Source organism: Oncorhynchus clarkii, chromosome 30, assembly GCF_045791955.1.
Source record: "Oncorhynchus clarkii lewisi isolate Uvic-CL-2024 chromosome 30, UVic_Ocla_1.0, whole genome shotgun sequence".
NCBI classification, from domain to species: Eukaryota; Metazoa; Chordata; class Actinopteri; order Salmoniformes; family Salmonidae; genus Oncorhynchus; species Oncorhynchus clarkii.
Window position 1 is genome coordinate 31,470,750 of NC_092176.1, and position 72,089 is coordinate 31,542,838.

Consider the following 72,089-nt stretch of genomic DNA (forward strand, 5'->3'; position numbering starts at 1 on the left):
CACACATGTATTCAGTGTTTTCTGGGAATATCTTACCTAGCACAGTTGTGGTTACATAAATATAAATATAACAGAATATTGATCAGTGGCTCAGCTGGAGCTTTTTAGACTTGAAGAATGAACAAAGAATTGCAGGTTCCGTTGCAATTTTTTATTTTTATTGTACGCTTGTAAATGTAAAACACAATGGTTCATCTGACAGTCAATGTCTGCTTACTGTCACTATCTGTCTGTTGACATTTACTGTCTGTCACAGCCTGTCTCTCTCTATCTGTATGTCACTCTTCTTCTTACCTCCACAGCAGAAGGACCTAGAGAGGGCAGCATACAGACGGGTACTAAATGAGGGTCTCCTGGGCTTCCCTGTGACTGCAGCAGAGTCATCTGTGCTTCTACATCTGCATTGCTTGCTGTTTGGGGTTTTAGGCTGGGTTTCTGTACAGCACTTTGTGACATCTGCTAATGTAAAAAGGGCTTTATAAATACATTTGATTGATTGATCTGAAATGACACATTAACAGCAGGGCCTGAAATCCACTGTATGCAACAGATGCAGATGACCTTTCACTATTTACAGTGATAAAGGATTTCATCAAGAATGTTGACTTTTGATCACATTTAAGGAAACCTGCACATTTGTTTTGTGAAGAGCTACAATTGAAGTCGGAAGTTTACATACATTTAGGTTGGAGTCAATACAACTCGTTTTTCAACCTCTCCACAAATGTATTGTTAATTAACAAACTATAGTTTTGGCAAGTCGGTTAGGACATCTACTTTGTGCATGACACAAGTAATTTTTCCAACAATTGTTTACAGACAGATTATTTCACTTATAATTCACTGTATCACAATTCCAGTGGGTCAGAAGTTTACATACACTAAGTTGACTGTGCCTTTAAACAGCTTGGAAAATTCCAGAAAATGATGTCATGGCTTTAGAAACTTCTGATAGGCTAATTGACATAATTTGAGTTCATTGGAGGTGTACCTGTGGATGTATTTCAAGGCCTACCTTCAAACTCAGTGCCTCTTTGCTTGACATCATGGGGAAATCTAAAGAAATCAGCCAAGACCTCAGGAAAAAAATGGTAGACCTCCACAAGGACGGTTCATCCTTGGGAGCAATTTCCAAACACCTGAAGGTACCACATTCACCTGTACAAACAATTGTACGCAAGTATAAACACCATGGGACCACGCAGCCGTCATACCGCTTAGGAAGGAGACGCGTTCTGTCTCCTAGAGATGTACGTACTTTGGTGCGAAACGTGCAAGTCATTCCCAGAACAACAGCAAAGGACCTTGTGAAGGTGCTGGAGGAAACAGGTACAAAAGTATATACAGTGCCTTGCGAAAGTATTCAGCCCCCTTGAACTTTGCGACCTTTTGCCACATTTCAGGCTTCAAACATAAAGATATAAAACTGTATTTTTTGGTGAAGAATCAACAACAAGTGGGACACAATCATGAAGTGGAACGACATTTATTGGATATTTCAAACTTTTTTAACAAATCAAAAACTGAAAAATTGGGCGTGCAAAATTATTCAGCCACTTTACTTTCAGTGCAGCAAACTCTCCAGAAGTTCAGTGAGGATCTCTGAATGATCCAATGTTGACCTAAATTACTAATGATGATAAATACAATCCACCTGTGTGTAATCAAGTCTCCGTATAAATGCACCTGCACTGTGATAGTCTCAGAGGTCCGTCAAAAGCGCAGAGAGCATCATGAACAACAAGGAACACACCAGGCAAGTCCGAGATACTGTTGTGAAGAAGTTTAAAGCCGGATTTGGATACAAAAAGATTTCCCAAGCTTTAAACATCCCAAGGAGCACTGTGCAAGCAATAATATTGAAATGGAAGGAGTATCAGACCACTGCAAATCTACCAAGACCTGGCCGTCCCTCTAAACTTTCAGCTCATACAAGGAGAAGACTGATCAGAGATGCAGCCAAGAGGCCCATGATCACTCTGGATGAACTGCAGAGATCTACAGCTGAGGTGGGAGACTCTGTCCATAGGACAACAATCAGTCGTATATTGCACAAATCTGGCCTTTATGGAAGAGTGGCAAGAAGAAAGCCATTTCTTAAAGATATCCATAAAAGTGTCGTTTAAAGTTTGCCACAAGCCACCTGGGAGACACACCAAACATGTGGAAGAAGGTGCTCTGGTCAGATGAAACCAAAATTGAACTTTTTGGCAACAATGCAAAACGTTATGTTTGGCGTAAAAGCAACACAACTGAACACACCATCCCCACTGTCAAACATGGTGGTGGCAGCATCATGGTTTGGGCCTGCTTTTCTTCAGCAGGGACAGGGAAGATGGTTAAAATTGATGGGAAGATGGATGGAGCCAAATACAGGACCATTCTGGAAGAAAACCTGATGGAGTCTGCAAAAGACCTGAGACTGGGACGGAGATTTGTCTTCCAACAAGACAATGATCCAAAACATAAAGCAAAATCTACAATGGAATGGTTCAAAAATAAACATATCCAGGTGGTAGAATGGCCAAGTCAAAGTCCAGACCTGAATCCAATCGAGAATCTGTGGAAAGAACTGAAAACTGCTGTTCACAAATGCTCTCCATCCAACCTCACTGAGCTCGAGCTGTTTTGCAAGGAGGAATGGGAAAAAATGTCAGTCTCTCGATGTGCAAAACTGATAGAGACATACCCCAAGCGACTTACAGCTGTAATCGCAGCAAAAGGTGGCGCTACAAAGTATTAACTTAAGGGGGCTGAATAATTTTGCACGCCCAATTTTTCAGTTTTTGATTTGTTAAAAAAGTTTGAAATATCCAATAAATGTCGTTCCACTTCATGATTGTGACCCACTTGTTGTTGATTCTTCACAAAAAAATGCAGTTTTATATCTTTATGTTTGAAGCCTGAAATGTGGCAAAAGGTCGCAAAGTTCAAGGGGGCCGAATACTTTCGCAAGGCACTGTATATCCACAGTAAAACAAGTCCTATATCAACATAACCTGAAAGGCCGCTCCAAAACTGCCATAAAAAAGCCAGACTACGGTTTGCAACTGCACATAGGGACAAAGATCGTACTTTTTGGAGAAATGTCCTCTGGTCTGATGAATTAAAAATAGAACTGTTAGGCCATAATGACCATCGTTATGTTTGAAGAAAAACGGGGGAGGCTTGCAAGCCGAAGAACACCATCTAAACTGTGAAGCACTGGGGTGGCAGCATCATGTTGTGGGGGTGCTTTGCTGCAGGAGGAACTCGTGCAATTCACAAAGTAGATGGCATCATGAGGCAGGAAAATTATGTGGATATATTGAAGCAACATCTCAAGATATCAGAAAAGAAATTAAAGTGAATGGATCTTCCAAATGCATACTTCCAAGCATACTTCCAAAGTTGTGGCAAAATGGCTTAAGGACAATGAAGTCAAGGTATTGGAGTGAACATCACAAAGCCCTGACCTCAATCCTATAGAAAATATGTGAGCAGAACTGAAAAAGCATGTGTGAGCAAGGAGGCCTACAAACCTGACTCAGTTACACCAGCTCTGTCAAGAGGAACGGGCCAAAATTCACCCAATTTATTGTGGGAAGCTTGTGGAATGCTACCCGAAACGTTTGACCAAAGTTAAACAATTTCAAGGCAATGCCACCAAATACTAATTGAGTGTATGAAAACTTCTGACCCACTGGGAATGTGATGAAAGAAATAAAAGCTGAAATTAATCATTCTCTCTACTATTATTCTGACATTTCACATTCTTAAAATAAAGTAGTGATCCTAACTGACCTAAGGCACGGAATCTTTAATGGGATTGAATGTCAGGAATTGTGAAAAACTGAGTTTGAATGTATTTGGCTAAGGTGTATGTAAACTTCCAACTTCAACTGCATGTAGCTATAAAATATGAAACATCTTAATTAATGGGTGTCATTTGGCTCTGTACTTGTGCCCTCTGCAATGTCTCCAGTGCACTGGGAGCTGGTCTCCTGAGCCATCGTGCTCCCATTCCCTTTGTGGACTTCTGTCGCCTGGCTAGCCAGAGAGGCTACGTTTCTTGCCAGCGATGACGTTACAGCCTTGAAAGTGCAAGCTGTGCTCTGGCTGTCAGTGATGGGAGCCATCAGCTGTGATAGCCCTGCATCCAGCAGAGCTGAGATGTCTTTATACACAGCGATCACTATGGCACTCAGGGCTTTCTCCCCTCTGAAAACGTTGCTTTCTTGATGAAAGCAGATGACTGTAAGTTCCTTGTATGTGGCCAGAGGCTGCAGCAACTGATCATAGATTGTTACCGAGACCAGAATATGGCTGGGGAACTTCGACCTGAAAATTACGATTAGGATCTTTCTAATGATCTTGCGTAAAGTCTCTTGACTCATGACACTGGAGCTGTCCTCCTCTGATCCGCTCTGTGTGCTTGATCCTGGGGACTTCACCCCATACCTATCTAGGTTTAGCCTGCACTGCGATGAAGTCCTCCATGTCTGGGAATATTGGCAGGTCCGCTACTGCCTCTGCTGCACAGCTAAGGGAGCTGGAGCTGCTCTCTACAGAAAGGTCAACGCTTCCTATCTGCTCTACTGTGGTAGAGTACAGCTGAGGTGTCGCCTAGATAGCCAGATATGCATTGTTTCTTGCCAGGGATGATGTTATGGTTTTCATAATGCTGGCTATATTTTTGCTGTCAGAGATGGGAGCCTCCAACTGCTCCAGCCCCAGCCCAAGCAGGGCTGAGTTGTCCATATCAACAGCAGTGATAATGGTGTCAAAAACTCTGTCCCCTCCTAACACTTTGTCCTCAAAGATTAAACTAGTCATTTTTCCTGACCACACAGTAAAACTCTAGTTGGGTCACATGTTTTTCCTGGTCAGGTCACGTGGTCAGAAACAACTCATGGGCTGCGGTCCAAACACTTAAAAGACACACCATATCCCCTCAGCAGTGAAACCAAACATGAAGATATCCCGTGCTTGATATAGTGGACTGATATAGATGCCATTAGGCTATTCATTTTGGGTACCGTTAGGGATTATTTTTAGGTCCCAGAACCCAGCAATATTATAAAGCCAATATTCTATAAGAGGCGTTGGAACTCAAGCAGAAGAACATTTGAGGTGCCCAAGTCAAGCACTGATGATAGCCTATCTAATAAAGTTAAGGCACTGCTGCTCTTTCTGATTTAATCTTCTCCGTTTGTTACAACAAAACGATTAATTATGATCATTATTTTTATTTTACTGTTATTTTACCAGGTAAGTTGACTGAGAACACTTTTTCATTTACAGCAACAACCTGGGGAATAGTTACAGGGAGAGGAGGGGGATGAAGTAGCCAATTGTAAGCTGGGGATGATTAGATGACCATGATGGTATGAGGGACAGCTTGGGAATTTATCCAGGACACTGAGGTTAACACCCCTTCTCTTAAGATAAGTTCCATGGGATCTTTAATGACCTCAGAGAGTCAGGACACCCGTTTAACGTCCCATCTGAAAGACAGCACCCTACACAGAGCAGTGTCCCCAATCACTGCCCTGGGGCATTGGAATATGTTTTTAGACCAGAGGAAAGAGTGCCTCCTACTGGCCCTCCAACACCACTTCCAGCAGCATCTGGTCTCCCATCCAGGGACAGACCAGGACCAACGCTGCTTAGCATCAGAAGCAAGCCAGCAGTGGGATGCAGTGGGATTTATCCATAGCAATGAAACAATGTGAAGAGGGCACGACAAAACCTATTCCCCCTCAGGAGACAAAAAAAGATTTGGCATGGGTCCTCAGATCCTCAAAAGGTTCTACAGCTGCACCATCAAGAGCATCCTAACGGGTTACATCACTGCCTGGTATGGCAACTGCTCGGCCTCTGACCGCAAGGCACCACAGAGGGTAGTAGGAATGGCCCAGTACATCACTTTGGCCAAGCTTCCTGCCATCCAGGACCTTTATACCGGGCGATGTCAGAGGAAGCCCTAAAAATGGTCAAAGACTCCAGCCACCCTAGTCATAGACTGTTCTCTTTGCTACCGCACGTCAAGCAGTACTGGAGCGCCAAGTCTCAGTCCAAGAGGCTTCTAAACAGCTTCTACCCCCAAGCCATAAGACGCCTGAACATCCACACACACACACACCACTGCTACTCTCTGTTGTCATCTACGCATACTCACTTTAATAACTCTACCTACATGTACATACTACCTCAATTAACCGGTGCCCCCGCACATTGACTCTGTATCGGTACCCCCCTGTATATAGTCTCCCTATAGTTATTTTACTGCTGCTCTTTAATTACCATGTTACTTTTATCTCTTATTCTTATCTACATATTTTTTAAACTGCATTGTTGGTTATGGGCTCGTCAGTAAGCATTTCACTGTAAGATCTACAACTGTTGCATTTGGCACATGACTAATACAATTTGATTTGATTTGACATATGTTTTCTGTAAGAACAACTAACCCCCAAGCGCTACACCAAAGAGAATTAGCTTAAATAGTGTTTACAATATGTGTGTTTGTTTTCAGTTGATCACTTCTGTCAGATAGGTTGCCTACAGATAAATGAAACAACTAGGAGAGAGGCGTTACACAGTTTAATTGCAATATTTTTTTATTTGAGAAAAAAAATTGGGGTGAAAAACAAAAAGCCATACATTAGATAATAGTGAATAATAATGCCAAGACAAGTGTTATGATATGGTAGCCTAACCAACCTGATGGTGAATACCTATCTATAGCCTACCATCACACTTTAGCTCCTTTGGGCAAGTTCTGTAGTACCATGGAGAGGCAAGTTCTGTAATACCATGGAGAGCTCCCGTGGTGCTTAATTTATCCATGAGCTTGCATTCCAGCCAGCTTCCTGGTCATCACTTGTTACTACAGCCACAAATGTATAAACCCCGCCTATTTCAACTATTTATTTTCTTGAAATGCGATTTTAAACCTAACCCTAACCTTAACCCTAACATTAACCACACTGCTAACCTTATGCCTAAACCTAACATTTAATTAGGACCAAAAAAGCACATTTTCATGAATTTCATGAATTTTGTTTTCATGAATTTCGGGGATTTAGACCATTTTGACATTGTGGCTGTGGTAACAAGTGACAACTCACGTTCCTCGATCGTGTTTTATGCACTGTTCCCATTGGTTAAAGAGAGCACAGGTAACACCCCATGCCGTACCTAATTCTTAACAGAAACTGTCACTCATTGGGATTCCTATGTTGCGAGCTGGCTGGTGGGGAAGCGAAGTGGCAATAGTCATCTGTGACAACGCTACAGGGGAAAATACGTGTTATTTCGGGGATTTTGCACATACGCTCGTTGAATCACCGTCTGCATGTTGTCCAGTCAGAAAGGTAAGGGGATATGGGTGTTTCGTTGTGTCTTATGCAAGTGCATAGATGACAGGTTGTCCAACAGGCTTATGTAGCCTATGTAAATTGAATAGCAATATTCTGGGGAATGCATTCTCACGATGTTTATGTCTAGATGACACCGCTTCTGGCTGGTTGGTTGCCTATACACTACTGGGAATTTAGCAAAAGCCAGAAGTTAGGCCTATGTAATAGCATTGACTTGAGGCACACTGTGCCTTGGATAACGAAGATTAACTGAGCATTACTGATTAGACTGATGCTCTAATGTGGAGGGAGACTTTGTGTGTAAAAATATGATGATGGGAATATTTGATTCAAACCTACCTCATGTGGAATCAGGAATGAGGATGGGGTAAATTATTTGTGTGGTCTTTATACCTGATTTGTGAACAAAATAGTGCAACTGCTCTGGTAGCAAACATGGGTTGTCTGAGAAATCTAAGAATGCCTTATTCATCCTGCTGAGCTAAAGCTTAGTTGTTAGGTCTGTGGGTTAAAAAGATGCTTCTGATCCACCCCATTATAAATACATAACCACTGCAGTGAATAGGACTACTATAAACACTAACACGTAGGTAGCCTATACTGTCGTGTGATGTAGAGGGAAATTGTCCAGCAGACTGTGTGTACTGTTGTGTGTCTGTTAGGCAAACTGTCGGCTGTTTCCTTTGCCTTTGATGCTTCATCAGTCGGAGCACATTAAACATTTCTCTGACATGTCTTGGATAAAAGCTGCTTTGAAGTGTTCAGATTAGATAATAGAGGAGGCACAATGCAGCGGAAATGGCTCTTGTCACTGTTCAAAGAACGTAATGGGCCAAACGTCGGCTTCATCCTGGATTCATCTTTTATCCATACGCAAAGCACTATGAAATCAAGGCACTTCATAATTTCTTAATCCTTTTTCATTTTTTCTATTTTGTAGATCATTGCATTTATTCAAAAAGATGCCCCAACGAGATTCATGATGAGGTATAGACCATAGAGCTGAATAGAACATGTGTAACAGTATAACTTCAGTCCGTCCCCTCGCCGGGCACGAACCAGGGACCCTCTGCACACATCAACAACTGACACCCAGGAAACATTGTTACCCATCGCTCTACGGCCCTTGCAGAGCAAGGGGAACCACTACTTCAAGGTCTCAGAGCAAGTGACGTCACCGATTGAAAAGCTATTAGCACACACCACCGCTAACTAGCTAGCCATTTCACATCCGTTACATATGCTAAATGTAATGTAGAATATCATCTTCTTTAATCTGTTTTCATTGCCCTGGCTGGAACTCACTACCGAATGTATGCTTTGATGAGGCATCATGTATAGGATACTGATTATTGGACTTACTTGGTACAATGAATGTGTCACTAGTGATATCTCGTCCAAGTGATTTTATTTGGTGTGTGTGTGCTCCCCGGAGTAATTATAGCGGTGTGAAAACACCTCTCTCCATGTGTACAGCGTCATGGTAACTTATTTGGCGCCCTGAGGATATGTGTGTGTGTGTGTGTGTGTGTGTGTGTGTGTGTGTGTGTGTGTGTGTGTGTGTGTACACATGTAGGCCAGAATAACAGACTTGATGTCTCGCCTCTTACAGAGGGCTTTTTCTTTCTCTTCCATCACAAACAGGGCACAAAACCAGTGTTTCCCCTAGGAGTTTCTTTCCAGCAGTGGTAGCAGAGTTAGGCTACTAAATGTTTATTTGGGAAACACTGAAAGAACATTTGTATTTGTATTTATTAAGGATTTCTATTAGCAGCTACTCTTCCAACATTAAGGCAGTTATATACAACTTCAAATATTACATGGCATTACAATTCAGAAAACTTTACCCAATACATTTAGAATGTTCCTTTTAGGCCACTACTCCACTATCACATATTTACAATACAACATTTATGTTAATGTGTGTGAATAGTGAGTGTCTTATCATGTGTAGCGTAGCACCCCGTATTATCGGCATATTCGGCATATTCAACTACATTGTTGGTTAAACACAATTTTTTCCAAACATTTTCTAAAGGTTGGTAACAGGCTGATTGATCAGCTATTTGAGCCAGTAAAGGGGGCTTTACTATTCTTGGGTAGCGGAATTATGTCAAATAGGAGTGGCAATATTGTCCGCTATTATTTGTTTTTTCACTTCTTCCACAATAACTTCACGAAATCCCAAATTGCAATGTTTGTCTTTCATAATTTAATAAATTATACTTGGATGTGTAGTGGCAGCGTTTGTTGCTGGCATGTCATGCCTAAGTTTACTAATCGTGCCAATGAAAAAATCATTAAAGTAGTTGGCAATATCAGTGGGTTTTGTAATGAATGATCCTTCTGATTCAATGAATGATGGAGCTGAGTTTGCCTTTTTGCCCAAAATGTCATTTAAGGTGCTCCAAAGCTTTTAATTATCATTCTTTATTTATATTTGTTTCATAGTATAATTCTTCTTCTTTTTATTCAGTTTAGTCACATGATTTCTCAATTTGCAGTACGTTTGCCAATCGGTTGTGCAGCCAGACTTATTTGCCATTCCTTTTGCCTCATCCCTCTCAACCATAATATTATTCAATTCCTCATCAATCCACAGGGATTTAACAGTTTTATAGTCCTTTTATTAATGGGTGCTTGCTTACTAGTAACTGGAATAAACAATTTCATAAATATGTCAAGTGCAGCATCTGGTTGCGCCTCATTACACATCACAAACCCAACTAATATTATTTACATCAACAACATAGGAATCATTACAAAACCTTTTGTATGACCTCTTATACACTATTTTAGGCCCAGCCTTAGGACATTTGGTTTTCCTAGATATGGCCACTCTATTGTAATCACTACGTCCAATGGATTTGTATACTGCTTTCAAGCAAATTTCTGCAGCATTAGGAGAGATGTGATCAATACACGTTGATCATTTAATTCCGCTGCTGTTTGTAAATACCCTGGTAGAATGACTGATAACCTGAACCAGATTGCAGGCACTAGTTACAGTTTAAAGCTTTTTCTTGAGTGGGCTGCTTGATGAAAGCCTGTCGCTATTTAAATCACCCAGGAAATATACCTCTCTGCTGATATCACATACATTATCAAGCATTTCACACGTGTTATCCAGATACTGACTGTTAGCACTTGGTGGTCTATAGCAGCATCCCACCAGAATTGGCTTAGGTGAGGCAGATGAACCTGTAGCCATATTAGTTCAACAGTATTTAACATGAGATCCTCTCTAAGCTTTACAGGAATGTGGTTCTGAATAACACCTCCACCTTTGGCATTTCTGACTTTTCTGTAGATGTTATATAACCATACATTGATACTACTGTATTATCAAAAGTATTATCTAAGTGAGTTTCAGAGATTTTCAGAATATGAATGTCATCTCTTACTAGCAAATAATTAATTGTATGAACCTAGTTTCTTAAGCTACATATGTTAATGTGGGCTATATTTAGCACTTTTATTCAATGCTTGATTGTATTCATTGCTTTACTGGGAAGCTTAGCAGAAGTAGACATGCTCATGGTTTTTATGTTAGTGCCTGGTGAGCTGCACACAGTGGACTTCCTACTAAGGCACACTGCCTCAGTGCTAACAGTATAACTCTAGTTCATAGGCACATTATTACTGTGTGCAATAGCTGTAGGATCAGCAGAGGCATTCAGGGCATTTAGAGGGACATAAATTAGGTTACTTATGTTGTGTCTTTTAATGCTCCTGGGATAATGTACATTTTATAAAGCATTATAAAACTCAGCAACACAATGGTAGGGATTAACTGAGCTGGGCTTCATAATGGCTTCATAAACTCAGCCTCATAATGCTTTGAAAGGATACAGGAACCCACTTTTTTTTGGGTGGATCCCATCCTCCTTATAAAACAAGCTTTGTTTCCAGAAGGTATATCAAAATTGTCAATAAATGTTACACCCACTAAGCTGCGATAGTCTTGTAGTCAGTTATGGAGGGATAAAAGTCTGATGAAACATTCAATGTCACGATTGTTGGTGTCAAGCAGAGACCCAATCAGTTCTTTAAAATCCATCTTTAGCTGTTCTGAGCTGCCCTTCATAATGTCATTGAATTCCACATGAACTATGATAGACTCAATTTCCTGTTGAAGGTCTAAAATGTTTGGGAGCAGCTTATTGATGTCCTGTTGCAGGTCTAAAATGTTTGGGAGCAGCTTATTGATGTCCTGTTGCAGGTCTAAAATGTTTGGGAGCAGCTTATCGATGTCCTGTTGCAGGTTTAAAATGTTTGGGAGAAGCTTATTTATGTTCTGTTGCAGGTTTAAAATGTTTGGGAGCAGCTTATTGATGTTCTGTTGCAGGTCTAAAATGTTTGGGAGCAGCTTATTGATGTCCTGTTGCAGGTCTAAAATGTTTGGGAGCAGCTTATCGATGTCCTGTTGCAGGTTTAAAATGTTTGGGAGAAGCTTATTTATGTTCTGTTGCAGGTTTAAAATGTTTGGGAGCAGCTTATTGATGTCCTGTTGCAGGTCTAAAATGTTTGGGAGCAGCTTATTGATGTTCTGTTGCAGGTTTAAAATGTTTGGGAGCAGCTTATTGATGTCCTGTTGCAGGTCTAAAATGTTTGGGAGCAGCTTAATGATGTCCTGTACTCGTGATCCTGGATAGCACAAAGTTTTTGCTCCAGTGACTGAGGCATTTCTCATCATTGAACTGCCCAATACAATGGCCGGAGAACAGAATGGAGAAATCCGCCCATTTCTAACCCTCACACAATTCGTTGAACCCTTCACAGGCCAATGAGAAGAAGGACAGCATACGTCCTCTGCTCCTGACAATAGGTCTACAGCAAGCATTTGATCACAAATAACGATGAAACAGCCTATAGAGAGGAGGTCAGAGGACACCTGGTCGTGTGGTGCCAGAACAACAACCTCTCCCTCAACGTGATCAAGACAAAGGAGATGATTGTGGACTACAGGAAAAGGAGGACCGAGCACACCCCCATTCTCATCGATGGGGCTACAGTGGAGCAGGTTGAGAGCTTCAAGTTCCTTGGTGTCCACATCACCAACAAACTATTGTGATCCAAACACACTAAGACAGTTGTGAAGATGGCACGACAAAGCCTATTCCCCCTCAGGGGACTGAAAAGATTTGGCATGGGTCCTCAGATCCTCAAAAGGTTTTACAGCTGCACCATTGAGAGCATCCTGACAGGTTGCATCACTGCCTGCTATGGCAACTGCTCGGCCTCTGACCGCAAGTCACTACAGAGGGTAGTTACAATGGCCCAGTTCATCACTTTGGCCAAGCCTCCTGCCATCCGTGGACTTCTATACCAGGCGGTGTCAGAAGAAGGACCTAAAACTTGTTAAAGACTCCAGCCACCCTAGTCATAGACTGTTCTTTCTGCTACCGCACAGCAAGCTGTAACGGAGCGTCAAGTCTAGGTCGAAAAGGCTTCTTAACAGCTTCCACCCCCAAGCCATAAGACTCCTGAACAGCTAATCAAAGGGCTACCCAGACCCATCTATGTATAGTCACTTTGTCTCTACCTACATGTACATAATACCCTAATTACCTTGACTAACAGGTGCCCCCGCACATTGACTCTGTACCGGTGCCCCCTGTATATTGCCTCGCTATTGTTATTTTACTGCTGATGTTTAATTATTTGTAACTTTAATTTTAACATGTTTTACTTATCTATTTTTACTTCACTTTTTTTTTCTTAAAACTTCTTAAAGCATTGTTGGTTAAGGGCTTGTAAGTAACCATTTCTATACTTGTATTCAGTGCGTGACAAATACAATTAGATTTTATTTAAAAAAAATATTTAACCTTTATTTAACTAGGCAAGTCCGTTTTTTGATTTGATTTGATTCAAGTTAAAATCTTATTCTGATCAGCTCTTCACCCAATCCTGCGGGGACGGGAACTGGGTTTAAAAATTAAAATAATATATAAATATAGGACAAAACACACATCATGACTAGAGAGACAACACAACACTACATAAAGAGAGACCTAAAGACAACAACGTAGCAAGGCAGCAACACATGACAACACAGCATGGTAGCAACACAGCATGACAACAACATGGTAGCAACACAACATGGTAGAAGCACAAAATATGGTACAGACATTATTGGGCACAGACCTGAGCACAAAGGGAAGGAAGGTAGAGACAACAATACATCACGCAAAGCAGCCACAACGGTCAGTAAGTGTGTCCATGATTGAGTCTTTCTGATCCTAACTGATCAAACTCCTCTATCCTCTGAAGGTGTTTCATATGATTGTTCTAATCAAGTCTGCTGGGTTATTGTTTACGTCCTCTGTTCTTTATCTGGAATGTTCACAGAGATCTGGTCATTCTGATGGTGTGGAGGACCACTTGTGTCTGTCTAGTCTATATCTCTACGTTCATTTGTCAGTAATGCTTTATTTTACAGTCCTGATTCAGATGTAATTTACCTTATTGTTTTTGTGGATACTTTCTGAGACTTACTTCAAGCCTGGCAGTGCCAGTATAATAAAAGTAATAATACTCTAGTTTCTGAACATGTATACCAGGTGTATGCTATTTGTCTTTACTTGGTCACATTTACATAGCCTATGGATGATCTGTTCTGTTGACAAACAGTAAAAACAGCACTGATAACACCCCAGGCCTCGTGTACCTCACAAGGCCTGTAGAAATGCCCATATAATGTTGCTTTGGCCGGGACTCCGTGACTCAGAGCAAAGGGGTGGGGATTAGAACATTGTATGTGTGTATAACCCCAAAAGGTGTGCGTCTTTAACCCCAATAGAAGGGGTTATAGCAGTAGGGGGATTGGGGTCAGTCCTTTTTGGAAATGTGAAATATTTGTCCAACAGATTCCAGAGAGGCCTGTCTGTCTGTTCCTCGGGCCCACAGCCCCTATTGTCCCTGTCCTTTCACCACTCAGCTCTTTATTCTCCACTACTTTGCGTCTCAATTAACACACAGGGGAGCTTTGTGTGGCCAGAGTGCTGTGTGTGTGCATATGTGTCTGTTAGTGTGTTAGTGTGTGTTTGTATGTGCGTGTGTGTGCGTGTGTGTGCGTGTGTGTGTGTGTGTGTGTGTGTGCGTGCGTGCGTGCGTGCGTGCGTGCGTGTGTGTGTGTGTGAAAGAGATAAAATGACAGTGAAAATTACAGACATACACAGGCAGACCAAGAGAGAGAATGCAGAGAGATGGAGCGAGAGAGAACTCAGAGAGAGAGAGAGAGATAAAAAGAAAGAGAAAGTGAGGGAGAAGAGAGAGTGAGAGAGACATGGAAAGAAAGAGAAAGTGAGAGAGAAGAGAGAGTGAGAGAGACATGGAAAGAAAGAGAAAGTGAGGGAGAAGAGAGAGTGAGAGAGACATGGAAAGAAAGAGAAAGTGAGGGAGAAGAGAGAGTGAGAGAGACATGGAAAGAAAGAGAAAGTGAGGGAGAAGAGAGAGTGAGAGAGACATGGAAAGAAAGAGAAAGTGAGAGAGAAGAGAGAGTGAGAGAGACATGGAAAGAAAGAGAGAGTGAGAGAGAAGAGAGAGTGAGAGAGACATGGAAAGAAAGAGAAAGTGAGGGAGAAGAGAGAGTGAGAGAGACATGGAAAGAAAGAGAGAGTGAGAGAGAAGAGAGAGTGAGAGAGACATGGAAAGAAAGAGAAAGTGAGAGAGAAGAGAGTGGATCCCTTTCATAAAGAGCATTTCCCCATAGCTACCTGGCGTTGTGAGCTGCAGTACCAGTGTCCCTCTCAAGTAAAGGACATCCTCTCATACAACTGGTAGCCTACATGTAGGTAGAGTGCAGTGCACTTCAGATCTGTGTTACGTGCTCTGTATCGATTCTTATGTTATGGTTATCATCATTGTTATTGCAGAATAAAGGAAGAGGATGTGATGCTAGGAGCCTGATCAGCAGAGGTTGGACCAGCTCTCTACCACTCATCACCTTAAAGGATCCTTAGCCACTGTCTGCTGCTATTGGACTGGTGAGTTGACATGTAGCCTCCTCTCCACGTGGCTTGTGAATGTCTATTGCCGTGCTGATTTCATCCGATGTAGGTAGTACCATAAAAAAAGGTAGCATCATTTAGCTAGACAGTTCTCTCTCTCTCTCTCTCTCTCTCTCTCTCTCTCTCTCTCGCTCTCTCTCTCTCTCTCTCTCGCTCTCTCTCGCTCTCTCTCTCTCTCTCTCTACATAACAGTGGATGGTTCATTATCATGGTCCAGTCAACAAAGTTGTTGTGAAGATGGGGAGAGGTAGCCTATGTCTGTTATAAAAAGATCTTCTGCGTTTTTGTTGTTCAGGCTCTGGTCTTGTCCCATCTTGATTACTGTCTGGTAAATGGTCAAGTGCAAAGAAAGACCTAGCAAAGCTGCACCTGGCTCAAAACAGAGCATCACGCCTTGCCCTTAACTGCACATACAGAACTAACATCAACAACATGCATGCCAGTAAAAACAGCACTGATAACATCCCAGGCCTCGTGTACCTCACAAGGCCTGTAGAAATGCCCATATAATGTTGCTTTGGCCGGGACTCCGTGACTCAGAGCAAAGGGGTGGGAATTAGAACATTGTATGTGTGTATAACCCCAAGAGGTGTGTGTCTTTAACCCCAATAGAAGGGGTTATAGCAGTAGGGGGATTGGGGTCAGTCCTTTTTGGAAATGTGAAATGTTTGTCCAACTGGTTGAGGGTTGACAAGAGATAAACTGCTTCTCTTCTATTTTTCATGAGTATTTTCAGTGTCTGCATAATCAAACAACTTACAGCTCAGACACCCATACATACCCCACAAGACATGCCACCAGGGGTCTCTTCACAGTCCGAATTCACGGCAACAAACAATATTACACAGAGCCATGATCACATGGAACTCCCTTCCGTCTCGAATACTCAAGAAAACCTCAAAATGACTTTTCATTTTCAATTTAAAGTTTGATTCAGTTTTCTTGTTTTTAAATCAACAAACTAAACACATTCCACATTCCCAGAGGTGGCAGACATACATAATATAATCCGATAAAAAAACAAACAAACAAACTCGCAGCAGCACTATCTGTGGTCATGTTATCTATGTCCAGCTTTAGCTGAGACAACGAGCAAATGATTAGCTTTACAGCACCTTACACAACCTGTATGTACACACATATTTCCTTAGTCACCCCATTCACTCTGTCGTTTGAAATATAGTTGAGTGGAGTGGAGACCAGAGTCTATCAAACCTGGGATGTCTCGTTGCGGAGGTCATAACTGAGCTTTTCAAAGCAAGAAAGTCAACAATCTGTTCAATCCACATTTTAAATGTAGGAGAGGAATTAGAAGTATGTGATAGTCATAAACAACTGTTCTCTGTCTGAATCAAGAACAAAGTCCTGCTGGGCATTAAGAAGATAGGTACACGGGGTCATATCAAACTGTACATTCAATATTCTGTGCAGCAGGATGTATAGATTGCCAAAATCTGGTAATCGCTCTACAACTCCAAAATACATGCATATAGGTTCCACTTTCAGAGGTACATATTTTACAAGCAGGATAAATGTCTGTATTCATTCTATGGAATCTCACTGGGGTATGATCACATTTTACAAAAATGTGTAATTATAATCTTTCATTTTTATATTAGTAGCAGTATATCCTGTCGCAGAAACATCAGCCCATAGCTCATCACTGACAAAGGTCCTTTTCCCAGATTACTTTCAAAGGAGTAGCCCATATTCTCAGAAAGGAGTCTGTAGATATATGAGAATTTGCCTTTGATGGATTGTGCTGTAGCAAGAAGGGTCTCAACTTCATTCAGCTGAGCTCTAAACCTCCCCTTGGAAGTGAATGAGGAAATGACGTGTGTAATTTGAAGATAAATATTTTTTTAAATTATCCTGGCAAATTGAATTCACTGCAGAGCTCTTGAGAGTATTTCAGTGTAGTTATGTTCTGATGAAACAGGTCTGAAAAGGTCCTGATCCCTAGAGGATGCCAAAGATGAAAGTTGGCATCTCTCAGGGTTTTTGGCAAGTCTGGCTTGCATTCATTCTATAGGCGAGTGAGAGCATATCTGGGAGGAAATGCCAAGGTATTTCCTACAGTCCTTCCATGCTACTAGGGTTTTGTAAATCACAAAGGTTTTGGGTATGTTTCCCACTTCACTAAAGTTATTAATTAATATAATTGAGCATAGGGGCAATGAACCACAGGATTGGGTTCTGAATCTACTTTGAATCTTGCAGCCGAAACGCGTCAGAGTTTTTAAACTTTGTTTCCATTGAACATGCCATACAAATAAAGGCATGCTAATTAAATATATGAAGAGTGCTTTGGTCCTCCTTTCTTTTTGATGACCACAATGAATCTTGTCTGTTTGTGATCCATGTTGCAGATTTGGGCAGACCTGTAGTACAATTGAAAGCAGGGAATGGCAAGACCACCATTAGCTTCCGGTTTCGATAGAGTGTAGAACTTGATCATAGGTTTTTCATTGCCCCATATACATTTGGTGATACTTTGGTTGTTTGTTTTGAAAAAAGAAACTGGGAGATACCATGGGAGCATCTGAAATAAATAGTTCAATCTAGGAAGGATGTTCATATGGATGACATTGATTCTTTCCGACTAAACTAATCGGGAGGGAGATCCAGGTTCGGAGATCATTCTTGATTTGATCCAGGAGTGAGAGATATTTTTTCTTGAAAAGACAATTCAGATCTGGTGTTACAAAAATTCCAAGTTTTGAAACCCCTGTGTCTTCCATTGGAACAGCCAGAGTGTCTTCATTGAGCTGGTGAGTGGAAGATTGATAGGGCAAACAATGGACTTGTTAAAATGTATCTGAGCAATTGTGTCTGAATTGGGAGGGAGGGATTTCTCAGGGTTGGATATGTAGACCAAGACATCATCCTCGTTGAGCGACATCTTGTGCTGCAGGCCGCCTGCAGAAACCCCTCAACTCTGCTTAAGGCTCTGCCCCCAACAAGTAGAGCAGGGGGGACAGCGAGCATACTTGTCTTGTGCATGTCCCAAAGGGAATCTGTCAGAGTTCAGACCGTTAGTAAACACCATTGCATTTGGATGAGAATATAAGTACTTAAACCATCTAATAAAGTTTGTGCCCATATTGAACTTTTCTAAGACTGAGAACAGAAAGCTCCACTCCATCCTGTCAAACACCTTCTCAGCATCCAGTGAAGCCAGCAGGACAGGGGTGTGGAACACCTTCTCAGCATCCAGGGAAGCCAGCAGGACAGGGGTGTGGAACACCTTCTCAGCATCCAGTGAAGCCAGCAGGACAGGGGTGTGGAACACCTTCTCAGCATCCAGTGAAGCCAGCAGGACAGGGGTGTGGAACACCTTCTCAGCATCCAGTGAAGACAGCAGGACAGGGGTGTGGAACACCTTCTCAGCATCCAGTGAAGCCAGCAGGACAGGGGTGTGGAACACCTTCTCAGCATCCAGTGAAGACAGCAGGACAGGGGTGTGGAACACCTTCTCAACATCCAGTGAAGCCAGCAGGACAGGGGTGTGGAACACCTTCTCAGAATCCAGTGAAGCCAGCAGGACAGGGGTGTGGAACACCTTCTCAGCATCCAGTGAAGCCAGCAGGACAGGGGTGTGGAACACCTTCTCAACATCCAGTGAGGCCAGCAGGACAGGGGTGTGGAACACCTTCTCAGCATCCAGAGAAGACAGCATGACAGGGGTGTGGAACACCTTCTCAGCGTCCAGTGAAGCCAGCAGGACAGGGGTCTTCTGTGCGTTTACTTGATCAATATTATCAAAAAGACGGTGAATGTTATCAGAAGAGTATCTGTCTCTAATAAATCCAGTTTGGTCTGCTTTTATTATTTTGGGATGAACAGTGTTTAGTCTTTTGGCAAGCAATTTGGTAATTATTTTGTAGTTGAAATCCAACAAGCTTATGGTCTGGAAGGACGAACAGGATAGGGGGTCCTTGTCTTTTTTGAGCAACACTATAATGTGTGCTGTGTACATAGAGTCTGGGAGAGCTCCATTTTAGCAAAAATCCTCCAGCATTGGCATGAAGATAGGGCTGAGCTGGGGCCAAAAAGCTTTGTAGAACTCTCTGGGGAATCCATCTGGGCCTGGGGACTTATTAGGTGGCATGGAGGTAATTGCCTCCAGGATCTCCTCAGGAGTGAAGGCGGAATTGAGATTTTCTTGGTTGGTCTCTGATAGTTTGGTAGCGAGATTTCCTCTATGAAGGAATGGAGTTCTGCATCTGTATGTTTTCTCTCAGAAGTATAGAATTTGCAGTAAAAATCATGAAAAGTTAAATGTATCTTATTTGAATCAAATGTGACCTTGTCATCTTCTGTTTGGATTACCCATGATTGTACGCTTTGATTGCTCTTTTGTGAACGGTATGCAAGGCCTACTGCTATACTTATGCTATTTCTGTTTCGTAAAGAAAACGTTTTATTTTATGTCTCGAGTATAGTCCAGGTTTAGTTTGGCTGGCTGCTTTAAGTTGACTCCAGGAGGCGCTGTCTGGGGATTGTTTATTTACTTTTTTGCAGCGTTCCAGCTCCCTCTCAAGATCTAACCGGTGCTTCTATTGCTTTTTCTTAGAGGAAGCATATTGTGGCCAGAGAAACAGGAGAATCTTTGTTGTCTTGTGTGTAGTTGTCTAACCATGTAGTGACCAATGTACAGAATGGTTCATTTGATAAGATGAAGGTGTTGAATTTCCAGCTCTTTGACCTTGGTTGTTTTTACAGTGGACAAAGGCATGTTCTGAAAGTGCTATGGGTCCAATTGTACAAGTGGCAGAATTTATGAAAATGTTTAGGATGAAAGTGTAATCTATACGAGAGTAGGTGTTATGGATATTTGAGTAGTGTTTATAGCCCATAGATAAGCCATTAGTCTCTCTCCAGATATCTATCAGTCCCAACTTTTTAGTAAGAGAGTTCAACATCTTTGCCGATCTAGGGTTTGTGGTGGGGACTTGAGATGATTTGTCGAGAGTTGAGTTGAAGGTACAATTAAAATCTCTAGCCAGCACTCCAAAGGAAACATACAGGGCTATACATTTTTTTGACATGAATGCAGCAGTATCTGTGTTAGGGGCATATATATTTAAGATAGTAATTTATTATTTGAGTAAATCTCCCCTCTGGATCAGATATGTTTTTGTACATTTTGAATGGAACATGCTTATGGTTAGGTGTAGCTGTGCCTCTACTGTCAGATTTGAAATATTAGAAATGCACCTGTCCCACCCAAGCTCTGCGGAGTCTAGCATGTTTGGCATCACAGATGTGTGTCTCTTGAAATAGCTCAATGTCTGATTTTTCCTTTTTGAGAGCATATTTTATATTTTTCTCTTTAATTGCATGACCGAGCCCATGGAAGTTCCATGTCAGTAGATTTAAGGTGCTAGTCAACGTCATCGTACAGTATTCAAACTTTAGTGCAAGTCAGCTCTGCGTATTCGTCGATAATAGTTACAGCTGCGATCACATAAAATGTAAATAAATGGTGTACATAAAATAGCAATCTCTGAACTTCCCAGCCGAGTTCCCAACAACTCAGTCACAATTCGGTGTTCCAAAAAACGGGAACAGTTCGCCACGCACAACGTCTCCCGAGAGAGAGAGTAAAAAAGTCTCATCCTCTGCATTAAATGAGTGACAATGTAGCCCCCGTCCAGACCACACGAAAAAAGAGAGGGAGGAATAAAGTACATAAAATCAATATCCCAGCCTACAAATACATCCCCCATATGATATAGGCTGAATCATTTGGACTTAAAACACAGAAATTTGTGAGCAAAGATTTAATAGAACACAGTTATTCCTTCGCTCCGATATTCAAGGTCCTCTGTTTTCTTATCCAGATGCTCTATTTGCTATTGTTTCCATGGCATCTGCCAGTGAGCCTCATCCAGATACTGCACATGTATGGTTATCTTGTTGTTGATGTCAGGCAAGGCATTTTCCAGGGTTGTCACCTTGCCCCCAATCACACTGAGCTGAGAGTTAATGCCCTCTAGTTTGATGTTGAGTTCTGTACGTTGGGGTCTCAGCCCAGAAAGGATGTCTTCAAGAGAGGATTTTTTTTTAAAGGCACATGTAGCCTACATCTCAATACATACACACAAACTATCTAGGTCAAATAGTGGAGAGGCGTTGTGCCGTGAGGTGTTGCTTTATCTGTTTTTTGAAACCAGGTGGGCTGTTTATTTGAGCAATATGATATTGAACAGAGTTCCATGCAATAATGACTCTATATAATAACTTAATCCAGAATAGAGACAAACATGCTCACTGTCCATCACCAAGAAACCAAGTGGAGTTGTCAACCATACTCTAAACACAAACATTTCCAATTGATTTACTGAGGTGACTTTTTATATAATCTGTACTCTCCAGTGTATTAGCTGCTAAATAAAATGCATAAACAACTCATTTTCAGTGTGTGTGTGTGTGGGTGTGTGTGTGTGTTTGCGTGTCTGCCTATGTTTTGCACCACATGTGCCATGTCTGCACGCTCACATAAAAGGCTAATTTGCAGAACAGTGTTCGCTTTGTGCTGTAAAAGCGGAGGCCTCTTCTCTCTTGGCGAGTCCTTTTAGCCTCCCTCAGATCAATGGCTATATATTCATGCCAGGAAGGTGTTTGAAGGTTGGGCAGACGGGAGAGCTCACAAAGGGAATCACTTTGATTTGCTATGCTCCACCGCCACTACTCCCCTTCAGTCGAAACAAGTGATATCCTGTATTGCGATATCACTCATTATAATGAGGTGTTTATATAAGATTATTATTATTTAGATTTAGATTGGTTATGAATGCGGAATTGTACGACAGTTGTATATCCTCGAAATTCAAACTAAGATAGTCAATGCCGAGGATTGGACTGAAAACCTTCATATACAGGCATCCCTCATCTATTGACTTGGTGATTCCGCTTTGTTTTCTCTGTCTTCCCTCAGCAGCCTCCACTGACATTTAGGTAAGGGTAAAAGTGACTAGGCAATCATGATAGACAATAAACAGAATATCAGCAGAAAATAGTGAATATAAAGAAAATCCCTTGAATGAGTAAGTGAGTCCAAACTTTTGACTGGTACTCTATGTACTCCTAAACAAACTAATTATGCACATGCACTTATACTGTTTTGTTTGCTCAAACACCCCACCCCTGCTCACACACATGATTAACAAAGCCGGGATTTAAAGATGTAGTAATTGTCTTCATTAATCCCTACAGTGTGTCAGAGAGAAGAGAGGAGAGAGTGGGAGAAAAGTTCATTATTCAACTGACTTCATTGTTCAAGAGAGGGTCAACCTCATGGGGCATTTAAGGCAGTACCCCATGACAGCACCTTAACGTCAGTCATATCCCCTTACTCCATCCTCCCCCCTCCTTCCCCACTACTCCCCCAAAAGTGGGCTATATATAGAATCAAAGAGCCAATTAAGAGCCAATGCAGCAGCACTGATGTGAGGGCCAGTGGACTGAGAAACTGTTGCTCGCTCTCGAACAACTAACAGTCTTTATTAAGCCATCCTCTGTTTCAAGGAACTGTCAGGGGTTCACCTTGAGGTCATGATAGGGGCTGTACCAAATGTTTGATGTATTATAATAATTGATTATGCTTATTTTGTATTAATAGAAGGGGAGGGGGTAAAAGACCCCTCCCTCCTTACATTTATAGGGTCCTAGACTACAGATTAACAATATATATATTCATTATAAAGGTTTAATATTGTTCCACAGTCTTTTCTAATCTCTGCCTCTTATAAAGAAACTGTCTGAGAAATGTGTGACTGTGAGACAGAACTCTGCAGGGGAGTGTAAGAGATAAGAGACTAGTCAGACATTCCACTATAAATCAACTTGGACATTTACTGCTGAGCTTTTAGATAACACTAAAACTATTGTTTATATAGCTGTGTAGGCATGATTTTGGTCTCATGAGTGGAAGGTAATGACGTAGGCAGTGACATCACTAAGATATATGACTGTTGGAATAATAAAACAACTCGGACCCTTTTCTATTTTGCAGAACTTACTCGGAAACATGCGTGCTATGTTCCTGTTGTCAACTTCTGTCTGCAATTGCATTAATAAAGGTTTTTGAATGATTTAATTAAAGATATTGTCTGAATGCTAATTTCACCAATGAGCCAATGATTGACAAGGAACAAGGAACGAACCCCAAAATAATGATTTTGAGGAACAAGCTGTGCTTACAAACATTATGGAGATACCTTCCTTGAACATTCTTGAGCTACGGATCAAAAACAACATCAACTGCCTTGGTTAAGGCAGTATTTTCATACTGCAATCCATTGAAGGTCTGGAGAAATAGACTAGTAGCCTCTGTTTTGGGTTGGATCCTGGCTGTGACCCCATTCACCCTAGGGTTTCTTCGGGAGAGTTGGGATATGCAAGAAACACATTTCCAATTCACACATGAATGAAATAGGACAAATATAAGAACCCGCCAAATTATCATAAATGATTTATTATCTGTCATTGTATGGACACTCGGTGAAGCAGCAAAGCTCTCTACATGGACCCTATGTATAAAGGTGAGATTCCCACATTTAACATGTTTTTGGTGCGATCGTGAATACAATACAAGAAATTTGCATTTTGCAGCGCAGATAATGGGTTTGACAGGATGAATTGAACAGGGCTCTGGGTATTTCCCTCATCAACACAACAAGTTATTGTCTGTGTCTTCATCCATAGGTGCACCAGAACCCCTTCCAGCCATGAGCTAAGCCCTCCCTATCCTAGGCATCCTGGGTAGGATGACGGCTGTGTGCCCCGCTGGGGTGGGACCTGCTGGGGCTACAGTGGTGTGCTCCAGGGGTTCTGGGGCTGGGGTTTTGACTGGGAGCACAGCGGGTCAGGACAAGAGATACGCACGCTGGAGCCGCTTGGAGAGCTCGGACATCACTACAGATGACGAGGGGGTCCCTGGCCACCGCATCACCCCCCTGGAGAGGCTAAACCTGGACATGTGCCAGGACGACAGGTAGGGCAAGGATGACAGGTAGGGCCAGGATGACAGGTAGGGCCAGGACGACCGGTAGGAGCAGGATGACAGGTAGGAGAAGGACGACAAGTAGGAGAAGAATGACAGGTAGGAGCAGGATGACAACGCTCTCTAAGAAAAAAACATGAAAGAAGAAGAATTACCACATGTATTGTTATTCTGGATCATTTGTAAGTGCTGTTTATTTTATTAACAGGGTGGTCCGTGAGCTTACCTTGGGCCGGCGTATCAGCTTCTACAAGGTCCGTGGAGAGATCGGATGTGGAAACTTTTCCCACGTCAAACTGGGGATCCACGCCCTCACAAAAGGTAAGGAAGACACCTGCCAGGCAGGAAACACATTAACTGATATTTAACATAACACACACAGCCCTGCTATACTACAGATGCTCACCAAACCTTTGAATCTTCGAATTATGCATTCATGGACAATAAAAAAGTGAAAAGATATGTAGGCCGCTTGGCCAATCTTCACTAAATATGCTGGCTTGAGTTAAATATTTATTGGAAAACCCAGCTCCTCTGCTGCAGCAAAATCTCAAAGCGTAGTGATGACTGACAAGCTGTTTTCATCAATGAGCTAATAATACATTTCCTTGGATAGCTGTTTGCTATTGAGCCAGTGGTTTGCCACTGGGCACAGACGTCATTTCAACATCTAGTTTTGATTTAGTTTTGGTTGTGTTGTCTACTAACGTGTATTCAATATGAAATCAACAAAAAAAATCTACGGATTTGGGTTAAAACGTTTTTAAAAATACTAAATTCCCTTACGTTGATAACTTTTTGGAATACAATCAGTTTTCCACATTAATTCCATGTCATAACATAGATTTTTTTAATGATGTGGAAACACTTGATTCAACCAGTTTTTGACCCAGTGGCCTATAGTCTGAATCTGCCACAGAAAGACAGCCTGTCTGACTGCTGCCCTGGAAAATATGGATTGATTAGAGATCTTGTGTTTGCCTAGGTATGGATGGAATTCCTGCATGCTTCATCAAAGACTGAAGTGTGTTTTGTGTGTGTGCGTGTCACGACTTCCGCCGAAGTCAGTTCCTCTCCTTGTTCGGGCGGTGTTCGGTGGTCGACGTCACCGGTCTTCTAGCCATCACCGATCTACCTTTCATTTTCCATTTGTTTTCCCACACATCTGGTTTACATTCCCTCATTACTTGTCATGCATTTAACCCTCTGTTCCCCCCATGTCTGTGTGTGAAATTGTTTGTTATATAGTGCTTGTGCACTTTGACTGGTTCGCGACGGCTTATTTTGTACCCATATTTTGTTGTTCTGGGTGCCGTTGGTTTTGCTTATTAAACTGCTCCGGTTATTGCCCAGTTCTGCTCTCTTGCGTCTGACTTCCCTGAAGCCAGTCACGAACCCCTTACAGAATTTCACACCCGAATATGGAGTCAGCAGGAGCTAACTACCCACAAAACCCATGTGGCCAAGACCTACCTAAGTATGGTTCCCAATCAGAGACAACGATAGACATCTGTCCCTGATTGGGAACCATACCCGGCCAAAAACAAAGAAATACAAAAACATAGAAAAAAAAACAAAGAATGCCCACACTAGTCACACCCTGGCCTAACCAAAATAGAGAATAAAAGCCTCTCTATGGCCAGGGCGTGACAGTACCCCCCCCCCCCCCCCCCAAAGGTGTGGACTCCGGCCGCAAAACCTGACTCTCAAGGGGAGGGTCCAGGTGGGCCCTCTTTACGGCAGCGGCTCTGGTGAGGGACGGAGACCCTCGCAGCGGGCCCCGGACAGAAGGGCGACTCTGGCTGCTCCGGACAGGAGGGTGACTCTGGCTGCTCCGGACAGGAGGGCGACTCTGTCAGCTCCGGACAGGAGGGCGACTCTGGCAGCTCCGGACAGGACACAGACACAGGACTCACCAGGCTGGGGAGACCTACTGGAGGCCTGGTCCGTGGAGGAGGCACAGGATAGACCGGGCTGTGGGGGAGCACTGGAGATCTGGTGCGTAGCCTTGTTACCACTCTTCCAGGCTGAATGCCCACTCTAGCCCGGCACGTGCAGGGAGCTGGAACAGGCCGCACTGGGATCTCCTGGCGAGCTGGGGAAACCGTGCCCAGAGTCGGTGCTGGATATCCTGGCCCGAGGAGACGCACTGGAGGTCTGGAGAGCAGGGCTGGCACCATCCGTCCTGGCTGGATCCTCACCCTAGCCCGGCAGATGCGGGGAGCTGGAATGTAGCGCACCGGGCTAAGAACGCGTACTGGAGATCTGTAGAGCCAAGCTGGCACAAGACGTGCAGGGCTGGGGAGGCACACAGGAGGCCTGGTGCGTGGGGCTGGCACAGTCTTCACCAGACGGCTAGCACGCACCTCAGGACGAGTATGGAGAGCTGACTCAGGTGGCATCAAATCGAGGACACGCTCCGTCGGGTGGCTGTCGGGCCTCATGCACCAACTCTCTCATTACTCTCTCCTCCAATCTCCCCATCAACTCACCTCCAATTTCACCCTGGCTGGCTCTGGTTCCATCCTCGGCTCCGCCGACCGTCCCGTGTGTCCCCCCATTTTTTTTATTGGGGCTGCCTCTCCTGGCCACTCTGCTTGGTCCTTTGGTGGTGGGTAGTTCTGTAACGGCTGTTCGAAGAAGAGGACCAAGGTGCAGCATGGTACGTGTTCATGATTTTTAATAAAACTGAACACTAGAACAAAAAATAACAAAGCGGCACAAACTAAACAGTTCTGTCTGGTGCAGACACACAAAACAGAAAATAACTACCTACAAAACCCATGTGGGCAAGAGCTACCTAAGAATGGTTCCCAATCAGAGACAACGATAGACAGCTGTCCCTGATTGAGAACCATACCCGGTCAACAACAAAGAAAAACAAAAACATAGAAAAAAGAACATAGAATGCCCACCCTAGTCACAGTGACACAGTTCGACACATACAACAACACAGTGGAATACACATGGAATAAACAAACATGCAATCAATAATACAGTAGAAAATTATATATACAGCATGTGCAAATTAGGTAGGATAAGGGAGGTAAGGCAATAAATAGGCCATGGTGGCGAAGTTATTACAATATAGCAATTAAACACTGGAATGGTAGGATGTGCAAAGGGGCAAGATAAATGAATAAATACAGTATGGGGATGAGGTAGTTTGGATGGGCTATTTACAGATGGGCTATGTACAGGTGCAGTGATCTGTGAGCTGCTCTGACAGCTGGTGCTTAAAGCTAATGAGGTAGGTAAGAGTCTCCAGCTTTAGTGATTTTTGCAGTTCGTTCCAGTCATTGGTTTCAGAGAACTGGAAGGAGAGGCGGCCAAATCAAGAATTGGATTTGGGGGTGACCAGAAGGATATACCTGCTGGAGCGTGTGCTACGGGTGGGTGCTGCTATGGTGACCAGTGAGCTGAGTTAAGGCGGGGCTTTACCTAGCAGAGACTTGTAGATGACCTGGAGCCAGTGGGTTTGGCGACGAGTATGAAGCGAGGGACATCCAACGAGAGCATACAGGTCGCAGTGCTGGGTAGTATATGGGGCTTTGGTGACAAAACGGATGGCACTGTGATAGACTGCATCCAATTTGTTGAGTAGAGTGTTGGAGGCTATTTTGTAAATGACATCACCGAAGTCAAGGATCGGTAGGATGGTCAGTTTTACTAGGGTATGTTTGGCAGCATGAGTGAAGGATGCTTTGTGGCAAAATATGAAGCCGATTTTAGATTTCATTTTGGATTGGAGATGTTTAATGTGAGTCTGGAAGGAGAGTTTACAGTCTAACCAGACACCTAGGTATTTGAGGTTGTCCACATATTCTAAGTCAGAACCGTCGAGAGTAGTGATGCTGGATGGGCGGGCAGGTGCGGGTAGCGATCAATTGAAGAGCATGTATTTATTTTTACTTGCATTTAAGAGCAGTTGGAGGCCACGGAAGGAGAGTTGTATGGCATTGAAGCTTGTCTGGAGGATAGTTAACACAGTGTCCAAAGAAGGGCCAGAGGTAATCAGAATGGTGTCCTTTGCATAGAGGTGGATCAAATAATCACCAGCAGCAAGAGCAACATCATTGATGTATACAGAGCAAAGAGTCAGACTGAGAATTGAACCCTGTGGCACCCCCAATGCTGATGGAAAATGCAACAGGGACAACCAGGCCACTTCAACCAGAGAAAAATCTGCAGATACTCTCCATTGCATAGGCTTGCTACTAGCTATGTTAATCAGGGTCTGAACATTTCCCAGGATATTGAACAACATTCCACATCAACTGAATATTGAATATAAACATTCCATTACCATAGTGACAGAATGAAACAGAAGTTTGGAAAGTTTCAGTCACTTATTTTTATTTTTTTATTTAATTTAACCTTTAACTAGGCAAGTCAGTTAAGAACAAATTCTTATTTAGAATGCCGGCCTACCAAAAGGCAAAAGGCCTCCTGCGAGCACGGGCTGGGATTTTTTTTTAAATGATATAAATATAGGACAAAACACACATCACGACAAGAGAGACTGAAGACAACAACATAGCAAGGCAGCAACACATGACAACACAGCATTGTAGTAACACAACATGACAACAATATGGTATCAACACACCATGGTAGCAGCACAAACATGGTACAAACATTATTGGGCACAGACAACAGCACAAAGGACAAGAAGGTAGAGACAACAATACATCACGCAAAGCAGCCACAACGTTCAGTAAGTGTCCATGATTGAGTCTTTGAATGAGGAGATTGAAATAAAATGGTCCAGTTTGAATGTTTGTTGCAGCTCTTTCCAGTTGCTAGCTGCAGCGAACTGAAAAGATCAGCAGCCCAGGGTTGTGTGGGCTTTGGGGACCATTGACAGAATGTGACTGGCAGCACAGGTGTTGTATGTGGATGATGAGCGCTGCAGTAGATATCTCAGATAGGGGGGAGTGAGGCTAAAGAGGGTTTTTTAAATAAGCATCAACCAGTGGGTCTTGCAACAGGTATACAGAGATGATTAGTTTACAGAGAAGTATAGAGTGCAGTGATGTATCCAATAAGGAGCATTGGTGGCAAATCTGATGGCCGAATGGTAAAGAACATATTTCCGCACCCTTACCTGCCAATCTATAAATGATGTCTCCGTAATCTAGCATGGGTTGGATGGTCATCTGAATGGCCCCAGAATAAATGGTAGCCATTTTACTGGCGCCTAACCAATTGTGCTATTATGTGTTATTTTTTCGCGTTATTTGTACATAATGTTTCTGCCACCTTATCTTACAGCAAAAAAAGAGCTTCTGGATATCAGGACAGTGATCACTCACCTCGGATTAGACAAAGATTTTTTCTTCAACAAGCAGGATGCACAGGATGTACTTCAGACACTCGACAAGGCCAAAATCCCTGTCATTGGCAAGAGAAAGAGAGACAGGTATAGAGGACACAGGGCGGGGTGCCTCGTAAGGATCCGTCGACGGTGAGTGGGAAATCTGCCTTTACCATCAATATTACTTGCCAACGTACAATCATTGGACAATAAATTAGACGAGGTACGATCACGAATATGCTAACAACGGGACATCAAAAACTGTAAAATCTTATGTTTCACCGAATCATGGCAGAATGACGACATGGAAAACATTCAGCTAGCAGCACAGGCTAGACAGAACAGCACACTCTGGTAAGACGAGGGTTGGCTGTCTGTGCATATTTGTTAACAACAGCTGGTGCACAAAATCGAAGGAAGTCTCTAGATTTTGCTCGCATGAAGTAGAGTATGTCATGATAAGCTGTAGACCACGCTATTTGCCAAGAGTTTTCATCATTTTTTTCCGTTGATGTTTTTTTACTACCACAGATGGACGCTGGCACTACTCCCTTTGTAGTCTGAAATAGTTTGCAGGCCATACCACATCCAACGAGCGTCGGAGCCGGTGTAGTACCATTCAATCTTAGTCCAGTATTGGCGCTTTGCCTGTTTGATGGATCATCGTATGGTATAGCAGGATTTCTTATAAGCTTCCAGGTTAGAGTGACGCACATTGAAAGTGGCAGCTATACCCTCTACCCTCTACCCTGTAATCCATGGCTTCTGGTTGGGGTATGTACGTACAGTCACTGTGGTCACTGTGGGGACAACGTCCTCGATGCTGAGTCAGCTGTATAAGGAAATAAGCAAACAGGAAACTGCTCACCCAGAGGCGACGCTCCTTTTGGCCGGGGACTTTAATGCAGGGAAACTTAAATCAGTTTTACCTGATTTCTATCAGTATGTTAAATGCGCAACCAGAGGGAAAGAAATTCTAGATCACCTTTACTCCACACACAAAGACGCGTACTAAGCTCTCCCTCGCCCTCCATTTGGCAAATCTGACCATAATTCTATCCTCCTAAATCCTGAAAAAAAATTAAAGCAGCAAGCACTAGTGACTCAGTCTATAAAAAAGTGATCAGATGAAGCAGATGCTAAACTACAGGACTGTTTTGCTAATGGCATGGAGGAGTACACCACTCAGTCACTGGCTTTATCAATAAGTGCATCGAGGACGTTGTCCCCACAGTGACTGTACGTACATACCCCAACCAGAAGCCATGGATTACAGGGTAGAGGGTAGAGGGTATAGCTGCCACTTTCAACGTGCGTCACTCTAACCTGGAAGCTTATAAGAAATCCTGCTATACCCTCCGATGATCCATCAAACAGGCAAAGCACCAATACTGGACTAAGATTGAATGGTACTACACCGGCTCCGACGCTCGTTGGATGTGGTAGGGCCTGCAAACTATTTCAGTCTACAAAGGGAAGCACGGCCGTGAGCTGCCCAGTGACACAAGCCTAACAGATGAGCTAAATGACTTCTATGCTCGCTTCGAGGCAAGCAACACTGAGGCATGCATGAAAGCATCAGCTGTTCTGGACGACTGTGTGATCACGCTCTCCAACGTGAGTAAGACCTTTAAACAAGTCAACATTCACAAGGCCGCTGGGCCAGACGTATAACCAGGACATGTGCTTCGGGCATGTGCTGACCAACTGGCAAGTGTCTTCACTGACATTTTCAACATGTCCCTGATTGAATCTGTAATACCAACATGCTTCAGGCAGACCACCATAGTCCCTGTGCCCAAGAGCACTAAGGTAACCTGCATGAATGACTACAGACCCGTAGCACTCACGTCCATAGCCATGAAGTGCTTTGAAAGGCAGGTAATTGCCCACATTAATGCCATTATCCCAGAAACCCTAGACCCACTCCAGTTTGCATACCGCTCAAACAGATCCACAGATGATGCAATCTCTATTGCACTCCACACGGCCCTTTCCCACCTCGACAAAAGGAACACCTATGTGAGAATGCTATTCATTGACTACAGCTCAGTGTTCAACACTATAGTGCCCTCAAAGCTCAGCACTAAGCTAAGGATCCTGGGATTAAACACCTCCCACTGCAACTGGATCCTGGACTTCCTGACGAGCCGCCCTCAGGTGGTGAGGGTAGGCAGCAACACATCTGATCCTCAACACTGGAGCCCCTCAGGGGTGCGTGCTCAGTCCCCTCCTGTACTCCCTGTTCACCCACGACTGCATGGCCAGGCACGACTCCAACACCATCATTACGTTTGCGGGCGACACAACAGTGGTAGGCCTGATCACCGACAACGACGAGACAGCCAATAGCGAGGAGGTCAGAGACCTGGCCGGGTGGTGCCAGAATAGCAACCTTTCCCTCAAAGTAATCAAGACAAAGGATATGATTGTGGACTACAGGAAAAGGAGGACCGAGCACGCCCCCATTCTTATCGACGGGGCTGTAGTGGAGCAGGGTGAGAGCTTAAAGTTCCTTGGTGTCCACATTACCAACCAAATAGAATGGTCCAAACACACCAAGACAGTCGTGAAGAGTGCATGACAAAATATATTCCCCCTCAGGAGACTGAAAAGATTTGGCATGGGTGCCCCTGCACATAGACTCTGTACCGGTACCACCTGTATATAGCCTCGCTATTGTTATTTTCACTGTCATTTAAAAAAAAAATTGTTGTTGTTTGCTTTACTTATCTATTGCTTACGTAATACCTATTTTTTACTTAAAAATTGCACTGTTGGTTAGGCTTGTAAGTAAGCATTTCACTGTAAGGTCTACACCTGTTGTATTCTGCGCACGTGACAAATAAACTTTGATTTGATTTTATCTGAATCTGGGTTAGTTTGGCAGCTGGGGTGAAAAAGGTGCGATTACGATAGAGGAAACCAAGTCTAGATATAACTTTAGCCTGCATCTTTGATATGTGCTGAGAGAAGGACACTGTACCATCTAGCCATACTCCCAAGTACTTGTATGAGGTGACTACCTCAAGCTCTAAACCCTCAGAGGTAGTAATCACACCTGTGGGGAGAGGGGAATTCTTCTTACCAAACCATAGGACCTTTATTTTGAAGGTGTTCAGAACAAGGTTACGAGTAGAGAAAGCTAGTTGGACTCTAAGAAAGCTTTGTTGTAGTGCATTTAACAGAATATCCGGAGAGGGGCCAACTGAGTATAAGACTGTATCTGCATATAAATTGATGAAAGAGCTTCATACTGCCTGAGCTATGTTGTTGATGTAAACTGAGAAGAGCGTGGGGCCTAGGATTGAGCCTTAGGTTACTCCCTTGGTGACAGACAGTAGCTGAGACAGCAGATTTTCTGACTTTATACACGGCACTCTTTGAGAGACGTAGTTAGCAAACCAGGGCAAAGACCCCTCAGAGACACCAATACTCCTTAGCCAGCCCACAAGAATGGAATGGTCTACCATATCAAAAGCTTTGGCCAAGTCAATAAAAATAGCAGCACAACATTGTTTAGAATCAAGGGCAATGGTGACATCATTGAGGACCTTTAAGGTTTCCATAACCTGAACGGAAACCAGATTGCACACCAGAGAGAATACTATAGACATCAAGAAAGCCAGTCAGTTGATTATTGACAAGTTTTTCCAACACTTGATAAACAGGGCAAAATAGAAATAGGCCTATAACAGTTAGGATCAGCTTGATCTCCCCTATAAATTATTGATGAACCGTGGCTGCCTTCCAAGCAATGGGAACCTCCCCATAAAGGAGAGACAGGTTAAACAGTTTGGAGATAGGCTTGGAGATGATATTGGCAGCAACCTTAAAGAAGAAAGGGTCTAAACCATCTGACCCAGATGTTTTTTTAGGGTCAAGATTCAGGAGCTCCTTTAGCACCTCGGAGTCAGTGACTGCCTGCAGGGAGAAACTTTGTAGCGGGGCAGGGGAAAAAGAGGGAGAAGCATCAGTTGATAGTCGCAGTAGAAGGGGTGGGAGATGAGGAAATGTTGGACAAGCAAGGAGGCATGGCTGAGTCAAATAGGAATCCTGACTTAATGAAGTGGTGATAAAAGAGCTTAGCAATGTGCTTCTTGTCAGTAACAACCACATCATCAACATTAAGGTACATGGGCAGCTGTGAGGAGGAGGGTTTATTCTCCAGGTCTTTAACCGTTTTTCTGAACTTCTTGGGGTTAGACCCACAGAGGGAACTGCTCCTTAAAGTAACTAACTTTGGCCTTCCGGATAGCCTGAGTGCACTTATTTCTCACTTGCCTGAACGAGAGCCTGTCAGCCAGAGTATGCATCTCAGTACAGTACATAGAGGTGTAAGTGTCACTACAGTACCTGGTTTGAATTCAGACTGTATCACATCGGGCTGTCTCATAGGGCAGCGCACACTTGGCCTGGGTTTGGCTGGGGTAGGCTGTCATTGTAAATAAGAATTAGTTCTTAACTGGCTTGCCTGGTTAAATCAAAAAAGGAGATTATAATTTTTGGAGTTATATTTTGTGGGATTGGTAATAATCTGAGAAAGATTTTAGGGAGTCCCATTGCTCTAGGACTTGGTCAGGTGGTTTAAGCATGTCCCAGTTTAGGTCACCTAGCAGGATGAATTCAGACTTAGTGTAAGGGGTCAGGAGAGAGCTTAGGGCAGGTAGGGTACAGACCAGAGCTGATGGAGGACGATGGCACCCAGCAACAGTCAACAAAGAGCTATTTGAAAGTTTAATGCTTAAAAAGAGCAAATCAAATTGTTTGAGGACAGACTTGGTGGAGATAACCAAGCACTGAAGCTGATCCTTGGTAAAGATTGCCACCTTTGGAAGATCTGTCTTGTCGAAAACGTTTATAACCAGAAAGGTTAAAATCAGTATTCAAAACACTCTACCACGTCTCAGTAATGACCAACACATCTGGATTGTAGCTGTGAACCCACACTTTCAATTTATGCATTTTAGGTAATAAGCTTCTAGTGTTATAACATGCAGAAAATCCAGGTTTTTATGAGAGCAAAAATCAGTGAAGCAGATATGATAACAAGTCAGAATTGGGGCTAGCAACAGTAGATGGGCCAGGGTGTACATGCACGTTTCCAGATATCATCAACAGTAATATTATGACATGTGTTTATTTATGTTTGGCTTGAAATGTTATAGAATTGACATGTTTTATCAGCCACATAGCTTGCTAATGCATAGAGATATATAAATATGAAGTGTGTGTTGACATCCACAAAATATTGAACCGTTGTATCTATAGAGAATAAAACACCATAAGATAAAACAGGAATATCTCTTTATTTTTGCCTAACTCTTCTCTCAAGGCCTGCCTTTTATTTCTACATTCTATGTTGACCTTAGGTATATAACAAAGGCTTAACGCTGACCCCAGGGAGAGTAGCTGCTGCATCAGGAACAGCTAATGGGAATCCTAATAAATAAATTAACATTTCCCTTTGTCCTCCCTCAGACAAGGTGGCCATTAAAATCCTGGATAAGACCAAGCTGGACCAAAAGACCCAGAGGTTACTATCCAGAGAGATATCCAGCATGGAGAGACTGCAACACCCCAACATCATACGCCTTTACGAGGGGGGTCACACGCACGCACACGCACACACACGCACACACACACACACACACACACACACACACACACACACACACACACACACACACACACACACACACACACACACACACACACACACACACACACACACACACACAGCCTCCCAGGCCTTGATAAACATCTATTACTGACAAGTAATGAGTTACACAAAGCATGGTCAGAAACTAATGTCATCAGTGCAGTGTACTTTTAAACAGAGTAGTGTCATTAAACAGAGTAGTGTAATTAAACAGAGTAGTGTAATTATCAGTAGATGCCTTGACCATCCTCTGTGTTTCTTCCTGGTGGGTGGCAGGTGGTGGAGACATTGTCACGGTTACATCTGGTGATGGAGTATGCAGGCGGAGGCGAGCTCTACACCAAGATCAGCACAGAGGGGAAACTGTCCGACATAGACAGCAAGATCGTCTTCTCTCAGATCCTCTCAGCTGTCAAACACATGGTATTTTTCTGGCCCAGGGCTACAGTCCTGCTCACATACGCTTTAATATAGATTATTATGTGTCCATACTGTATGTGTTTGAGTCAGTAATATCACAAGGCTTCCTGACCTCATTTGCTTTCTTTGAAACGTGTGTCCTCGTTTCCCAAATAAATATTATGCTGGGGTCATAAGAACAATTCAGACTCCACATCCGTAGATGAAAAGTGCTTAAAAACATTGTCTATTTTCTGTGGTGCAACATTGAATGCAGTGGAGGCTGCTGAGGGGAGATCGGCTCATGATAATGGCTGGAACGGCGCAAATGGTACAGCATCAAACACCTGGAAACCACGTGTTTGATACCATTCCACTGATTCCGCTCCAGTTATTACCACAAACCTGTTGTCACGACTTCCACCGAAGTCGGTTCCTCTCCTTGTTCGTGCGGCATTTGGCGGTCGGCGTCACCGGTCTTCTAGCCATCGTCAATCCACTTTTAATTTTCCATTTGTTTTGTCTTGTTTTCCTACACACCTGGTTTTCATTTCTCTCATTAATTGTTGTGTATTTAACCCTCTGTTCCCCCCATGTCTTTGTGTGGAATTGCTGTTGTAAGTGCTTGTGCACAAGTTTAATGGTGGGCGTCAAGTTTTGTACCCATTTTATCTATTTCTTTATGCCGTTGGTTTTGCGATTAAACTGCTCCGGCTATTACCTAGTTCTGCTCTCCTGCGTCTGACTTCCCTGCCACCGGTTACGCACCCCTTACACCTGTTCTCCCAAAATAAGGTGCCACCAACCTCCTGTGATTGAATGTCATTTAAAGAGTGAGATGTATTTACAGTATATACCGGTGTATTAACCAGATACATCTTTGACCTGCCCCACAGCATGACAACAGCATCATTCACCGTGACTTGAAGGCAGAGAACGTCTTCTACACCTGCAGCACCTGTGTCAAGGTGGGAGACTTCGGATTCAGCACTCTAAGCCGCCGCGACGAGACTCTCAACACCTTCTGCGGCTCCCCGCCCTACGCCGCGCCAGAGCTCTTCCGGGACGAACACTATCTGGGCATCTTCGTAGACATCTGGGCCCTGGGCATCATGCTGTTCTTCATGGTGACAGGAAGCATGCCCTTCAGGGCGGACACGGTTGCCAAGTTGAAGCGCTGTATCCTGGAGGGGGCCTATGTGCTGCCCACCTGGATACTGGAGCCCTGCCAGAGGCTGATCAGAGGCATCCTCCAGCCTCAGCCCTCAGATCGCTGCAGTGTAGAGCAGATAATGGGCTGTGAGTGGCTGCTGAGTGTAGACTTTCCCCGGGCCATGGAGCCCTTTAAACTGGACCCGTCCTATCTGGCCGAGAGCACACCTTCAGAGTTGGAGGAGGATGAGGCTCAGGTGAGGGGGGCACTGGAGACACTAGGGATCACCACAGAGCATATCTTGAATAATCAGGGGAAGGACTGTAGGAGTTCTATAACAGGTGTTTATAGGATTCTGTTGCACCGTGCGCACAAGAGGCGGGCAGTGGAGAGCATGCCTGCGGTTACGCATGTGGTCGGGGCCAGAGTGAGTAAAAAGGACCGGCTAAAGGCGTACCGCAGCTTACGGCACACCTCCAAGCTCTGTGTGATTCTGTGATGAAAAGCCTTTACTCCTATAGTTTAACTTTATTGTATTTTTTGTCAAACGATTAGAATGTATGTTACTGTGAATGAGGAATGAGATGGTGAATTTTAAATCAGTTTGATTTCTGCCTTGAATGTTGATCGGCAAAACATTAATCTCAGATACGCTAAGAAAGACAAAAAAAGTTTTAAAGTTGGGATTCAAGTGAGTATTTGTCTTTGTGAGAATATACTTTAGCCTGGGTGCCAGTCTTTCCCTAATTTATCTCACCAGAAAAGGCAAACATGTAACATATGGTTATCCAGCAGACATTTTTCTCCAAAGGAACCTGGGCGATTCCAGCATTATGTTCATAATACTTGCTCACAAAATCACAACTTAAATGTCTCACAGAATGGACAAACTAAATATAAATACAATTTTGATGTGTGTGTCTATATTACCCACCAGGGGGAATGTAATCCCCAAAAAATTGACTTCTAAATATTAGCATGTTGGAGAAATAAAGCAAATAAGAAGTGTTCTGGATGTTACATGAAATGCACAACCCACTGGGTACAGACATCAATTCAACATTTATTCCACGTTGGTTCAAAGCCATTTCTTTGAAATTATGTGGAAACAACATTGATTCAACCAGTGTGTGCCCAGTGGTAAGCTTCTTGGAAAGATTAAACACATTAGCAAACTTCTGTGAGTTTGTAAGTCTTAGGTCAAAACATGGATAGCCATTTTGAAGGAAAGGTTTGGCTGAGCATAAAAACAATAATTTTGAAAAGATTACTATTTTCATGATTAGCTTAGGGTGGAAAACGTATCGTTATGGATGTTACAGAGTCTGAAGTAGACATTCAAATCTTAAAGATTTCTTGATCAAAATCTATCCCAACACATTTGTTGTCATTTGGAATGTTTTTAAAATGTCAGCAGAAGGCATAGTACATTGGGATTGCGTAATTACAGGTAACTTGAATAGTATAGGCAGCACCACACCCTAAAGGTAATTATTTTAAGGTAGTTTAAAAGAATCCCCTTTCTGGTAATTGTGTATATATATATTATATATATATATATATATTATATATATATATATATATATATATATACAGTACTAACCAAAAGTTTGGACACACCTACTCATTCCAGCGTTTTTCTTTAGTTTTACTATTTTCTACATTGTAGAATTATCATGAAAACTATGAAATAACACATATTGACTCATGTCGTAACTTAAAACAATTTTAACAAATCAAAATATATTTTATATTTGAGATTCTTCAAAGTACCCGCCATTTGCCTTGATGACAGCTTTGCACACTCTTGGCATTCTCTCAACTAGCTTCATGAGGTAGTCACTTGGAATGCATTTCAATTAACAGCTGTGCCTTGTTTAAAGTTCATTTGTGGAATATCTTTTCTTCTTAATGTGTTTGAGCCAATCAGTTGTGTTGTGAGAAGGTAGAGGTGGTATACAGAAGATAGCCCTATTTGGTAAAAGACCAAGTCCATTATGGCAAGAACAGCTTAAATAAGCAAAGAGAAACGACCGTCCATTATTACTTTAAGACATGAAGGTCAGTCAATCTGGGAAATGTCAAAAACTTTTAAAGTTTTTTCAAGTGCAGTCTCAAAAACCGTCAAGCGCTATGATGAAACTGGTTCTCATGAGGACCACCACAGAAAAGGAAGACCCAGAGTTACCTCTGCTGCAGAGGATAAGTTCATTAGAGTTACCAGCCTCAGAAAATGCAGCCCAACTAAATGCTTCACGGAGTTCAAGTAACAGACACATCTCAACATCAACTGTTCAGAGGATATTGCATGAATCAGGCCTTCATGCTTGAATTGATGCAAAGAAACCACTACTAAAGGACACCAATAATAAGAAGAGACTTGCTTAGGCCAAGAAACACGAGCAATGGACATTAGACCGGCGGAAATATGTCCTTTCATCTGATGAGTCAAAATTTGAGAGTTTTCGTGCCAACCGCCGTGTCTTTCTGAGTAGGTGAACGGATGATCTCTGGATGAGGTGTTATGATGTGGGGGTGCTTTGCTGGTGACACTGTCGTGATTTATTTAGAATTCAAGGCACACTTAACCAGCATGGCTACCACAGCATTCTGTAGCGATACACCATCCTATCTGGTTTGCGCTTAGTGGGACTATCATTTGTTTTTCTACAGGACAATGACCCAACACACCTCCAGGCTGAGTAAGGGCTATTTGACCAAGAAGGAGCGTGATGGAGTCCTGCATCAGATGACCTGGCCTCCACAATCCCCCGACCTCAACCCAATTGAGATGGTTTAGGATGAGTTGGACCACAGAGTGAATGAAAAACAGCCAACAAGTGCTCAGCAAGACTTTTAGAAAAGCATTCCAGGTGAAGCTGGTTGAGAGAATGCCAAGAGTGTGCAAAGCTGTCAACAAGGCTACATTGGCTACATTGAACAATTTCAAATATAAAATATATTTTGATTTGTTTAACACTTTTTTGGTTACTACGTGATTCCATATGTGTCCAAACTTTTGACTGGTACTATATACATATATATACACACACACTACTGGTCAAAAGTTTTAGAACACCTACATTAGGTTACTACCTAATTCCATATGTGTTATTTCATAGTTTTGATGTCTTCACTATTATTCAACAATGTAGAAAATAGTAAAAATAAAGAAAATCCCTAGAATGAGTTGGTGTTTTTGTCCGGTAGTGCATATCAAAAGTAACCTTTACCAGTTGAATGTAGAATATTTTCTGAAATATTGCAATACAATATGCAAATGTAACAATATACATGTGCCAATCCACTTTTCTGAACACTTGATGAAGTCAGTATTTTGGGGTGACTTTCATTTGAAAAAGACACTTCAAGACTATTCATAGATTTTTGCTAAATTCTTCTCATCTTTCTATCTAGAAAACAGTACTGAAATGTATGAGAAATGCACTTTAGAATATATTTTCAGAGAGAATCTTAGCTAGAACACATCATTTTCAAGATAATTTTCGACAACAAATGCTTCAGTAAAAATCTGAAGAATACATCTGAGAACAAGCACACAAAATGTGGGATATGCACAAGCTTCTGAAGCTAAGACAATGTACATCAATATTCATCACATCCACAACAGTTACGTATATCACATAATGCTAAAAAAGGATACTGACAATGATGCCACAATCAACCCCATAAATCTGATGCTGCAATTTCATAAATATATATATATTTTTATTCAACTAGGCAAGTCAGTTAAGAACCAACTCTTATTTACAATGACAGCCTACCCCAGCCAAACCCAGACTCCCAATCACAGACAGATGTCATACAGCCTGGATTTGAATCAGGGTCGGTAGTTACACCTCTTACACTGAGAGACAGTGCCTAAGACCACTGCGCCAATCGGTAGCCCAATCAACTACATGAAGTGACTGAGCCTTGGTAACCCAGATGTAGCATTGTTGAATGCAGAGTCCAAGCTAATGAGAAGGAAGAATGTGATGATTTCTGTCTTGAATGTTCTATTGCACTTTTCCATGCCTTTGTTTTTCTATCCAGTTACATTAAGCCAGCACCATGACTCAATAGAAAATGTGATCTTCTATTTCATAAATGCATGTCAATATAATGCTTTGCACTCATTTTCCAGGAATCATGATATAGCCTGAGTGCCGGTCTGTTTGCGCTAAAATGCTTTGGCTTGACGATGAATAATGTAGTTGCCAAGAGCACAAACAGATCTGGGACCAGGCAAGAGAACTCCAGGTCAATGGTTGAAATTAACACATTGGCCTATTGGCCTGGTTGGGTTGAAAGTTACTTCGTACACCATACCTGTCAACTCCAAGGATTAGATTTTTTGATTGTCATTATGCTATATTGTTGCCCTATATGTCTTGTTAAAATATTAAATACAATTATGAAATGCTACGTTTGTTCTCTTGTAATGTTTTGATAAACTTCACTTGTGTTTTTTACTAAACTTTTTGTAAAGTTCCTCTGGGGTTAATGGGTTTATATTATGGAAAATAAAGATGCTGTACGTACCGATAAGAAACGACCCTTGTCTTACTTTCACTTTAATAACCACAACAGGCCTTAGTCGAATTATGTCGGCTGTAACCTGTGAATGAAACTGAGGAGGACATGAAGCATAAGGACAAGGAATGTGATGATTTCTGTCTTGAATGCCTTTGCCATGCCATGCCTTTGTTTTTCTATCCAGTTACATTAAGCCAGCACCATGACTCAATAGAAAATGTGATCTTCTATTTTATAAATGCATGTCAATATAATGCTTTGCACTCATTTTCCAGGAATCATGATATAGCCTGAACATCGATTCTCCATAAGGACAAGGGCGAAATCTTACGCACGCTAATTTGTATGCCCTCTTCAAACATTTCAATATTTTCTGAAGAAACTAAAATGTCGAACATGAGAAATGGCATTGTGTCATATCAACATCAAATTCATGAGCAGCACACACCATACTACATTTCCCATAAGGACAAGGGCGAAATCTTACGCACGCTAATTTGTCTTTACTGATGACGCAATATCTGTCTTGTTGGTAGGTGATTTAATCTGGAAGAGTGTACGAGACAGAAATTTGGAAGAGACAACAATAAAAATAATTGCACTGACTCACACGAATGCTATCCTACCTTATCAGGCTGTATATTGAGAAAGGTAAGAACATTTGAGGCATGAGAAATGAATGCTTTTTATTTGATTCGTAAACGAAAACATACAACGACCACGCCCTCTCAGCAACATTTGTTCATAGGAATCTATCGTGTTTGCTATCTAGCTAAATTAACGCGTTAGCTGCTGTCTGATTTTTTTTTTCAAACAAACCATGTCATTGTTATATCTGTGGCGGAGGTGTGCAGTTAATTAGGACCATCGATTCTTCATATTTAATGGAGATGTAATTTATCAAATTGGTTGGCCATGGAGCATGTATTGCATTGGCTGGTCAGCTATGCAGAAAATCATATTTTTTCAAACAAACTCTTGATTAGCTACATTAGCTATCTTGCTAGTTAATCTGATTGCCCAGTGCCTACCTACTAGCTAACTACTCATCCTTGTGTCTGTCACTGTCAGTGCATCGTGTCTATGCAAACAATGCTCTTGTAGCTAGCTAGGTAACGTTAGCAAGATAAACGACCAGGACAATGACAATGTAACGTAAACTGGATACCCAGCTAGCTAACTTGCTAACCTCCAGCCTACTGGGCACAGAAACTGGTGTTACAATAGTTTACTAGCTCGATTGACAGCATTATGGTATGTAGCTAATTAACTTGAAATGTAACTACTTTGTCTATATTTGAAGTGCAGTGTTCTATACTAACATTTGTGAGCTCACTCGGGCTTGTTTTGTTGATTCTCGTGTGACAAAAGGGGAAAGTGGGCGGGGCGAAGTATAGGAATGAGGTCGTTCATGGCGTCTAGAAGGGATACAGCTTTTGTCAAAATGTACTTTTCGTAACAGGTTTAGGAGAATTTACGCAGCAGGTTAGGTAAAGAGTTAGCGAAAATGTATAAAAACAACGTTTGACGTAAAATTTGACTAAATCTGTATCTCACCTAGACATAACCCATTCATTCATCTGCTGTATACTGTGTGGCAACTGCCAAACGCTAGGACGTGGCAACTCTCAATGCAATCTCTCTTAAGAATACCTCCTGACCAGAAATGACATGTAACGATAGTTATAATTCATTTATATGGTTTAGGGTATTCCTATTTACCTATTACTTTAACAAATAAATTAGTTCTGTCTCAACATTATTTTTCCAGAATTCATTTATTTATTGCTGGTTGTGTTTGCCAGATGTCAGTCACTGAGGATGTTCCTGATATGGATGGGGCGGATCTTCTGGGGATCCTGTTCCAGGAAGGAGAACCGGGAGCTAATGACCCCTTCTTCCCATATGGAAGTGGGCTAGAAAACTGGCTCTCTGAGCAAGATGTATGTCTCCCACTCAGGAATAACACTGTTTTATGTTTACTAACCGATAATAGTTTGATGATTGGCAGGAAACAAACCTTTAATTTAATTGCATGTTGTACTAGTAAAGCAGAAGTAGTTTATTATCAAATTACATCAAAATGTGACATACTTCCTTATTTTATAGCAGGTAAACTCTATTTCACAATTGTTCTTTGTGGGATAAACAAGTAATCTTGAATAGAATGGACACTAACTTCCTGCTGTATTGTAGATGCTGACAGGCATGGACACTGAGGACTTCCTGTCCAGCTTGCTTGAGGGAGAAAACAACATTGCCACCTCCTGTCCCTCCCAATCTCCACTGGGCAGCGATAGCGGCATCTCTGACGGCAGCAGCACTGGCGGCATAGTCGGACAGAATTTCCTGGCTTTCACCAGCTCCCATGGGAGTGACGGTGACCCTGCGCCCAGCCCAGGGTACTCCCTGTCCAGCCCAGACTACTCCAACAATCCCCTGATGGCCCTGGAGCTCCAGGCTGAGTACCCTCAGGCCCTGACCGTGCAGACAGACCACAGCTACTATCTGCTCCAGGAAGAGGACGTGGATGCTCTACAGAGCGTGAGGGCAGAGAAGCTGGATATGGATGTCTTTATTGATTTGGGTAAGTGTTGATCTAGACCTTTACACTTGGCTAACAGGTTCATAGCTTTGGGTGGTATGAAGGAGTAGTTGCATGACAATAAAATCTGTTGACAGTTCAATTAATTGGATAGTTTGTTGGTAGTTTGAGCATCTGCAGACTAACTCTAGGGGGCTACACATGACATATGAAGGGGTTCCCAGGTGTCTAACCTTACACCGCCCCCAGCCCAGCTGGTCATGAATCCTGAAGAATGTGTCACGCCAGCCAATCAGCAATCAGATGTTCAGTTAGGTGGAATTAGGTGGTGCCGGTCTTTATTTTCCCCATGCTTTTGAGATTAAGTTCAGACGATTTGAGTTCAGAGTCACTTGACTCATCCTTGGATTAGAACATTTCACAGAAATATCCTTGTAAGGTTCCATAACTTTACTGTTCATGTGAGACCATAAAGATCTGGTGTTGTTCTCTCGTGTTCATCAGACGACCTGGACAGTGAGGGGATGGAAATGGAACAGGATTATTCCAGTGAAGAACTACCCTGCGCTTTTTCCATAGAGGACTCTACACAGGACAACCAAGCGGATCTGGTGAGTTTCACATCATCAAATGGGTATTATAGATGAGAAAAGCAGAAGCACTATTGTCAAACCCAAAGATCAAACAAGTATTTAATAGGCTTGTCAAACTTATTCTCATTGTTTTAATAAGAATGGCATTAACTGTACTTGAGTTCATGAACAATTAAAATTTCACAAGACATAATCTTACAGTTTTGTCGGCACCCAGTGGCAAAGTTATGTAACTGTGCTGAAGATCTGTTGAAGGCCTTGTCTCTTAAAAATGTCTGTTTTCTTCCCTTCAGTTCCAGTTCAAGAAGATTGTCCTGACTGATGAGGAAAAGAGACTTCTTGCTAAAGAAGGGGCAGCCATACCGTCTTGCATGCCTCTTACTAAGGTAATTTCCTCCAGTTATTACAAGTGGTTGTTGACACTGGAGACCACCGAAACCACTGAGAACTTTGGTCCAAATGGCATACACTCCTTAAGAATGACAATGCCAGATTCTGGTGTTATCCAAGGACAGGGCAGACAATGACTAATGAGGTTCACAAGGGAGATGTGACACTAGCTACTTTGTAGCTACCTTAGTACTGAGGCTGCTAATATCAAGGGACAATGACTAGTGAACAGAAGATGTATTTTAAATTATTCAAATGACTCCTGTCTCCTGCAGAATCAATTCCAATCACACTAAATGAGAAACCTTCCCAGACAACTTGTTTGTCTCTAGCAGTGAGACCGCAGACTGCTCCTCAGCACTGTGTACATTACCATGTCAAGTGAGTAGTCTCTCTCGCTGTCTCAGACTGAGGAGAGGACACTGAAGAGGGTGAGGAGAAAGATCCGCAACAAGCAGTCGGCCCAGGAGAGTAGGAAGAAGAAGAAGGTGTATGTGGATGGCCTGGAGAACAGGTCAGAGAGAATGGATGGAGAGATCTCTGAAAATGAAATCAAAGGCACACGCAGTGCATTAGTCATTATATGATTTAAACTATTTCACTTCACCAATGTTTAGCCTGCTGTGTCTTCATTGGGTCAAAAGGTGTTTGTTTTAAATAAAGTTTGGTTGGTTGACTGAGTGTATTGCTGATTGGTCCCTAGGGTTTCCATCTGCACTGCTCACAACCAGGATCTGCAGAAGAAGGTCCAACTGCTGCAGAAGCAAAACATGTAAGACGCCACTACTGCCATTACCATGATTATGGAACCACTATTCTTATGTATGATGCACATCTGAGAATGAATGAATGACGTTTCTGATGGTAATTATTATTCTCCCCTGTCTAGGTCTCTAATAGAGCAGCTGATGAAGCTGCAGGGCATGATGAAGATGTCTACCATGAAGACAACCACCACCAGCACATGTGTCATGGTAAGAGGACTAACACACAGAGTAGAGCTTAACCCTCACACCACTTCATGGCCCCTGTTTTGCATGCTGGGAATTAGAGCATGTAGTAATTTACTGGTACTGAAAGAATCTCACACAAGTTTGTCTGCAGATGTATTTGGTTGTCAATCTTTTCCAAATTGAAGTTAAACCTTGTTAACACGGTGTGTGCTGAGGCGGCTTGCTACATCCTGTTCTTTCAGGGTGCCAGCCCAGCCTGTATGGTGACATTATTATAACTGATTTGGACATTATAGTAATATCAACCCTGATTGAGGCTTGATTATGTTTTCATATGGTGCTCCAGATGGTTGTAAGTGTCTCCCTCTTTAGGACCAGGAGAGCCTGTACTGTACTAGTATACTATTGAGGCTAAAGCCATTATTGTCCCACTGCCAAATAATGGTATGTTGGAACAATAAACTAACATGTACTTATGCTTTAGTTAATAAAGACTGGAGCCCTGCTTGGGTCTCTAATGAGAAGAATGATATTCTTATACAAGACAATGTTATTTTAGCATAAAAAAATGAATGGAAGATATAAAAAAGTTACGCAAATACTTCTTGCATAATTATTTGTAGACGGATGTATCATGTATTGGGTTTGTAAGCCTAGGTTGCACACACATTTGTCAGCTTTCTTACAGTTTTCTCTTCTCTCTGCTCAGGTGTTCCTGCTGTCTTTCTGCCTCATCGTCTTCCCCTCTGTCAACCCGTTTGGCCGCAGCCCTGGACAGAAGGAGATATACACCCCCTCCTCCGGTAAGTTAAAAAAAACTAGGATGGTCTGAAATGATAAAGCTATTTAAAAATAATAATAATATGAACAGAAGTTATTCTGTTCAAAATAGCTATTTTTTCTTTAAAGTAATGTTATGTATACAACAATAAATAACATCTAAAATTCATCAAATATTCCCTGTCTCTTCCCGTTATTAAGACGAGTAATGTATTTAAGATTGGAGCAGATGTTAAACCTTTCCCCTCTGTAGTTGTCTCCAGGACCCTGCGTTCTGTTGCTGTTGATGACACCCCAGACCCTCTGCCCCTGGATTACTCTGAGCCTGGAGAGGGAGTAGATGACGCTGAGCCTCGCAGTCTCCTCCTAGTGGCCAAGGTGGAGAACACCAAGGCCATGTTCACTGGCGGGCAGAACCACACACCAGACTACCAGAAAGTGGAGCAGTCTGAGTCTGAGAGTGGGTTCAACAGCAACTCATCTGCAGACTTCCCCAGTCCTGGTCAGGCCGAGCTGAAGCCGGGGGCTGGACCCGTGGCTGGGGGCCTGCAGGAGGGATCCAGGGATCCAGTGGGAACGGCTGTGGCTTATGAGGTTCCAGGGACCAAGGAGAACTGGACTGACAGGAAGCCTACATCTATCATTATACAGCAACACCGCTCGGACGAGATGTAAACAGAAGAGCTGGTGGTGAATGAACTAAAAAAGGGAATGGTGGGAGAGGGTTATTTTAAAGGTTTCAGTTATTGATCATGTTAATTGAAAGTTGGTGGATGAAGAGAAAAGGGTATTGGGACGTTTTTTTTATTACAGTATCCTCTGTCTCTACCTGATTGTCCTCCTCCTCCTTGTGATACTACTGTTCTTCTTGAAGCACTTTGTTCTAATGCCTTGTTCAAGTGCTAAAATGGACTACTGAGATTTCCATTGTTATGCATAGTCATCCTCTCATCGAGGGGAAAAAGCGCACTATGAGAATGAGTAGTAATGTGTAGACATCCCATGATTGCTGAATACTTTCTAAAACCTGAATTCTCTATTGAAAAACAAAACAAACTGACAACAGTTAATTCTGTCCACCTGTATGGTGCATCTCCAGTAGGTGTATGATATGTACCTTGCTAGCGATTTACCAGTTCCTTTCATAGTGGTGTTAAGTTCTCTGTTAGTTTGAAAAGTCAGCATCCATAGTATAAATGCATTCTCATGATTCTAGATCAAAACTGTTGATCTGTATACACTGCTTTAGCCATTGCAGGACATTTGGCCATTTTAGATTTTGTGTTAAAAACTATACATGTATTTCCCTTGTAACAAGGGTATTTGTGCTTTCTTTGATTTGTTTTGTGTACAAATTTAAATATGTCATAGTGCTCTAATTAATCCCCATTTTCAGGAGCCAGTTGCTGAACCATTTTTCACTAGTTTAGACCTTTTTAGTTACGAGCTGTTTCAGTCCTTTATCCAGTGGTTCATAGTCTGGGCCTGTTTTTACCCCTGGTTATCTTTCAAGTCTGTGTCATATGGAGAGGTGAACATTTAACATGTTAATTCAGTGTTGCAGTTTAACTATACTCAAATGTAATGACCTGTCAGTCCATTCAGCGAGGCATTTATGTTAGTGTTAGGGTACATTGTGTATTTTCTGGGTTATCAGTGATTTATGAAGTCTAAATGGTATTGGAACATTTGGTTATTTTTGTACCTATCAAAGAGATTTCATTTGGCTTAATCAGGTTAAAAGAAATCACTAATCCCGGTTTGAAATATAAATCGGACGGAATGATTAATGTACGTTTTCAACTCTTATTGTTTGACACTGATCGTCATTAAAAGTCCCTTTTTTAATTCAAATGATCTCCAGTTTCATGCTGAGTTGGGTGCTGTTCGGAAGGGCGCTGTTCAGTGGCAGTGGTGCTGAAACTGCCGATCAGGTAGGCCTTCTGTCCGTGGTGCTGCAACGTTGTTTAGCCTGTGTGTGCCATTTTGTAGGGGAGAACTGGGTTACCACAGGTTAGACATTTTGTCTTGGGGCTTCCCCCAATGCCTAGTTGATTTTGTTGGATCTCTTCCACAGGAGGACACGAACCGGAGTCCTGTCCCCCGGCTCTTGCCTTTTTTATGCAAGCCACCCCACCTCTCAGTAAAAAAAAATGTAGTGGCCCCCTTTAACGGTGGAGAGAAATGTACATTTTACAGTTAATTTCCTGCAATTCTACTCATTCTGGCACTGGGTTTAGAGAAAGCTTTGCAGTTTTAAAGCCAGTTTCCTGAAATTCTACACATTTTGTAATGACTCATGCCAATATATGTGTGAGAATGTTTAACAAAATCAATGAGGGCCCTCTGGAAGTCAGGGCCCCTGGGCATGTGCCGTATGTTATTCGGACATAATTACTACAAGTTTACATAGCTGGCTAGACTAACTACCAATCCCCCCCCAAAAAAATGTTAGCTGAAATGGCTAATTGACTGACTCAGTTACTGACAAGATAACTGCTGATGCAATACCACATTTTGAAATTGCACCTGGTGTATACTCTTCTTACTCTCAATAGTAAATTGAGATTAAGCCAACTGAACTCCATAAGTGACTGCTTATGCCTGGAACCAGGTGTGGAGGCAGGAGGAGATGTTATGTTTAACAGGCTACCTATCACCACCTGGCTTCTATTTGCTTTTTGGGCTGCTAATCTCAAATATGAGGGCTTTGAATTGACATTGACAAATTGTTATTATTTGATGGTTCCATTTTTGTTTTAGTCAATTGGGAAATAAGAGTTATTGGGCCAACTATGTTTTTAAGTTAGACATTCAATTCCATTTTTTAAACACAGTATACATGTTGAAATTCTTCGAACAAATAGACTGATATTGAGGCTATCATGTCAACGGCTGCCATTCATCATGCCAAACATTTTCAAGTTTGGTTTGACCATGTCAGCAAGGGATTGCAAGAGCACAAACAGATTTTGGACTGCTAAAGCTGGCCCAATTTTCAACATGTTTAGGCTACTTCACTTGAAAGGTGATGGAGTGATGAAAGGATCTATGATGGTGGATGGAGGGATGAAAGGATCTATGATGGAAGGATGAAAGGATGTATAATGGTGGATGGAGGGAATTAAGGATAGTGTGTGGTAGCATCATTGATTCAACACTCATAACAAAAGAGAGAATAACAGCACCTGATTATCCCTTTCTGTAAGGAATATGACTTATAATGGAGTGTCATCTTGACTGGTTATATAGGGGAATGGTCATTCTCATGTACTACCACCAAGGGGCGACTTCTGCACAGTTTTAGCATTATGCATCCTTTGACTAATACCCAACGCCGTGTAAAGGGTGGCCTGCCCATGTTAGCTTATATTGTATATCAGATCTGATAATAGTTACTGTGTTATAATAACACTTTATTATAATAACCATAAATGAATCCTATGTATTATCTAACTTTCTATTGGTGTGCGTTTGAGAAGCCTAATCAGATTAAATGTGCGTAGGCCTGTAGCCTCTGGTAGACTAAGCGTTTGGAGGCAATCGCAGAGACAACTGACGATGCACTCTATGAATAGGTTAGGCTAAATTAATATTTATAAAGAAAACATAAAAATAGTCCTAGTGGAGTCCCTATAGGATTAGCCCTAAATTGCATTCCAATTTCAGTGTGCGGTAGGCCAGAGCTACTAGTTAGGGGTCGATTCCATCCATAATGCTGATTATCAGCTTTGTAGCGTGATTAACATTTACAGGAAATGTTCCCGCATTAGCGGAGACTGCATTCACGGTAAATGCTGCATATGTCGGAAATTACCTTTAAATTTCAAGCATGCTATTAATGCTGAACTTTGGCGAGCCAGTGAGATTTGTCTGTCAAGTCTTTATTCATGCTCTGACAGATTACTGAAAAGAGTGTGGATAGGTAAAACGTATCAATCAAACAATCAATCAGAATGATAAAAAGTGAAAAGCGGGCGAACCACTCTTTATGAGCGCATGCATCTGTCCGCATCGGTTTCAGTTGCCTCCCACCACACACACAACACACACACACCCTGCCTCCACCGAGCCCCGGTCCTCATCTTGAAAGAACAGGAGGCAGGTGGGGCACGCGCCTATTATTCTATCAGAGCCGCCTTTGTCTTGGCGATAAATCGCCACGCGCCAAGAAGGGCAATTATATGCTTGCTCCCTCAGACGCGAAACAAAACACAGGCGTGTGCCGGGTGCAAGCTGTTGTCTTCGGCTTGTCATTGTCCAGTGAAAAAAAACGTTTATTTTTCAGTAAGCGCCACTGCTAAGATTTGTCTTGGAGCCAAGAACAACTTTGTGGAACTAGTTATGGCATACCTTTTATATTTGAAGTTGCTGTAAGTAGCCTATATCAACATCTTTACAACGTTTGGCTTTAGTGCAATCGTTAAAAAAATCATCCATGACCATTTGCATAAGTAAAAACATTGCACATATAAAACAAGGTGGAGGCTAAGAGCCACTAAAGTGCACACATGTCCAAGGAGTGCATAACAATTATACAACTCAACAAAATATAACAGGTTAGAAGGTTGGTTCAGTTACAGCTCCTCGAGGCTAGTTGCTCTTTGTGGTGATTTGTTTTCAAATCGACAGAAAAGGGGGACTTTTAGTTTTTCACAGTACTGATGTAGACATCAAGCCACGAGTGAGGTGGGGGAGATTTCTTGTAATCCTACCCCCACTTGGGGTCGTCAAGAAACGCTACTGTAACACGTTGGAGTCGTCACATACCCAAAGCACATCACTACAGTCAGGAGGGGAAAACCACGCCTCTTGCCGAGAAATTCCGCTGACCTGATATATAAGCATTGAAGCACTGCCATACCTCAGAATAACGCAAGAACTACTGGTGAACAACGAATCTGTATATATCTGTATATTCTTTAACAATCCCGATACACACTTGGATTACAATCATGACACTGGAACTAGAAGATATCTTTGGACAGGAGAGCGCACTCGACGCCACAGATAGGTAAATACACATTTTAACATTCTTAATACGAATGCAAACCTAGGCTACTGTAGTCGGAAATGTTTGATAATGTGTTACTTACTATGTAATGACTTTATAATAATACCGGTGTCTTTTTTTCGTCTTCAGAGTGCAAAGTGCAGGCACAGCCCTGGAGGAGTTGTTGGTGTCTGCAAAGAAGCAGGACTACCTTACCGTTGGAGTCTATGAGTCTGCCAAAATTATGAATGTGTAAGTACACTCCTTTTGTTTTATATGTCATGCAGAATAATTATTCATGCACAGATATGCTACATAGCCAAGTCTACAATTGCATGGCTTCTAAACAGCTAATATTGTTTATGCCAACAGTGATCCAGACAATGTGGCATTCTGCGTTCTGGCGACAGACGAGGAGTACGAATGCGACATCGCTCTCCAGATCCACTTCACCCTCATCCAGGCTTTCTGCTTCGATAACGACATAAACGTGGTACGCGTTAACGATATCGAGCGCCTGGCTGAACTCGTGGGCACAGAAGAGGCCGGCGAACCCAAGGACGCACATTGCATTCTTGTCACGGTACGTCCTGATCTACCGGTTTGATCACGAGTCATCCAGTCAGCATATTTTCCCCATGCGCATAGTTATTGCGTATAACAGTCGCCCTGTGCGCTGTCAACGCAATCTGTCAATGCAATCATAATGTCAATCATTCAATCTAATTCGATATTATATAGTTTAGCTGTCTACCTGATGTCATTGTCATGATTCTAATCATCTCTCTTTCTCACAGAGCCCTGGTGCTGAGTCATGGAAAGACCCTGCTCTGGACAAACTGCATCTGTTTTGTGAGGAGAGCCGCAGTGTGTATGACTGGGTTCCCACCATCACTCTCCCTGAACGCTGAACAACCAACCCTCTGCATGCTTCATTTGTTGATGATGAAGAGAGCATAAAATGACCGGAACCTCAGGGTTTGAAGTCTGCCTATTGGAATACACGGCTGTGGCTGTAACCCAGGACTTAATGTGCAGTCTGGGATGGCAGTGCAGTTTCTGGATTACCCCGTGGAGGGGTCAGGGCTCACATGTGGACTGGCTCAGGTGTATGTGGACTGGGCCCATGTCATGTCATTAAAGCCTGGACCAGGGTGAGGAGTTGAACTGGACTGGACTCTGCAGTACATAGATCATGATCCTATAGCTGCTCTGACAAGGGCCAATGGTAAGGGGTGAACGGAGGAGATGGCCAGAGAAAGAAAGATAAGGGAGAAGAAACGGATGAGTGAAAATGTGTAACATGATTGGATGTAAGGTGGTGGCAGAAAGACACGTGAAAGAAGGTGAATAACACAAGAGAAAGGAAAATATTGGACTTTTCCAAAGCCAATGGGCAATGCTCGGATTGAAACTCAAACATTCATTTTCTAAACATTATTATTTTCTTAATTATTTTTGCTGTCAAATGATGCAAAAACACATGCAACGTTGTTCTGTTTGTTATGAAACTGTAAAAGCATTTTACACAATTTCTTAATAAATGCTTTAAACTTTACTCAAGTTCTGTGCAAAAGTTATTGTCCTGTGCAGTCATCACCAGGGATGAGCAGTTTGCACTCATTGAACCCAGTCTCTGATAGAGTGGAATCTGATAGGATGAACCTGCTGCAGAGTGGCTTCTGATTGGACAGAGATAGCTGAGGCAGGAAGTGTGGCACAAAGAACCCCAGGCTGCAGCAAAGAAAGCAAGAAAGAGAGAGAGAGGGGAAGGGGGTGGGGTGACAGAGAGAGAGAGTAACAGAAGGAGAGGGTAAGAATGGTAGAGGGAGGGAGTAAGGGAGCACGGTTGCAACACAATAGCAGTTCAGATACATGCTTTTTCAGACAGACTTTCAGACTTTCCCATCCCATATACCAGCTGCTTACTGCGACAGCTTGCACAACCGCCGGAGCCAGGAACCAGGGCTGGGGGCCAGCGGGCTGGGGGGTTAGAGGGCTGGGGGAAAGGGGCTTGGGCCCGGGCCTCTCTTTTGTCTCTAGAGCATGATTTCTGCACTGTCAGCGAGGGGCTGGTGGTGCGTATGTGTGTGGCTGGGGAGTATTGTGTGTCCAGGAAAGTGTGAAAACTGGATTTTGTGAAGAAATCATGTAGTTAACTTGCAAACACTATCTATAACTGACAGGGATTGAATGCTTTTAGGAAATAGCAACTCACACTTGTACATCCTGAGTGACAGGTTTCACAGACGCTGTAGCTATTGCAAAAGAAAAATGAAATCAAGGAAAGATTCAAACTTTTTCAAGAGGGAAAGTGAGTGTAGCTCGCTGAGTAATCAGCACGTTGTTCCAGTAAAACACACACCTTGACATGACAGGAAATGGTATTTAGAGTCACGATTGGGGCTTGTTACTTGGAAAGCAGGCCAGGCGGTCACAGGAAAGGTAGTTGAGGTGTGGGCTTGAGCTGACGCGAAACAATGTTCCACATCAAAGAGTCTGGCTATTTCGCATTATATGCTAGGTAAACAGAATTGCCTTGGCTAGTAGCATTTCATTGATTACTGTTGGAAAGCTCCCTGACCCAGTTTAGATGGGGCCGTATACGATTGCCTTTAGGAGAATAAGCTATCTTTCTTGGAAATTAGACAGTATCTTAACAAGACCTATCAAGTTGAAATGAAAACAAAGGATCACTGCTACTGTTGTTGGCTGAGTGGAGAAACGGCTCCTTTGTGCCAAGAAGAAAAATGTGTCTGTTTACCTCCTCTTTTTACAGGTGCATCATGTGGCCAGTGTGGGGAAGAAGTGTCTGTTGGCTGGAATATAGAGCTCCAGCTGGAGAACAGACAGACAGGCTGTTTTTGTGGTTTACTAAAAGGTTCCCTCCTCGTGCTGCTTTCCGTTTTGTTCCACTAAACCCCCTGCAGCAACAGGCACCCGTTAAGATAGACACATACTGACTGTCTATGCTGAAATCTGTGCTAGATGGAGAGAGAAAATGAAGAGAAAGTAAAACAGAGATGGAGAGTTATCAGCCAATTGGTTAGTCCAGAAACTGTTCAGGGGTCAACTGTAATATTGGTATGTATTCTTGGCTAGGTAGAGCACCCTGGTTCTTCTCATATGTGCTTTAGCCAACTTTACTGACTATTGTTGTCATGCCATTCTTGATCGGTTAGGCTAAAGTACATAGACATCTGGGAGCAGGTAGGCAGACAGGTTAGAGGAAAGAGTGGCTTCCCACTCCCTGCTCCTCCTTCCTGACATTAAACACCAAGCCAGTGGCATTCCAACTGTCCCCTGGTTTAATGCCATGAGGCTGAGCTCATGCTGGCTGGTTATGTGCTGCTAATCTACGCAGGTGTCACATACTGTAGAGAAGGGGCTGTACTCTGGAGCTCTGCTTACTGACATACAGGCCCTGGTTCACTCCCCTGCTCCTTGTTTTGGATAGGGAATAATGATTTCACTGTTAACATGGTGGGGACTGGGGAGTCTACTTACTTTTCACTGTCTGGTTCTAAGTAGATGTTTTCTTATTTAATACTTATTTTACCGGGTAAGTTTACTGAGAACACATTCTCATTTACAGCAACAACCAATTGGAAGCTGTGGATGATGACGACCAGATTGGTAATTTAGCCAGGATATTAGGGTTAGCATTCCTACAATAAGTGCCATTGGCTCTTCAGTGACCACAGAGTGTCAGAACACCCATTTATCAGACTACTGCCCTCCAACACCAGAAGAAAGATTGCCTCCTACTGGCTCTCCAGCACCACCTGGTATCCCATCCAGGACCAACCCTGTTTAGCTTTAGAGGCAAACCATGAGTGGTATGCAGGGTGGTATGCTGCTGGTCAGATTTAAAGGTAGAGGTATAGGTAGAGGTAGAGTTAAATGTATAGATAGAGGTAGAGATAGAGGAGGAGTTATAGGTCTAGTTGGAGGTATAGATATATGTAGAGATATAGGTAGACAGTAGTTAGAGGTATATATAGAGGTAGAGGTATAGGTAGAGATAGATGTATCATTAGAGGTAGAGGTATAGTTAGAGATAGAGGTAGAGGTATACAGTAGTTAGAGGTGTATATAGAGGTAGAGGTACAGGTAGAGATATAGGAAGAGGTATATGTAGAGGTATAAATAGTGGTAGAGGTGGTAGAGGTTTAGATAGAGTTATAGATAGAGGTAGGGGTATAGTTAGAGGTATATATATAGAGGTAGAGTTAGAGGTATATGTATAGTTAGAGGTATATATAGAGGTAGAGGAATAGATAGAGGTAGGGCTGTATTTGACCTGAAGGGAGGAGGACCAAGAGCAACAGTGGGAGGAGGAGGAGGTACTCATTGTAATGGCTGAAATTGAATTAATGAAATGTAGGCAAACGTGGTTTCTATATGTTTGATGTGTTTGGTACCATTCCATTGATGCCATTCCAGCCATTACAAGGAGCCCACGCTCCTATAGCTCATATCCCACCAGCCTCCTCTGGATGACACATACTGAAGGTCTTGTATTAGATCATGGTCTTTGGTCTAGTCTTCATTAGTGGTCACCAACTGCGGACAAGCAAACAGCAAAATGCATGAAGAATGCACACAGCATAACACAACCTCAAACAATCTCACTAGCAACCAAACAGTACACGTTCACATTTGAAGTTTGTTGTAGTGCATTTTATACATGGTCCCAACCCATTTAACAATTGTACAAATCTAAAACATTTAAAACAACTAAAACATAATGGTATGAAACCCAATAAAATGTGAAGCATTGAGATAGACATGTCTTACTGTGAACCCAACCCAGCGTAGGCCAGGTCCTAGTACCTTGAGGTGCTGTCAGGCCAAACACATTCCCCTCCTGTTGATCACATTAGTCTGGGGGTCCAGGCCTCTTCCCTAACGTATGCTGACATGAGATAATTGTAAATGAGAGAGCGCTCCTTAAATATCCTAGGGAGGCCACACCGCCAAGCCATAGCCTGGTTTAGCCTGCCTCTCCTGGTATGGGCACACAGCTTGGCAGCAGAAGCATGGAGAGGTTTGGGGAAATGGAGACATAACTGAGATATACAGTATAGTTTTGCTAACTGAGTTTTATACTGTTCATGGGTGCTAATGGAGTTGGGTGGTGCAAACACGTAGTTGGGGGCAAGCAGTTATTTTCGTGAAGGAGAAAACGCCAGCCACAATGCAGAAAACAGCAGCCTTTTCCTTAACCCCACCCTACACCTCTCCCCACATGCAACCAATATTTGTCAGTTTATCGTGGATGCCAGTCATGCCTTGGCAGGGATATGCTAAGCATTCTCCCAGATATGGGATGCAGAGCAACACTTAGCATAAATCCTCACACATTACTGACATAGTTGACCTTAGCCCATCAGGAACACATGTCTCTAGGACATGCCAGGAATCCCTAGTCCCCAGCCACTCATGGCCATAGGTGTAGGTCCTGGGGTGTAATGCCATAGACTGCTGTTGTAACGGTTGACCATGAAATTGGCTCATCCACATACTGTAGAAGACAGCTGCCCTGCAGATGCAGTCTGTTGATTCATTTGCATATTCATTTGATGACAGGTTCTGGTGTCTGGGTATTCAGACTTACAGGCAGGCAGATTGGCTAGTTTAAAAACTGGTGGGATGGAAGGAAGGATACATTGCATTCGGAAACTATTCAAATCCGTTAACTTTTTCCACATTTTGTCACGTTGTTACGTCTTATCAATCTACCCCATAATGACAAAGCAAAAACGTTTTTTTTTAGACATTTTTGCTAATTCATTTAAATTTAAAACTAAAATATTACATTTACATAAGTATTCAGACCCTTTACTCAATACTTTGTTGAAGCATATTTGGCAGCAACTATAGCCTTGCGTCTTCTAGGGTATGACGCTACGAGCTTGGCACACGTTTATTTAGGGAGTTTCACACATTCTCCTCTGCAGATCCTTTCAAGCTCTGTCAGGTTGGTTAGGGAGCATCGCATGAACAGCTATTTTTAGGTCTCTCCAGAAATGTTCATCAGGTTCAAGTCTGGACTCTGGCTGGGCAACTCAGGGAAATTCAGAGACCTGTCCCGAAGCCACTCCTGCGTTGTCTTGGTTGTGTGCTTAGGGTTGTCCTGTTGGAAGGTAAACCTTCACCCCCAATCTGAGGTCCTGAGCACTCTGGAGTAGGTTTTCATCAAGGATCTCTCTGTACTTTCCTTCGATCCTGACTATTCTCCCAGTCCCTGCTGCTGACAAACATACCAATAGCATGAGGCTGCCACCACCATGCTTCACCGTAGGGATGGTATAAGGTTCCCTCCAAATGTGACGCTTGGCATTCAGGCCAATGAGTTCTACCTTGGTTTCACCAGACCAGAGACTCTTGTTTCTCATGGTCTGAGTCTTTAGGTGCCTTTTGGAAAACTCCAAGTGGCATGTGCCTTTTACTGAGGAGTGGCTTCTGTCTGGCCGCTCTACCATGGTTGTCCTTCTGAAAGGTTCTCCCATCTCCACAGAGGAACTCTGGAGCTCTGTCAGAGTGACCATCGGGTTCTTGGTCACATCCCTAGGACCAAGGCCCTTCTCCACCAATTGCTCAGTTTGAACTGCTGGTTCCAAACCTCTTTCATTTAAGAATGATGGAGGCCACTGTGTTCTTGGGGACCTTCAATGCTGCAGACATTCTTGATACCCTTACCCAGATCTGTGCCTCGACACAATCCTGTCTCTGAGCTCTACGGACATTTCCTTCGACCTCATGGCTTGATTTTTGCACTGACATGCACTGTCAACTGTGGGACCTTATATACATGTAGACAGGTCTGTGCCTTTCCAAATCATGTCCAATAAATTGAATTTACCACAGGTGGACTCCAATCAAGTTGTCGAAACATCTCAAGGATGATCAATGGAAATACGATGCCCCTGACCTCAATGTTGAGTCTCATAGCAAAGGGTCTGAATACTTAAGTAAATATGGCATTTCTGGTTTTTATTTTTAAGAAATTTTCACAAATTGCTAAAAACTTGTTTTTGCTTTGTCATCATGGGGTATTGTGTGTAGATTGACGCTAATTTTTTATTTATTTAATCCAATTCATAATAAGGCTGTAACTTAACAAAATGTGGAAAAAGTCAAGGGGACAATCATGCTACTCACAACTGCTATCCAGGAGTTTCATCCTGTGGGCTACATTTTCATGATCAGTGGTTTTACGTTTGTGTCGGTAAATTTAATAGTGAAAGAGAAAATATTTCTGCATTTCCCGCTGTGTAAACACATTGCAAATAGGCTCAGGATAGCTCCTCCTGATAAAGTTGGGTAGCTGATATTCAGAGCTTAAATAGCCAAATTGAGTAGTCACAGGAATCAAGACTAATTAAGCCAACGCAACGGCCTGTTTTACAAACAGTGGGCTTACCACGCGGGCCAACACGGTTGGCTCCACCCCAGTAAGGACGTATCAACACAGATGTCTTTTGGACGTCTTTTTTTGGTCCTGTCCGGACCAGCCATCTTTTTTTTTGTTGTGTGTTTTACTAACGGTAGGCCTACCACATAGATGGGCATTCCTAAAATGTAATTTCAGTTGACACTGTAGGCCAGGGATGGGCAATTCCTGTCCTCTAGGGCCTGGTTGGTGTCACACTTTTGCCCCAGCCCCAGCTAACACATCTGACACCAACAATCAACTAATCACGATATTCAGGTTAGAATGCAGTTTGTTTCATCAGGTGTATTAACTAGGGATGGGAAAAAAGTGTGACACCACTCCGCCCCCGAGGACTGGAGTTGCCCATCCCTGCTGTAGGGAATTAGGGGAGCGATGATGCACTGGCTCCTCACACAAACAGCTCATTTTTCATCAAGAGTTTGACAAGAGTGGACTGTGAAAGCATGCAAAATAGATTGATGTAACACTGGGCCATCACATATTGTGTAACAAAGTGTGGAAGGGTGTATGATCTTTAGAACATTCCCTCCTGAACCATGGTTACATGATTACATTAATGATGCTAGGCCCCACTTGCCACGTGAACAACATCATCTCTACAGGTCAATCACCTTTCAGAACAGTTCGTGGACTAACACATAGTACTGTGAGAGGACAAGCAAACAGAAGCTGTGTTCATACTCACACACTTCTTCCCTAGGGAGAACAGTGGACTAGAGTTATCACCACGAGCATAGTGACGTTTAACAAAAACAGTAAACTAGTGTTGGCGCCAAAGACAATATCAAGATACATAGAATAAGTGTTTTTATTTGATAATTTTCTCCCATGCATGACTTAATAACAAAGTGTTTAAGAGTCGAGAGAGACGTGTGAAACATTTAGAATTCCATCATCCCCCAAAAGATAAACTCAGGATAACATTTGGGTTTTGCTTATAGGGTAAAGTATGGGAGAAATGTTTTTCAGGTTTTTGGAGGAAATGATGCAATTGCCCCTCTTGGTTACACATGTGCTTTTTCCATAGCAACACATCACATTTGCCCTAGTAACATACCAAGGTGTCCCTAGCAACAGTGCTTCATCTTATTCTCTCTCTCTCTCTCTCTCTCTCTCTCTCTCTCTCTCTCTCTCTCTCTCTCTCTCTCTCTCTCTCTCTCTCTCTCTCTCTCTCTCTCTCTCTCTCAAAACAAGCCCGGTGTTTATGGTTTCTCTGCTGCTAATGAAAAACAAAATAAGCTCTTTTTGTTTTGATGGTGTTACTTAATCTGTTGGGAAGGATAGAGAGGGGGAGGGGCTGAAGTGGTAGCAGCCAATCAGATCACAGAATCAGGCTCTGACAAACTCAAACACTGATTGTTTGCTGTTGGTAACAGAGATGCGATTGGCTCAAAATGGTCTTGCACAATTGGATAGGTGTCCCAAAGTGTGTGGGTATTTTGAGCACTGTTATGATTGTGTTTATCTAATGCACTGGTGTTTAACACAACAATGACTTGCATGGCCTATGGAGCCAGAATGTCCTGTCAATGGCAAAAGCATTGGGCAGTCTGGAGAAGATGTGACGTTAGTGGTCGTGTGGGAGAGAGTGTGTGTGTGTGCACGCGTACGTGTGTGTGTGCATCTACTGCATACCTCAACTGACGCATGACCACTATTGACTTTTCATCTCTCTGCAACACAAGGTCATGTGGCATGGGGCCTCCCTCTAAACGTGATCTCTCGTGTTCGTGTTCCAGTTCCCGTCAATATCCAACAACTTCGCACAGCCATTGAACAGGACTGGAACAACATTCCACAGGCCACAATCAACAGCCTGATCAACTCTATGCGAAGGAGATGTGTCAAATGGTGGACACACCAGACACTGACTGGTTTTCTGATCTACGCCACTACGTTTTTAAGGTATCTGTAAGCAACAGATGCATATCTGTATTCCCAGTCGTGAAATATATAGATTAGGGCTTAATTTATTTATTTTAATTGACTGATTTCCTTGTATACAGTAGGAACTGTAACTCAGTTAAATAATTGGAATTGTTGCATGTTGCATTTATATTTTTTCTCAGTGTATGTATGTGACTCGTTTCAGGAAACTAGGCATATGTTGCGCATCACTACTTCACAGGAGAGGCATTTGAGCGTAAATGTCTTCTGTAACATTTTAACTTTCATTTTCTTTAATAACAAACTTGTATGCCATCTTTAAATACAAATACAAATTACGAGTTGGTTTAGCCACGGAGAAAGTCAGGAACCTTCACACTAGCCATGATTGGCTGAGATCATGGGTGGGTTGGGGATGCCGAGAGATGAGTTTGGATTTGTCTGCTATGTAGGACGCTTCTGTCTATAACATAAGCTGCTCAGTATGTGTAGGTAATGCGGCTTTCTAACGCGGTTTCTTTGAAAGATATTAGGAAGAACTGCAAAAAACACCTGTCTCCGGATTACATCTTCAAACTAAGAGCAGCTGTGGCATCCATGACAGAGAGAGAAAAGCATGTATGCGGGTAAGATAATCTAGCTAGCTACATTTTCAGTTATTGTACGTTTCTATTTTTGTCAGAAAGTAATTTACATTGCAAGTTAAAGCGTACTGTTAGCTAGCTAGCTAACATTAGCTGGCTGGCTGGCTCGCTAGCTAACATTATGTGTATGATCTTGTGTAGTAATATTATTTGTATCTCAGAGCCATTTGCATTGCTAGTTTAGCCCAATGTCAGCTAGCTAGCTAATATTGAATCTAGTTGGTTAGCTTTAGCTACCTCTAGATTCATGCAGTCTAGTAACATTATGAATTGGCATTATAGTTAATTGTTTAGCTAGCTAGCTAGCTTCATGTCTAAAAATACTCCACTATGCAAGTAATAATTTCACTGTATCGTTTACACCTTCTGTATCCTGTGCATGTGACAACTTAGATTTTATATGATATAGTGTGTGTTTACCAAAGACGGTAATGTGAAGAATAACATGACGTTAGGCCAACGAGAATATAACGTTAGGCCAACGAGACAGTGTCTGTCACGGATCCCTCCAGAACTTTCATTACACACACCTGGCCCCTATTCCCACTGATTGTATTCATATATATGTGCCCTTTGGTCTCCATTGGGGGGTCGATTATTGTTACTATGTCCGTTGGTGCGTGTGAGTACCTGTGCTGTGTGTTTTGGGCTTTCGTGCCGTTGTGGATTGTGCAGATGATTACGGGTCTTGTCCTGTGTGATAATCATTGTGCGCTAGTGTTATTTACTCCCATGTCTTTACACGGCACGCAATAATTTGCACTTAATAAAAAAAACTATTACGCATTCCTGCGTCTGGCTCCCTATCCTTCATGCCAACGTGACAGTGTCCAAGTTCTAAAATTCTCACCTTTAACTTGTAAATAATGATATTGTTGTGACTTTCTTTTCCTGTAATAATCCATACAAATGAGCTAAAGTTAAGATGCTGTCAGCTATATGAAATGGTCATTATTTGAACTGGCTAGTCAGCTAACTTAAAGTTAGCTAGCTAACTAGCAAGCTAGAAACAAATGCAAATCTTTGTTTAGAAAGTGTTGTGTTGCTGTTTTTTGTGTTTATACAAGATTGATGACAATAGAATGTTCATGATGTAACTGGGACAGCTGGATTCAGACATCTTGATAGACATAGTATAAACCAACCTTTAATCTTGATATATCTGGTTGTTTAGTACACTACAGTACTCACTCTGTTTAGCACATGGCCTCACATGTGAATCTTTAAAGAGATGGGTGGGGCTAAGGCTTGTGAACAATGCTGAATGGGTGTAGACAAAGAAGAGCTCTTCAGTAGGTGTAGCAAAACATTCATCTGCATTTTCTCAAAAGCAGCATTACAGAACTGTAGTGTATGAAAAAACATTTTCTATCTCCGAGTATCTACTTTTATCCAATGTACAAAACACAATTTCACATGTTGCTACATAGTACTGAATTGAGCCAGTCAGTCACATATTTAAAACTGTCCATGGAAGTTTTTGTAGGTCAACTTTATTTTGTTTTTATTCCGTTTTGATTTGTTTAAAAATAAGGTATTGTTTTATCGTCATATTACATCTTGTCTTCCAAATCTTATGGTTCACAATGCATATTATTATCCACCATAGATCTTTAGTATTGTCATCCATGTGAGTATCAAAAACATGTGAGTATCAAAAACACAGTAAAAGATTGATTTATACATAAATGAAAATCATTACTTCTCATCAGATCCCATATTTCTTTAGTTCTGGAGTAGTTCAATAAAACGTGTTCTAAATTCTCTTCATCACTACGATTTGGCATAGGACAAAATTGACTTTTAACAAAACAGCTCCAGCTTCACTCCAGAACGCTCTGGTAAACGTCATACAGAATGGTATTTTCTGGCATTTTCTGACAATTGTGTACTTTTCTATACATTCTTTCGTTTCTGCTGGGGTCAGGTGCACACATGCACTGTGTGCGACTTCGCCACCGTACATTTCATCAGATATCAATTTATAAATAGTTTCAGTTAATATTTAAATGTTGAAAGTCGTCAGTAAAGTTGCCATAACACAACCTGTGATGAGGTACATTTTTTCTTGATTTTCTACATATTTTTTTCCCCCACAAAGACATCGCTGACACACACTGTATTTGACACATGCACTGTTTGTTTACATATTTACACAGCGTTCCTTGCGTAGCCCAACTCTGCATTCCGATGATGCTTTGGAGACAGGGCTCTGACAGCGGCCAATGGGCAGAGAGGATTATAATGAGTGTGTGTGAATAGGTGGAGAGAGTGTGTGTGAAACAAACAGCTCTATCAAACAGCATATTGACGGAAGCTGATTTTTTAAATCTGCTTTTATCTGTCACTTTCTCATTGAAATGGTGTAACTTTTTTCTAAATAAATCAATATTGTTAGTACAGCTGTCCCCAATAACCGTCCCGCAAACTGTCTGTATATTGCCTATTTATCTCATGAACACACACAGTGAAGCATTCATATTGACTCTGCAATAAGAAAATAGGATATTACATACAACCCGTTAATCAAACAAGCAGCAAAACTTCCTTATGGGCAGAGTGGATTATTCATCTGACACATGGTAATCAAACAATGTTATCTGTTCAGTTGTGATTACACTATTAAGATTAAAATACTTGGGATCACCCAGACAAAGAGTGATCTGCAACTGAGGCTTGTCATGTCTGGGGATTTGCTTTGACGTCTTCTGAGCTAATTAATTATCACCTGTCAATCAAATGAAGATCTAGAACTGTCACGACTTCCGCCGAAGTTGGTCCCTCTCCTTGTTCGGGCGGTGTTCGGCGGTCGACGTCACTGGCCTTCTAGCCATCGCCAATCAACTTTTAATTTTCCATTTGTTTTGTCGTTGTCTTACACACCTGATTTCAATCCCCCAATTACCTGTTCATTATTTAACCCTCTGTTCCCCAATGTTTGTTTGTGAGTGATTGTTTCTATGTAGGAAGGTCCGTTATTGTGGGCTCTGTTTTTGTGTTGCATTTATTATGTTGAGTAAATACGTTTATTTACTCATACCTGCTGTCCTGCGCCTGACTCCTATACACCAGCTACACACAGACTTCGTTATAAGAACTTTGATGTCTTTGTGTCTGTTGGTGTGTCTGCTCTGTGTTTAAGTTTTGAGAAGACTTCATGGCAGTTGTCTTGGTTGTGTTTTTCAGCTTTCTTAACAAGTGTAAACATGCAGTGTGTGAATATATCTGTATGTGTGTGTATATGTGTGTGTGTGTGTGACAGGAGAGCCCTGTGGTTTCAGCCACACAGGATGCAGCTGCAGATAGTTTGAGTGTATGTGCAACTACAGCATGTACTGTGTGTGTGTGTGTGTGTGTCTGTCTGTTTGTCAGCACGTCTTTGTGGATTTTGCCTTTCTCCAAATGTTGCTGTCAACATTGTTGTCTTGTCTCTCTATGCCCCATGCACTGTCTCCTCACAATTTAATTCAATTCAAGGATTTTATTGGCATGAAACATATATTAACAATGCCAAAGCAAGTGAAGTAGAATTAACAAAAATGAAATACACAATAAAAATGTACTATAAATATTACACTCACAGAAGTTCCAAAAGAATAAAGACATTTCAAATGTCATATGTCTATATATGGTGTTGTAATGATCTGCAAATAGTTAAAGTACAAAAGGGAAAACAAATAAACATAAATATGCAGTAGGTTGTATTTGCAATGGTGTTTGTTCTTCACTGGTTGCCCTTTTCTTGTGGCAACAGGTCACAAATCTTGCTGCTGTGATGGCAAACTGTGGTATTTCACCCAGTAGATATGGGAGTTTATCAAAATTGGATTTATTTTCAAATACTTTGTGGATCTGTGTAATCTCAGGGAAATATGTGTCTCTAATATGGTCATACATTTGGCAGGAGGTTAGGAAGCGCAGCTCAGTTTCCACCTCATTTTGTGGGCAGTGTGCACATAGCCTGTCTTCTCTTGAGAGCTAGGTCTGCCTACGGCGGCCTTTCTCAATAGCAAGGCTATGCTCACTGAATCTATACATAGTCAAAGCTATTCTTTAGTGTGGGTCAGTCACAGTGGTCAGGTATTCTGCCACCGTTTACTCTCTGTCTATCGCCAAATAGCATTCTAGTTAGCTCAGTTATTTTGTAAATTCTTTCCAATGTGTCAAGTAATTATTTTTTGGTTTTCTGATGATTTGGTTGGGTCTATTTGTGTTGCTGTCCTGGGGCTCTGTGGCGTCTGTTTGTGTTTGTGAACAGAGCCCCAGGACCAGCTTGCTAGGGGACTCTTCTCCAAGTTCATCTCTCTGTAGGTGATGGCTTTGTTATGGAAGGTTTGGGATTCGCCTCCTTTCAGGTGGTTGTAGAATATTACAGTTATTTTCTGGATTTTGATAATTAGCTTGTACCGGCCTAATTTTGCTCTGCATGCATTATTAGGGTGTTTTACATTGTACACGGATGATTTTTTGCAGAATTCTGCGTGCATTCTCAAATTGGTGTTTGTCCCATTTAGTGAATTATTGGTTGGTGATCGGACCCCAGACCTCACAACCATAAAGGGCAATGGGTTCTATAACTGATTCAAGTATTTTTAGCAAATTTTATGTTCCTTTTGATGGCATAGAAGGCCCTTCTTTCCTTGTCTCTCAGCTCGTTCACATCTCTCTCTCTCTCTCTCTCTCTCTCTCTCTCTCTCTCTCTCTCTCTCTCTCTCTCTCTCTCTCTCTCTCTCTTTCTCTCTCGTAATTTGTAATTACTTCGAGGTGTGCCTGACAGAGAGAGAGAGAGAAACAGCAGAAGGAGCGTAAAAAAGAGAGGGCAGTAGTAATATAATAAGTAAGTTTGCAGCTTGGTTTGGCTCTCTGTCCTCTGACAGCTCTCTGAAACAAAAAAGTAACAACTAGCTGAGTGACTCCTGGGCTACTTAGTCTACCCAGCAACCACACTCTACTCCTCTCCATCTGCTGAACCACACAAAGGAACAGAGAAAAAAATGTGTGTGAGTCTGTGCATGTGTGTGTGTGTGTGTAGATGGGCAGTGTGATGCTTATTTATGATGATCAGTATGTGTATTTGGATTAAATGTGTAGTTTGTGTATGTGTGTGTGCCCATGTGGCTGAATGGATAGGTCTAACAGGACAAAGACTCCTAAGTGAAATGGTCAGGGCAAATTGGCTTCTGACCTTCTGACCTGCCCCTGACCTATTTCCCTCTCCCTCTCTTTCTTGCTTTCATACATTATGTCTCTTTCTCTTTACCCTTCTCAAAATCTCTCCATCTATCCATGCACCATTCAGCCAGGGAGGCTGCCCAAGCCCTCACCAACCTCCTGACAGACCCACCAATGCCTTGACACCCTCACCAACCCCCAGACACCCCTAACAACCCCCAGACACCCCCACCAAACTCCTGATACCCCCACCAACCCCAAGACACCACCACCAATCTCCATGACACCCCCACCAACCTCAAGACACCTCAACCAACCCCAGACATCCCCACCAGCATCCTGACACCCACACCAACCTCCCGACACCCCCACCAACCCCTGACTTTCCACCAACCTCCTGACACCTCCACCAACCTCTTGACACCCCAACCTCTTGACACCCCCAACAAACCCCAGAGACCCCCACCAAACTCCTGATACCCTCACCAACCCCCAGAGACCCCCACCAACTCCCGGACATCTCCACCAACCTCCTGACACCCCCACCAACCCCCAAACACCCCCATTAACCTCCTGACACCCTCACAACCTCCTGACTCCCCCACCAACATCCAGATACCCTCAACAACCCCCGGACACCCCCACCAACCTCCTGACACCCTTATCAACCCCCTGACACCATTGTCAACCACCTGACACCCTCACCAATCTCCTGACACCCCCACCAACCTCCTGACACCCTCACCAACCTCCTGACACCCTCACCAACCACCTGACACCCTCACCAATCTCCTGACAACCCCACCAACCTCCTGACACCCTCACCAACCGCCTGACACCCTCACTAACCCTCCGACACACTCATTGCATATTCACTCTTCAACTCACTCACCGTAACCCAATGAAATCGCTCCCCCTCCATCGTTTGTACCTCCTGAACACCCCCATCACCATCCAGTCACAATTCATGACTGACTATCTATGTAAGTATTCCAGATGGATTTGGGTTTCTGTCTCCAACTGGAGTGTGTCTGTCAGTCTGTCTGGAGCCTGGGGCAACCACATCCGATGTCTCAATGCTTAACATGCTCCTGCTCTTAAAGAGACCTCAACCAGAGATGTGCCCCCTACATAGAGACATACACACACACGTGCATGCACATGCACACACACACACAAATTAACGCACACACACACAGGCTGAGTTTACACAGGCAGCCCAATTCCACCAATTGGCCTTTTGACAAATCATATCAGCTCTGAAAAAGATCTGATATGAAAAGACCTGATGTGATGAGTCAAAAGACCAATGAGACACAACTGGCTGGGATACAGAGGCATTGAGAATCTCAAAGGTTGCGTTTACACAGGCAGCCCAATTCTGATATTTTTCCAAATTACACACAACCACACACTCACACAACCACACAATCAGCCATTAGCCCACAGCACACAAACACACGCTCACACTTTCATCAGCCACTCTTCCAGTCTCCATAGCTGCTGTTGTGTGCAGTACTTAGTATTCAGCTCCTCTACTATTCAGAATATACACACTCTACCAGAGACAAAACAAAATAACCAATCACAGACACAGCCTATTGGAAGTTAAGCCAATAAGAGAGCAATAGAGCTAACCAATGACGGAGCCAGCAGCAGACCTAGGCAGCTAGAGATTGAGGCACAGCACGCTTTGAGCCAATCTGAGATAGCGAACAACGGAAAGAGCTAGCCAATCAGAGAGGATTTCTTTGCTGTTGCAGCATGAGTATCTGACCAGACAGAGAGAGAGGGAGCAAGAGAAAGAGAGGAGTGAGTGTTATTGTGTACCTTATAGTCGATAGTTAGAATGATGAGCGTACTTTACCACTTCCAAAATGTGTATCTTTCTACAAAACACCCAAATACTGCTTTCAAAATGATTCTGAGTGTAAATGTGATTGATAATGTCTATGTACGCATGCAAATGTGTGTAAATGCACGAGTGGATATGTATGTGTGTGTGTGCGTGTGTGTATATATATATGTGTATGTGAATGTGTATGTGATGGTTTGTTTGTTTCATGGTGTCCATGTCGCCGGTGACCTCAAACCCCGTCTGGTGAACAATAACAGAGGGAAGCGTATCATTGAGACACGTGCTGCCAACTGTTGCTGAAACTCAGTTAACATAAAACCACTTTACTGACTGTGAAATGAACCCCCCCACCACCCCCGGCACACTCCAACAGCCCCCCTCTCTTGACCCCTGTCCTGCCTCCATTGTCCCTCATTGATAGGATGAGGTGGTGGAGGGGTGTGTGTATGTTGTGTTGTGTTATGTGTTGTGTTGTGCGTGTGTGTGTGTAAGGACAGCTGGGTGTCTGGCAGCGTCAGTAGCAGCTGCCCCGGGCCTGAACAGTGCAGATTAGAGGGCTGAGAGCACGTGCTGCCTGCTTTGGAGACCAACAATGGATGAACGGAAGGGGAGTCCTTATCCCTCCCTCTGCCTCTCTCTCTCTGTCTCTCTGTCTCTCTCTTGCTCTGCCCCTCTCCCCCTCTCCCCCTGTCTCTCTCTGCCCCTCTGTCTCACTGTCTCTCTCTTTGCAGAAGAGAAGAGTTAGGAATAGAAAGAAAATAGCCATTGATAGATAGACAGAATAATAGACAGAGACAGAAAGGGAGATAGACAGAAGACACAGAGGGTTTGGAGGATAGAGGGATGTAGACAGAGAGGAGAGTTGGGCCCCTATAAGGTGCTGAGAGGGCCATGGTGGCTTAGTGACGGCTGTTACTCCTGCAGAGAGATATTTGAGCAGGTTCCTTTCACAAATAAAGAGTCTGAAAAATAAAGAGGGGCGAGGCGTGCATGTGTGTAATGGGGCTAAGGGTTTTGGGTGGGTCTGCACAGACATGAAGAGCGGCACACTTCAACCAAAACGTCTCTTTTGCTAATGAAAAGAGTGTTCTGGATGAGGGAGTGATTTAGGGGTGGAGAAAGGAAGGGGGGAGGAAGACTTTCACCACCTAGAGAACATATCACGTGGCTGTTTTGTCCATGCCAATCTATTACAACACAAAAGGAGTGCTGAGTCATGAAGGAGTCATCATGTTCTTCAAAAGAGACTGATATTTACCCTGCAATACAGTGCATTAGGCTGCATGCTCATCTGGCTGGCTCATCCTAAAATCTCACAATAGAAAGCTATTCTGACCATCTGGCACAATCAAACACATATCTCATAAAGGATACAGGGCACTGTTCCATCCTAGAAAACCCCAGTGGTCTATGATGCCAATGGAGCAAGGAAAATGCAATGAGAAATTGTAAACGCATTGGAGCCGTGAAAGTGTTTGCAATTTGAGTCATCCTAAAGGTTATATGCAATCTATGATACAGTAACTCGAAATGGAACTTCCTGGAAAATGTCACACTCACTTAAATGTTGACTGATGCGAAACATTTGTGCTTCTCAGGTTAGACACATAGTCACTCATACAGGGTCATCCAGGGTAACTCAAGGATTTGGCCTTAAGTGTTGGTGTGTGGTGTATGTGGTTGGACGCATGCAAACAAACATTCTGCTCTCCACCTCCTACTTCTCCTTCTTCTCCTCCCACTTCATCTCATCCCCTCTTCCTCATCCTATTCCAGAGCCTTCTTCCCTCTCCTCTTCCTCCTCCTCTTTCATCTCAACATTCCTCCAAAATCCCGCTCTCTAGGCCTCGCCTTGTTGTCTGATGCACAGTGACAGACCCATTGAGGTTGACATTGTCTCCCGTGACAACTAACAAGCAAATGTCTAATTAGTGCAAATTATGCTCCAATGACTCAAATGACGGTTGATTCTGTCAGCCAATTTGTCTCTCTTCCTCTCTCTTTTAATCAGTGGATTTGTGCTGCAGTATGTAAACTGGTATTTCTTAAAGATTGTTTTATACATCTTTATGAGGCTAATTCTGTGACTGACTGTTCTGTTTTGCACAGTCACAGAGGGACACATATACAATGCATCAGTTGGGGTCTTGATAGTATTTGACCCTACAAGCCTTGGGTAAATTAGGAGCATGGAAACTTACAGCGGTTTGATGGAGTGGTTGTGTTCCTAGAAACCCGCAGGGGATTCTGCCTGGCTGTCCAGTAAGGATGTTTCTGCCTGGCTGTCCAGTAAGGATGTGTCTGCCTGGCTGTCCAGTAAGGATGTTTCTGTCGGTCTGTCCAGTAAGGATGTTTCTGTCGGCCTGTCCAGTAAGGATGTTTCTGCCTGGCTGTCCAGTAAGGATGTTTCTGTCGGCCTGTCCAGTAAGGATGTTTCTGTCGGCCTGTCCAGTAAGGATGTTTCTGCCTGGCTGTCCAGTAAGGATGTTTCTGTCGGCCTGTCCAGTAAGGATGTTTCTGTCGGCCTGTCCAGTAAGGATGTTTCTGTCGGCCTGTCCAGTAAGGATGTTTCTATCGGCCTGTCCAGTAAGGATGTTTCTGCCTGGTTGTCCAGTAAGGATGTTTCTGCCTGGTTGTCCAGTAAGGATGTTTCTGTCGGCCTGTCCAGTAAGGATGTTCTGTCGGCCTGTCCAGTAAGGATGTTTCTGCCTGGTTGTCCAGTAAGGATGTTTCTGTCGGCCTGTCCAGTAAGGATGTTTCTGTCGGCCTGTCCAGTAAGGATGTTTCTGTCGGCCTGTCCAGTAAGGATGTTTCTGCCTGGCTCTCCAGTAAGGATGTTTCTGCCTGGCTGTCCAGTAAGGATGTTTCTGCCTGGCTGTCCAGTAAGGATGTTTCTGCCTGCCTATCCAGTAAGGATGTTTCTGCCTGGTTGTCCAATAAGGATATTTCTGCCTGGTTGTCCAGTAAGGATGTTTCTGCCTGGCTGTCCAGTAAGAATGTTTCTGCCTGGCTGTCCAGTAAGGATGTTTCAGCCAGGATGTCCAGTAAGGATGTTTCAGCCTGGCTGTCCAGTAAGGATGTTTCTGCCTGGCTGTCCAGTAAGGATGTTTCAGGCTGGATGTCCAAAAGGATGTTTCTGCCAGGATGTCCAGTAAGGATGTTTCTGTTTCGCTGTCCAGTAAGTGTGTGGTTTGCTGCACCTGGTCAGAGTGTGAAATGCCAAACTTCATTGCACCTGTAATATGTCTGTAGATCTATTTGAATGTTTCTTAACAGTAAAAACATGGGATCTGTTTTTTTTTCACTCTGTTTGCTCTTTCAAAAAAAGTGTACTTAACACTCCTTGCTTGGCT

The 72,089-nt window shown here is 42.7% G+C and overlaps 3 protein-coding genes across 3 annotated transcripts; all 3 read left to right on the forward strand.

The window, feature by feature from the left end:
- The first annotated feature begins 8,532 nt into the window (after window positions 1-8,532).
- On the forward strand, window positions 8,533-37,471 carry LOC139389866 (serine/threonine-protein kinase NIM1-like). Its single transcript, XM_071136860.1, has 7 exons — window positions 8,533-8,613; window positions 15,245-15,355; window positions 24,092-24,380; window positions 24,598-24,710; window positions 35,188-35,307; window positions 35,643-35,791; window positions 36,664-37,471. The coding sequence occupies exons 3-7, from the start codon at window positions 24,154-24,156 to the stop codon at window positions 37,417-37,419; spliced, it is 1,365 nt and encodes a 454-aa protein (XP_070992961.1). The 5' UTR covers window positions 8,533-8,613; window positions 15,245-15,355; window positions 24,092-24,153; the 3' UTR covers window positions 37,420-37,471.
- Window positions 37,472-41,946: 4,475 nt separating this feature from the next.
- LOC139389682 (cyclic AMP-responsive element-binding protein 3-like protein 3) lies at window positions 41,947-48,574 on the forward strand. Its single transcript, XM_071136567.1, has 10 exons — window positions 41,947-42,110; window positions 43,265-43,402; window positions 43,656-44,046; window positions 44,509-44,615; window positions 44,891-44,983; window positions 45,395-45,501; window positions 45,691-45,759; window positions 45,877-45,961; window positions 46,650-46,743; window positions 46,974-48,574. Exons 2-10 carry the CDS (start codon window positions 43,265-43,267, stop codon window positions 47,393-47,395), a joined length of 1,506 nt encoding a protein of 501 aa, XP_070992668.1. The 5' UTR covers window positions 41,947-42,110; the 3' UTR covers window positions 47,396-48,574.
- Window positions 48,575-51,484: 2,910 nt separating this feature from the next.
- LOC139389468 (growth arrest and DNA damage-inducible protein GADD45 gamma-like) lies at window positions 51,485-53,271 on the forward strand. The gene is made up of 4 exons (XM_071136252.1): window positions 51,485-51,734; window positions 51,864-51,965; window positions 52,086-52,296; window positions 52,511-53,271. The coding sequence occupies exons 1-4, from the start codon at window positions 51,676-51,678 to the stop codon at window positions 52,622-52,624; spliced, it is 486 nt and encodes a 161-aa protein (XP_070992353.1). The 5' UTR covers window positions 51,485-51,675; the 3' UTR covers window positions 52,625-53,271.
- Window positions 53,272-72,089: the final 18,818 nt, after the last annotated feature.

Coding starts and splice junctions, on each gene's coding strand:
- LOC139389682 (XM_071136567.1), top strand. CDS start 43,265: ATGTCAGTCACTGAGGATGTTCCTGATATGGATGGGGCGGATCTTCTG. Junction 45,760..45,876: donor CTGCTGCAGAAGCAAAACAT/GTAAGACGCCAC, acceptor TCCCCTGTCTAG/GTCTCTAATAGAGCAGCTGA. Junction 46,744..46,973: donor GATATACACCCCCTCCTCCG/GTAAGTTAAAAA, acceptor TCCCCTCTGTAG/TTGTCTCCAGGACCCTGCGT.
- LOC139389468 (XM_071136252.1), top strand. CDS start 51,676: ATGACACTGGAACTAGAAGATATCTTTGGACAGGAGAGCGCACTCGAC. Junction 51,966..52,085: donor TCTGCCAAAATTATGAATGT/GTAAGTACACTC, acceptor TTATGCCAACAG/TGATCCAGACAATGTGGCAT. Junction 52,297..52,510: donor CACATTGCATTCTTGTCACG/GTACGTCCTGAT, acceptor TCTTTCTCACAG/AGCCCTGGTGCTGAGTCATG.
- LOC139389866 (XM_071136860.1), top strand. CDS start 24,154: ATGACGGCTGTGTGCCCCGCTGGGGTGGGACCTGCTGGGGCTACAGTG. Junction 24,381..24,597: donor GACATGTGCCAGGACGACAG/GTAGGGCAAGGA, acceptor TTTTATTAACAG/GGTGGTCCGTGAGCTTACCT. Junction 24,711..35,187: donor GATCCACGCCCTCACAAAAG/GTAAGGAAGACA, acceptor GTCCTCCCTCAG/ACAAGGTGGCCATTAAAATC.